This window comes from Chiloscyllium plagiosum, unplaced genomic scaffold (genome assembly GCF_037043375.1).
Source record: "Chiloscyllium plagiosum isolate Xiang-an unplaced genomic scaffold, Cpla_swu_hap1 HiC_scaffold_43, whole genome shotgun sequence".
NCBI lineage: Eukaryota > Metazoa > Chordata > Chondrichthyes > Orectolobiformes > Hemiscylliidae > Chiloscyllium > Chiloscyllium plagiosum.
The window spans coordinates 17,206,952-17,279,040 of NW_028270181.1; the positions used below are offsets into that span (position 1 = coordinate 17,206,952).

Genomic DNA, 72,089 nt, shown 5'->3' on the forward strand with positions numbered 1-72,089 from the left:
CTCAAGAAATAAATAGAGGCAAATTTACAGTCTCTGACTGATCACCTACACCTGGCTCACATCTATTGGAAGTATATGTCAACGTAGTTGCGTCTGGTTCATTGTGCTTGATGTTGCAGTGTCCAATTATGCTGAAGGTGATGTTTTTCCTGCTCAATATCCTCATCTTCCTCCTCCTGCTCTCCCAGTATTTTCCTCACGGCATCCCCAACCCTCATAATTAACTCCCTAACTTGCAAACCACAGCAGAAGCCCCTAATAAGCTTGACATTAATTGTGCAGACCCCAAAAACTTACTGTGGCTCTACCCCCAACCAACTTGAGATAACAGTCCCAACTGATGAGATCCTTGAGATGATCTATGCAGCTCCCTGGCTGATACTAATTCCAGGGTTGGTTACACCGGACCTGCAGGACTGACACTGGCCTACTCCCGAGTCTGTGACCCACCCCACCAAGGCTCCTGCTCTGCCAGTCTTACTATTTCAAGCAACATTTGCCTTCACTCGCTCTTGTTCCCCTGAACCTTCCACATTACTAACCTCTGCATGCCCTCCTCACTTCCTCAGAACACCTCCACATATCCATCCACCTGCAAGAGCCCTAACTGCCTGCCACCCTCTTTCACCTCACTCAACCCCACTTATTCCAGGAGATGCCAGTCCACAATTGGGCAGAAAGAGCCTGGACGAGTGGAGGACTGCTCAACTTCAGGTTCTGCACTCACAAAGAGAAGAGAATCCTGCCCTTCACAGGAGACATGGGATTACCAATACATCAATCAAGGAAGGACCATTCTTCAATCCATTGCAACTCCCACAGTGACCCTGCTGCCAGCATCACCTACTGCACACCAGATCTTATTATCAGCCACTACATCTTCGTTCTACTCTGTCTGCAGGGATGACCAAAATCTCAGTGGAGACTTGGCAGGCTCACCAGAAGCTGCCTCCTTGATCTCTGAGGAAGCAAGAGCAAGTCTGCCTCCTGCACCTCCCACCAGCTCAGATACTGGAACCTGGATGGGCATGTTATGCTTAGAAAGCACGGGACCACAACATGATGAACATCTCTCAGGGACAGCGCTTCAGCTGGCTGAGAATGAAATTCCCCAAGATGCTGGCACTTAAAGGACAGCCAAAAGATGGGGCACCTGTCCAGCCCAGACAGGAGATGACCCTGTGGTGTCAGGAGTCAGGGACTTTGTGCAAATGAACAAGAAGAAACACGAGTGGCAGAAAGATATGTGGGATACAATATCTCTGGCTCTCATTATCTAGATGCTATGGCAATGCAGCTATGCCATAGGCACCAAGCTGACTACAGGAGTAGTGCCAGAAGATTGGAGGCTAGCAAATGTGGTTCTCTTGTTCAAGAAGGGGAGTAGGGATAACCCTAGTAACTATAGGCCGGTGAGTCTCACTTCTGTTGTGGGCAAAATCTTAGAGAGAATTGTAAGGGATAGGATTTATGAACATCTGGATAGGAATAATGTGATCAAGGATAGTCAGCATGGTTTTGTGAAGGGCAGGTCGTGCCTCACAAACCTTATTGAATTCTTTGAGAAGGTGACTAAGGAGGTGGACGAGGGGAAAGCGGTAGATGTGGTGTATATGGATTTTAGTAAGGCGTTTGATAAGGTTCCCCATGGTAGACTACTGCAAAAAATACGGAGGTATGGCATTGAGGGTGAGTTGGAGGTTTGGATTAGGAGTTGGCTGGCTGGAAGAAGACAGAGGGTAGTAGTTGATGGCAAAGGTTCATCTTGGAGTGCCGTCACTAGCGGTGTTCCGCAAGGATCTGTTTTGGGACCATTGCTGTTTGTCATTTTTATAAATGACCTGGAGGAGGGGTTAGAAGGTTGGGTGAGCAAGTTTGCGGATGATACGAAAGTCGGAGGAGTTGTAGACAGTGAGGAAGGATGTGGCAGGTTACAGCGGGATATAGATAAGCTGCAGAACTGGGCAGAAAGGTGGCAAATGGAGTTCAATGTAGCTAAGCGTGAGGTGATTTGCTTTGGTAAGAGTAACAAAAAGATGGGGTACTGGGCTCATGGTCGGATACTTGGTAGTGTGGATGAGCAGAGGGATCTTGGTGTCCATGTACACAGATCTTTGAAAGTTGCCACCCAGGTAAATAGTGCGGTGAAGAAGGCATATGGCGTACTGGCTTTTATTGGTAGAGGAATTGAGTTCCGGAGTACTGAGGTCATGTTGCAGTTGTATAAGACTCTGGTGTGGCCGCATCTGGAGTATTGTATGCAGTTTTGGTCGCCATACTATAGGAAGGATGTGGAGGCACTGGAACGGGTGCAGAGGAGGTTTACCAGGATGTTGCCTGGTATGGTAGAAAGATCGTATGAAGAAAGGTTGTGGCACTTGGGGTTGTTTTCTTTGGAGAAAAGAAGGTTTAGGGGTGACTTAATAGAGGTGTACAAGATGATTAGGGGTTTAGATAGGGTCGACAGTGAGAATCTTTTTCCACGTATGGAGTCAAGGGGGCATAGCTTTAAATTAAGGGGGGGGGTAGGTATAGGACAGATGTTAGGAGTAGGTTCTTTACTCAGCGAGTCGTGAGTTCATGGAATGCCCTGCCAGTAGCAGTGGTGGACTCTCCCTCATTATGGGCATTTAAGCGGGCATTGGATAGGCATATGGAGGATAGTGGGCTAGTGTAGGTTAGGTGGGCTTGGATCGGCACAACAATGAAGGCCAAAGGGCCTGTACTGCGCTGTATTCTTCTATGTTCTATGTTCTGACCCAAGCATGCAATCATCTGGGATATCTCCATGGACAGTTTGGCAACTGGCACTGAGAATCAGGTCCAGCACACAATTGGATACATGCACTCAGCTGCACTTCATTGTCCCAGCCATAGTCCTCAGAACAGGCCCTTTCCTCACAAGGAGGCAGGATGGTTCCAGGAGGTACGCAGCTAGAGGAGGAACCACACACGTTCCCCTTAGAGGTCTCCTCTCAGGACCCTGTCGATGAGACTTTAAAAATTAAACCCTAGTAAAACTAGGAGCCACCAATAAAAAAAGTCAACAAAATCTCAAGAAGAGAATGGAGAAGGAACTGCTTTATCCAGAGAGTGGTGACAATTTGGAATGCACAGTCAAGGCAGATATTGTAAACGTCCTTGTATTGCTGGCAAGTTCCAGGCTGGAATACTCCCAAAGAGACTTGTGCATACTATTTTGGAAGGAAATGTCCCAGAGAGCAAGAGCTGTTTTAGAGCAAATGGAGACATCACAGGCGTGGTATTTGCATTCAGACAAATATAAGAAAAGAGTCACAAACAAAACAAGGGTCTGTTCATCACTTTCGTATCCTTGACCAATGTATTCATCACTCTGAACAGAGGTGGACTTTGGAAAATTGTCAGAAAAACTTGGACCTCCACACGGATTGTGGGGCCGCAGCAATGCAGTTTCATGAAAATCTGTACCAACCAGTCAAACATGACATCGGCAGCACCCAGGTCATCCTCCTGCAAAGCCTGACCATGTTGCTCAACTGGACGGTATTTGCCTGCCCAAGATCATGTTGTACAGAATTATCTATTAGTAAGCAAAACAGAGAGGCTCAAGCAAATAAGGACTGACTGAAGAAGTCCCACTCTGTTACCACATTGACAACTCCCAGTGAGAAGTACAGATCCTGCAGATGGTACATCAGGACAACTGCAGAGACTGAGTGAAGGGCCAGCATTATCAAGAAAGGGAGGAGGAGGATAGATGTAAGTAACCCTAGCAGCATCTACACCTTCTCTTGCTCCCACTGTGGGAGAATCTTCTGGCCACAGGGCTCTGCAACCAATGAGCACAACCTTCCGAAAATCATCCGCTGAGAAGAAAAACTGAAAGAGAGAGAGATAAATAGAAGCTGGATAAGTGCACGAGGGACAGAAGAAACAGAGAGTCATGTTGATCGTGTTAGATGATGAAGAATGGGAAAAGGCTCATGTGCAGTATAAGTATTAGCACTGACGGGCTGGGCAGAATGGCCTGTTTCAGTGCTGTGTTTTATTTGTAATTCTATGCAACTGACATAGAGACGGGACTGCTTTATGAAACACTCCTTTGTATCATGACTATTTACTCGGACATTCAATCAACCTTCAAAAGCATTTCCTTGGAATATATGATATACTGTATTCCTTTGATCCTTTGTTTCCATATTACTCCAGCACATTATCATGTTACAGTCCTCATTTTAACATGTTAATATTTTGCTTCACTGAAGTGGCTCAGCTAACACTTAAGAGACCACACAGAGGCAGCACTGGTGAACCTTTGTTTAAAAACTATTAAACCCATTTTTAACTCCTGAAATACAATTCCCCACTTGATGGCAGCACTGGTTTCAGCAAATTCTGGAAGTTGAAGAATATGTTAGATGTTTTAAGGACTTTTTCTCCTCACGACATCGAATACTATGCTACAAACAAAATCTTACTTTTCATTCATATGAATCTGATGAGTTGCTTTGACAGTAACTCCATAATTCTTTATTTCCTACACTTCTGCCATCAAGATATTTTATGTTTATGAGCTTATATTGGCAATATAACTTGAAAAAACAAATTAATGAACCAGAAATTATTTTAATGTTTATACTGTGTAAGCTATATTCATGCAAATAGCAACAATTTAGAGAATCAAATGTGCTATATCAAAATAAGTAAAGTGTTTTTCATTTATATAGCACCTTTAACAACTTCAGAATGTCACAGAACACTTTACAGCTAATAAAGTAATTGCAATTTAGGAACAGTGACAGCACAGCAAGGACCCAAAATCAGTAACATAACATTGAGCAGGCAAACTACCTGGTTTAATGATGCTGATGAAGGTAGAAGATTGGATTAGATGCCAGAGAGATGTCCCCTACTTTCTTCAGAAATGGTGCGGTGGGATGTTTTCTGTAAATTTGAGAGGGTGGCCAGGAACCTCAGTTTAATACTTAGTGTCATCAGAATGATGGCCCATCTACAATGTAACACTCCCTGTGTTGGCAATGGAGTGTCATCCTGGATTATGTACACAGGCCACCAATAAACTGCAAGTTAGGTTTAAATAGTTTCAATTCATGCAATAATATCAAATTGGTAACCAACAAATGCAGTAGGAAATACTGTAAGTGTTCAGAATCTACTCAGATCATTATAGAGTAGCTGACATTGGCACACAGTTAAATAGTCACTGGTATAACCATGGAGAATGTCACATTGGAATTTTTCATTCTTTCATTAACTGGCTTCCATTTAGCTAAAAGAGTCGACAATGCTGTTTGAAATGTCGTTTAAAGTTGGGCTGCACTGTCAACATGTTGTCAAACACAGTAAGGATGTCATAAATAATGTTTTTGTAAAATAAGAACAAGTATGAACAGGACAGTTTTAAGCCACACCAAAGGGTGATTCATGTCCATGTTGACATAAGTATTGCTATTTTGAAAGCCAAGAATACATATTTCTGAATGATTACTGCCTTTCTGTATGTATGATGTAGAGATGCCAGTGTTACACTGGGGTGGACAAAATTTGATGTCACATGACACCCAGTTATAGTCCAACAGGTCTATTTGAAATTACATGCTTTTGGAGCGCTGCTCCTTTGTCAGGTGAAATTGAGCCTCCCTTCACCTGATGAAGGAGCAGCGCTCTGAAAATTTGTGATTTCAAATAGACCTGTTGGACTACAACCTGATGTCATGTGACTTCTAATTTTCTGAATGTATGTTCCTGTTACTTATCCAATTATTCACAAACTTGAGGCCTTTAATCCTACACATCATAACAAGATTTAAATGATGTTCAGACTATTGGTGGCTGATTGGCACTGCATTTTAAACTTTCTATTTTTATTCCAATCAGTACATCTTCTGCTTTGATTCATTAAAAAAACCCTTAAGTTTAAACATCCAGTGCCCCAGGAGATTTGCGTTTAGCTGTAAAAGGGATGCCAACAGATTTCCTTCTTAAAGGGCATTAAGTGAATGAGATGGGTTTTTACAAAAACAATTCCACAGTCCTCATTTGCCTTTTAATTACAGATTTCTGACTTCAAAAACCACGTCAGGATCACTTCCAGTATTGCCAGAGTATTTGGTCACTGATAAACCCAGCAACAATACCACTACACCATCATCTCATTTTCTAATTACATTCCCCAATTTCATCGGTTTACATTTAGGCCATTTTATTATGTGCATTTATAGCATTTTCCTTAACTTTCATTGCTGCATTTGAAATCATATTTGTGATCCTATTTAACTTTCTGTGAAATGTGCTCAGTGGCCTTGCTATTAGACATCCAATGATCCTTACTGAAAATTATAATTGTACTGTACTATTCATTTGGATCATATGTGATGCTGCCTTCTCTTCCACGATCAAACTTAACTGTTCAGCCTCATGTGAAGACTAGCTATTCAGGTGAAGTACCAGCAGGCTGACATCAGAGCAACTACCTGTCTGTAGAGTCAATGCTCTCAGTACAGAATATGAAAACTTTAAAAAGCTGGGGGTGAGGAATAGTAAACAAGAGAGAAATATTGCAATATTTGCAGGATATTTTCAAATTCAGTATGCAATATTTATCGATGCATGTTTTAGAATACAATAAGGAATACCAATAATTTTTAAAAATCTAATTTGCAACAATGTTGTTTACACTTCAAAGGAGATGTGAACATATATATCAAGTGACAAGAAAATGTACAAAATATGTTATATTACAACAGCTAATTTGTATCAGAAATGTTTAATGTATGATTATTGGATAACACCATAAAGACCATATGTCTGGCCTTTACACTGGCTAGACTCCAGCAGAAGATGAATAATGAGATGTTATTCTGACCCAATTAGTTGAACAATTGACAGGTTAACATTTTCAAAGTCAGTCTGAAGGCTTGCACTATGCACTTCAGTGGAAAACTACCCTTAGATGTAATGAACAGATCATGCCTCCAGAGAATGAAATGGGTGGAAATTTTGGTCTGTAAACACCATTTCCTTTAATAAAGTAGACTGAAAAGATGGTTAGCACTAAATTGCAAACAACAAACCATGTTGTCTAAATTAGACAAATGACTCAAAAAATATAGGTCAAGGGATTGTTGTAAGATTATCTGCAGCTCACCAGTAACAAGGGTTAAAGTACAAATTACTTGGTCACTATTAGTATATATGGAAGTTTGTTGGTTGAAAATTAGCTGCCCTATTTCCTATTAAAGCAGTGGCTACACTCCAAAACATGATTTAAGCTCATAAGTTAATTGCTGCTTGAGTAAAATGTGCCAAGTACTTGCCTTCCATCATTTTGCCACAGGGAGGTGCTATACATTTCTTCCTTCCACATAACCTATGCTATACACCAAACAAATATGATCACATTTCATTAGCCAATTATACATAGATTAAGACAATGATATTAATTTAATAAAATCATTAACTTGACAATATTCTCATTCCATCAATATTTGTCTCAGCTAATGTTGATAAAGAAAGTAATAGAAAAGGAGGAAAAATAAGAGGGAGGCAAGAAAGGAAAGGGAAGGAAAGATGGAGGGAGGGTGAAGAAGTGAAAGAAAAAAAACTTACAGTCGTTTGTCAATTTTAAAGCCAGACGTTTCAAAGTGCTTTACAGTTAATGAAGTGATTTTTGAAGTTTGGTGACAGCTGTAACGTAGGAAATGCGGCAGGTCATTTTTACTCAGCAAGTTCCACAAACAGCAATGTGATAATGACAACATAATCTGTTCTTTTGTCAGTTATAAATCTTAAACAGTGAAGAATCTTACAACACTCTACATCTTTCTTTGAACTATGACTTTTGATAATTAGATTCCTTGATGATAATTAGACTCAAACTATACATAGCAATGCTGTATATAATGTAGTTCAGTGGTAACACTCACCTCTGAGTCAGAAAATTGTTGCTCCAAGACTTGATCATATAATCAAGGCTGACACTTCACTGCTTTAGTGAGGGAGTACTGCATGTTGGAGGTGACATCTTCAGCTAAGATGTTAAGACATACTAAGATGGATGTAGAAGATCCCATGACATTTCTTATGAAGGAGGAAGCTGTTCTCCCAGTTGGCTGAGATTCATTTCCCACAATCAACACCACCAAAGCAAATTAGCTCATTCTTCATCTCACCTGCTGTTTGTGGGATCTTGCTTTGTGAAAACTGGTAGCTGCATGTAGTCTACTTAATAACAGGAACTCAACTTCAAAATTCATCAATTGTTCCTGAACTGTTTAGGCACTTTTGAGGACCCTAAAGGCATCAGATAAATTCAGTATATTTATTTCTTTAAATAAATTAATACTTCAACCAAGACAGATTTGTCAAAGCAACATGAAAGTAAACATCACATTTAAGAGGTGGAATTGTCATTTTTTTTTCAGGTAACCTGCTTTGTCAAGGGAAATTCATGATGACCAGTCAGTCATGACTTGGAGTGATTTTTCTTCCACAATCTTCTGCTCTTCCCCTCACGGCTGAGGGGTGATCTTATAGAGGTTTATAAAATCATGAGAGGTGTGGATAGGATAAACAGACGGGTCTTTTCCCTGGGATGGGGGAGTCCAGAACGAAAGGGCATTGGTTTAGGTTGAGAGGTGAAAGATATGAAAGGGACCTAAGGGGCAACCTTTCACACAAAGAGTGGTGAGTGTATGGAATGAGCTGCCAGAGGAAGTGGTGGAGGCTGGTACAATTGCTGCATTTAAAAGGCACCTGGATGGGTACAGGCATAGGAAGGGTTTAGAGGGATATGGGCCAAGTGCTAACAAATGGGACAAGATTAGGCTAGAATATCTGGTTGGCCTGGACGAATTGGACCAAAGGGTCTGTTTCTGTGCTGTACATCTCTGTGACTGCAACTGGTCTCTACTGTACCCTTCTCATGGAAATGCTCACTGTTGCTGGGACCTTGCAGAATTCACACACACTGTCCCAGCTGTACACCCTCAGACACTGTAAACTGACCCTCACACATTGTACTCAAGCATCATCAATGAGAAAATGGCCCAACAAGCCAAGTTAACTCCCAGCCTTGTAGACAGGGTTGTCGGATACTGGTGAATGCAGTGATGAAGAGAGGGATAGTGCTTTTCCTGCAGACAGCCAAAGGAAGTCATCAGACTCAGTCAGCCTGGACCAAGGAAGTGGCCTGAGTGTCCTGAGTGAAAACCAATGCACAGCAATGCAGGAAGAAGGTCAATGATCTTCTGTGCTCCACAAGAGTGGGTGTTACCATTTTCTCTCTGCCACCACACACTCATCAGTCATCTGCCACTGCACATGCATGCTACCAAGACTACTTGACTACAAACACCAATGCATCATGTTCACTCAATAGAACTCACCCACACACCCTCCCAAACTACTAATCCTCCCTGACCTCCGTACTTCCCATTACATTTACTGGGACACTTCCTCAGCTCTCCTGCTCCAACATCTCCACTAACTGCTGTTCAATCCACTTGCATCACACTCAAACACTGCCATTGCCTCATTACAGGAAAAAAACTAAGCAAAGAGGACCCAGATCAGTTGGGGGTGGTGAGCAGAAAAGAGTGGGACCACTCATAGCATTTCTGCTGTTCTCCCATTCATGCTAGTGCTAATTTACTCTTAATATCCGTAAGTCTTGTATCCCTCTTACACAGATAAATCCCTCTCTTCTCTTATGCAGACACTAGTGATATCCAACAAACCTCCGTCAAGAAGCAACTTATCCCAGAGACTCTCAGTACTACTCCACCAATAAGATGGAAACTAAAATCTCAGATAATGCACAAAGCTATCCAGATCCATCTTGATTTCAATATGAACTTCAGATCTTCCATCAGTCTACAGCAGGCAGTCATTTGATTTCATCAACAAGAAGCCCAGTGCAAAATGAGAAGTCTTCAAAATCTATCTTTTATGTTCAGGCCTTAGCCATTAGAGATGTTTTTTCCTTTTACCTTTTTAATATATACATATTTTATTGTCTTTCGTGTTGTGTGAGTGTAGCTATGAGATTGACGGAATGTAGTTCTAATTCTAGATTTGAAGTTAACCATTATTTGCTGCTTATTTGAAGAATACGTTCTGTATTATATTAAATAGATTATTTTTGACTTTATTAAAGAAGCCTGGTAAAAGTATCTTTTATTCTGGACATTCAATGAAAAAGTTATACTAATAATGTGATTGGTGAAGAAGTAGGCCCTGGTTACTAGTTTATTATTTTTTTCATAATTGTAACACTCAGATAGAGGAAAGATAACATTCATCCTCCCACCCAAAACCAATAATGTGTCTTGGAGTGTTCCATCTGATAGGCAAGCTTTTCAATAGCCTCAATACAAGATACAGTATTCAGTTGTTCTGCCATGATGAATTTCCTGATAAGAATCTTGTCATCTATGAAGTAAATATCCTTTGACTAAAAAACTTCAGGGTTTCTAGAAATATGTACAAGACTTTTTTGTTAAAACTCAACTCTTAATTACACCATTTGTGAATGAAACAGCCACTTGTTCCACCAAAAAAGGAAAACAAATGTACCGTAAATCGGAATCCTCTGTTACCTGTACTCCTTCAGAATTCATATAACAGCAAAGAGGTTATTTGGACAATCATGCTTGTTGCATTTTAGGAGATTAAAGGAAGTAGCTACAAAGATAATGGAACAATCTCAATGGATCTCAGGAAAGATATTATTGTGGTACTGCGCGAGGTAGTGGGATCGGTGTCCATATTCTGGGGCAGCACGGTGGCTCATTGGTTAGCACTGCTGCCTCACAGACCCAGGTTTGAATCCAGCCTCAGGTGACTGCCTGTGTGGAGTTTGTGCATTCTCCCTGAGTCTGCGTGGGTCTCCGGGTGCTCTGGTTTCCTCCCCAGTCCAAAGATGTGCAGGTTAGGTGAATTGGCTGTGCTAAATTGCCCATAGCATTAGGTGCATTAGTCAGGGGTAAATGTAGGGAAATGGGTCTGGGTGGGTTACTCTTCAGAGGGTCGGTGTGGACTTGTTGAGCCAAAGGCCCTGTTTCCACACTGTAGGGACTCTTTAGATTCCAAATGGCCTCTTCTGATTCCAGATCTTCTCACAGTAAACCATAACAATTTTGCACTCTGGGCCCAAGAATCTTGGCAATTATTAAGATGTCTTTCCTTAATCCACTACTCCCTTTACCATAGTCGGAATCCTCTGTTACCTGTACTCTTTTAGAATTCATGTAACAGCAAAGGGGTTATTTGGAGAATTATGCTTGTTGCATTTTAGGATAATAAAGGACATAGTTACAAAGATAATGGAATAATCTCAATGGACCTCAGGAAAAATATTATTGCTACAGAAGGAATGCAAAGTAAACTTCCAAAATAAACCACCATTGAACGTTACAAAACATTTCCTTGTCTACTTACAGCTCAGTGTGTAAATGTGGCAACTCCAAAGCACTGTCTTACAATGTTAACTCTGAAAAATGATTCAGAAATGCAAAGGCCAGGTGATGCTCTTAAGTTAGCCTCTGATTAGATTTACTTACTTGACCTGACAAGGAGATAATTAGTGATTGCTCATAATTGCTTAAGGCTATATTTTGAAATGTTTATTCTGAGATAAAGAACGACCTGCTGACGAAATGCTAGTTAATATTGGATGGGTAGCATTACTGAAGCAGTGGATGAATGATTAATGTAATTGCCCCTCGTGGGGCCCCACATTCAAATAATTGTACTCCATCCTCAAACTAATGTTCTCTATCTGCTCTGCATGCAATGGCAGAGATTTTATATCGTTATTTCCACAGTTGACTTTGGATCAAAGATGGCAAAGTTTCAACTTTGTGTACTTGTAAGTGATGTGTGGGCTCCAACTGAGATGCAGAAGGATCCCTCATCTATGTGTCCCTGATGACTTCTCAACCCTCACCCCAATCCCTATTTCTATTCATCCTCTTTATAGAACTCTAATGTCCCCAGTTTACACAGAGCTCAGAACTTTATGAATTTCCATATCCTTGGACATACACTCTTCCCATGTGGAGGACACAGGGGACCATGACTATAACAACACCCCAATCCCAGAACTCCCCATCCCTTCCTATACTCTATGTGATTCCAACCTTCTTTCTTGAATTGCATCCTTTCACCACCATAATTCTCTCAGCAATCCAGTCCAATGAACTCTAGTCCCAGATTTGAACTTCCCACTCTCCCATGACTCCATGTCCTGCCCCTTGGTAAGCCCACCCATCATTAATGACCAAATCCTGTGACCTACTCCTTGGACTGGCTTGTGAGGACAGTCACAACTGAAAACTGGTCAGACCCTGGACTGATTAGATTAGATTATATTACAGTGTGGAAACAGGCCCTTTGACCCAACAAGTCCACACCGACCCGCCGAAGCCTAATCTAACACTACGGGCAATTTAGCATGGCCAATTCACCTGACCTGCACATCTTTGGACTGTGGGAGGAAACCGGAGCACCCGGAGGAAACCCACACAGACACGGGGAGAACGTGCAAACTCCACACAGTCAGTCGCCTGAGGCGGGAATTGAACCCGGGTCTCTGGCGCTGTGAGGCAGCAGTGCTAACCACTGTGCCACCGGGCCGCCCGTCTCAACATCACTTCAACTGACCTCACCTGTAGTCTCTGCAGGACTATGACCAAATCCTGAGACTGGGATGATAACAGATCCTTCAACTCTAGTAGGATCTAGCTGACATTAGCCAATCCCCTGGATTGGAATCAGTCAAGACACTGACTGTGAAAGCATGCCCTGGCTAACTATAGTCCCCTTTGATCACACTAAGGACTGGTCCCTTTGACTTTCAATCAAAGGTATTTGGTTGAAGCACATGCAGTGTGTTTGATGAGTAAGCTGCTGGCATGTGCTGTAGGTATGACATTGCCATAGCACAGTGCCATACAGCAATGGTTTAACATCTTTAACTGTTCAGTGCTGCCAGCTGTGATAAGCTACCTGCCTCTCTCTGCGCTAGAGCACAATGCAAGCCACAGAGAAAACAGCCTTTGAGTAAATGCAAGTTGAGTGAGTGCTAAGAAATGAAACCAAAAGACACCAAATGTATCCTGTGTAGATTCAGGAAGTGCAGATGTGTCCCTATACGGAAAGTGACTTGGAAAAAGCATGCAAATCATAAGCATCTCTGAATTCCAAAGAGAAGTCCTGAAGGACTGAAGTGGTATATGAGTTGGTTGTAAAGCAGCCACAGTGAGGCCAGTGATTTGCTGATGCTGACCTTTTGTGCATGAGTAGTGTAGGAGGTCAGTGTCCATGGAGCATACAGGAACATTGTAGGGAAGACGTTGGATGAAGGCCCGGAGAAGCAAGCGGTAAGCTGCAGCCTCCTGGTAACTGCTCAGACTTTCATGTTGAGATGTAGTATCATCTCATTTCTTGGGGAAGGAGGGGAGTATTGTAGGCTGCATTGAAATGAGGTGAGTTTGGTTAATAATGAGATGCAATTGCATGGAAATAAGGTAATCACTGCTCATAAAAGAGATTCTGAACACACTGTTTATACATGAAGGGGAACAAAAGAATTGCTTTTCGCAACATTGAGATTCTCAATTTTTCCTTTTTTTTTCCACATTTGCCTACATTTCTCTTCACTGCCCACACTGCTCCAGGGAGCAGTCAATTCTGCCCATTAGTTGATCCACCAGTGCATATTAAATTGCCCAAAATTTCCTAAATTTCATAATTATGATGAATAAATAGTAATTTTCTTAAGACATATTTTTCTTACATCAACAATATACTTGAAGTGTGGTTACCAGTAGTACAAATAAAATGATCCCTTTGGAGTATTTGTACCTCAGTCAATGTTCAATAAGAATTTAGGAGTGGAAAGGAAAAATAAAGTCTCTCAGTTAATATTAAACACAATTATTTCCTGGAGAAAATAGTTAATGTGTGAAGGATAAGATGTGGACACATTTGATGATGAATTTATGTAATAATGTGAAATTGCTCAATATGTTTTGTATTCATTGGAATCTTTAACGTTAATCATTAAGGAAATTTGCCATACCTGATTCGAATGATACAACCACCTATGGAAGTGAATAGAAATTAGGCTAGTTATGCATTTATCTAAATTTTAAAATGGTAATTAATAATAAAAAACAGTAGTAGTATGTTAGCCACTGGCTGCACGTTCCCATTTTGACATCACTTTATAAATGTATAACATATGTAGACAACAGCCTGACTTCATTCCGTGGTTATATCAATACAAATTCAGCTGAAATCCAGAATATTAAAAAAATATAATTTGTACATGTGTTGAATTGCAATGCTTTGTGCAGGCTTGTGTCCATTTTTATAAACCATTTTCACACATGTAAATTTTAAACTAAGGTGATTTGGTGTCTCCAGGGAAATTCCATATATATGCAAAATAAATACACAATTTGTCATGTTCCCAGGGCTTGAAACCATAAAAGAAAATATTGCATTGTTACTATAAATACATTACTCGAAAAAGCAAAGTACACAGCAATAATGCCAACAGAAAATTGGGATGGAACTTCAGTGTAAAACTTTTCTGTAGACATATAAAAGAAATAACTCTTTCCATGGAACTCAGCAAACTGTCCACTTTTGAATTATAACAAACTACTGAATTTTTCAGTGTTTGCTGCATGCATTTAACTCGAAGATTTATCAAAACCCTTCATACCACAGGAACGATGGTCATTAGCTCCATCCTTGAAAATCAAGTCAGTGAAGCAGCTTCCAGCAGTCTAACTAGTCTATGCAAATCAAAAGTGTAAATTTTTTTAAAAATCTGTTATGTCAAAAACATCTCTACTGTTACAAACACTCCAGAACCTGCTACTCCAGCATTTTGACCCTTTTGTCAAACAAACTGGCACAGACCTACAAAACCTCAATTCGTCATTATAAATGACAGATTAGAGAAATGTTTGGCCTATCCAGTCCTAATTCATTGAAACTACAGGCTTGATTTTAATTTTGATGGGTGTTATGTTTGAGGGATACAGGGAAGAGCAATAAGCAATTCACATGAACGTGTGAATGTAAACCCAGGCCCATACAATTTTCAGCTGCCAGCCTTTCCATCTGCCTCCTGTATTGGACCACCAGCCCACAGGACCCATGCAATTGTCAACAACTTCCGTGATTCAAACTGAAGCTCAGCTGCACCTCTTATAGCGAGATTGCAAGCTCTGCCTGTGTTTTGCATGCAACAAATCTGTCTGCAGACATGAATATAAGGGCTGACCCTAATTTTTTGGATGCATCCCTGTTCGTGTGAATGAGGAGCTAGGGACTACACCTGCCACCAACAATAATTGGGGGAGCCACAATTAATCAGAAGCTTAACTTCAACCGCCAAATAATTATGGCAACAGAAGCGAATCATAATGTGGGAATTTTATGACAATTAGCTTTTTGTGATTCTTCATGGGATGTGGACATTACTGGTGAGGCCGATTTATTGCCTGTATCAAAGTGCCCACTGGCCAATTAACAGTCAACCATATTGCTCTGGGTCTGGAGTCACATGTAGGCCAGACCAGGTAAGGACAGGAACTTCCCTTCTCCAAAGGGCATTAGTGAATCAGATGTGTTTCTACGATCATCATTCAACTTATATATTTTAATTCAAACTCTGCTATCTACCATGGTTGGATTTGAACCTTGGTCCCTAAGGCATTACGGTGGAATACTAATCCAGCAACAATCCCGTTATGGCTATGTCTCCATCTCACCATCTCTTCACTGTCAATGAGTCAGAAACCCATAATTCCCTCCCTAACAGCACTGTGGGTGTACCAACAGCCCATGAACTATGGTGGTTCAAGAAGGCAGCTCACTGCCACCTCAAGAACAATTGAGGATGGGCTTGTCAGTGCCATTCACCTCCCTTGACTGAATAACAAGGGAAATACTGTTCCTGAGAGGTGGCTGAGGGACTCAGAATTTGAATTCAAAATAGAAAGAATGAGATGACAAGAGCAGCAAGAGTGGTTTCAACTCTTCATCTCTCTTCTCCTCTGAAACCCTCTGTCAGCTCTTATAATTATCATCTCTTTTTCATCTCCTGCACCATTCTTCTTTCACATTCCAACACTTGTACAACTACTTCCAGTCCTCCTTACACATTTCACACCACACGATTCCTTTGACAGTTATCACCTCCCAATCATTGTTCCATATTATTTCTTCTATACCTTTAGCATTTTTACGAAATGAACAAAACCTCACAACACACACAGTCTTTATTCAGGTGAAGACTCAATTAATGGTAAGGATAGAGGCGGTTTTCGTGGAAGAGACCCCAATGTCATTGACCTGACACAGACAGCAGGAACCACCAGAGGTCAGTGGATCCAGCCTAAGTATGAGCTTCAGAGATTATAATGTCATTCCTAATTTGCTCCTTTCACTCAACTCAGCTCCCATATATCAAACTTAGTAAATTTGCAGATGACACAAAGGTAGACAGAGTTGTGGACAGTGCCAAAGAATGTTGTGGGTTACAGAGACACATAGATAAGATACAGAGCTGGGCTGTGAAGTGGCAAATGGAGTTTAATGCAGAAAATTGTGTGGTAGTTCACTTTGGAAGTAACAGGAATGCAGAGTATTGGGCTAATGTAAATTCTTGGCAGATGAACAGAGAGATCTTGGTGTCCAGGTGCATAAATCCCTGAAAGTTACCACCCAGGTTGATAGGGTTGTTAAGAAGGCAAATGGTGTTTTGGCATTTATTGACAGGGGGATTGTGTTTCAGAGCCATGAGGTCATGCTTCAGCTGTACAAGACACTGGTAAGGCCGCACCTGGAGTATTGTATATAGTTCTGGTCACCGCATTACAGGAAGGATGTGGAAGCTTTGGAAAGGGTTCAGAGAAGATTTACTAGGATTTTGCTTGTATGAGAGGAAGGTCTTACGAGGAAAGGGTGAGGGAACTGAGGTTGTTTTCATTGGAGAGAAGGTTGAGGGGCAACTTAACCGAGATGCATAAGATAATCAAAGGACTAGATAGGGTGGACAGTGAGAGCCTTTTTCCTTGGATGGTGAAGGCTAACACAAGGGGACATAGCTTTAAATGAGGGAATGATAGACTTATGACTGACATCGGGGTAGTGTCTTTACTCAGAGAGTAGTGGGGGGTGGGCTAAACAGCTTGCCTGCAACAGTAGTAGACTCACCAACGTTACGGACATTTAAATGGGCATTGGACATACATATGGATAATAATGGAATGGTGTAGGTTAAATGGGCATCAGATTAATTCCATAGGTTGGCGCAACATCAAGGGCCGAAGGGCCTGTACTGTGATGTAACATTCTATGTTCTACAAGCAACTTCAAGCTGTATGCTCCAGGCTGTTACCTGATCCTGTACAGCTTCTCTGACAATTCTTCTCCTATCTCTTGTCCTTTGAGAGCCTTCCCAAAATGAATCTCCATAAAGAAGAACAGACCACGGTAGAGAACAATCTCCCTCTGAGGAGGGACACCATGAGACACTTTAGCCCTCACAGGCATTTGATTCTTGTGGATTAGAAAGCAAGGTAAAGGGGAGTGGAAGAACACCCAGAAGAATGGGCAACACTGGAGCAACCAGACAGCAAAATGGAGGCCCTGCTGGAGGGCAAAGTCATCTCCTAATTCTGCTCAGGATGACAAGGGATTGAGACATTCAGAATCTAGCTAGGAGTTGAACTTTTCAAGCTACATATACGGACAAATCCACGAGTATTGGAGCTGTGTCAGGGAATCTCATCAAAATAGTTGGGTGTGTGGAAGGTCTGATTCTGTGCTTACATCTTGCTTGGCATCACCATGGACACAATGGTGCAAGGTGTGGTGAGAAGAGAGGAAAGTGGGATTTCAATATAAAAATAGAACATGCTGGAAAAACTCACCTGTGGAGAGCGAAACAAAGTTTCAAGTCCGATATGACTGCTCTTCGAAATGTTGGAATGAATAAAAGACGTGTCTTTGCATTTGTACATAGAAACTCTAAGGATATTGCAATGGGACTAGCACAGCAGAAGTTCATGCTGACATGATGTACAGTTTTGGTGGAAGTAAAAATGACTGCAGACTCTGATCTAAAGAAAGAAGACAATGCTGGATGGATGAATAAGAAGTTTAGATACCTCAATTACTTTCTACCAACTGTTCTCCTTCAGACAAACAAAAGATGCTAAGCTCAGTCTGAAGGCAGTACCACAGATGAAATGATAGTCGCATGTATTGACCTTATTCAGGATGTCAGCATGTCTACATAAAAATGATCCCAACTCCCAACTCCTATTGCTGTCAGAATTCCTTACCATTTTGCCAGCCTGTAGCAGTCCTTGTAGGTTTCAGCACCAAAAATGACTGGCCATAAGTATCTCTTGCATTTACATATGAGCAGCCTTCCATAACTTGGCTGAGATTCAAAGGGAAACACCTCAGTTAAGTCCAAAATGTGATGCATAGCTTGTATGCTCCATATCCTATATATCGACAGCACAGCACCCCATGCTTCCCAGTCACCTGTTATATTCTGAAACAATAGCCTGCGGTGATCTTTCAAATTTTTCTCCATTCCTAAAGAAGGGAACTAAGAGGAGCTGCAGGGACCTGACTGAAGGATTGTAATGCCACATATAGTGTAGAGATCTCGATCTGAAGGTTGGAAATGCTTCTGGTCAACCAGGCAGCAGAGGATCCTATGATCTAATGAACGGGATATGAGAACTAATTTTTCTAGTGTTTCAGGATATCTCATAGATCAACAGTCTTCCAAGTCTTGCCAACCACCTGAATGCAAGCTGAACATCTGCAAATCAGAATTAAAATACTTTCACTGGGTTGAGTTGAAAGCTAGGTCTTGCAGTTTCTGAACACAGGTCAGAATGACCAACTCTAGCTCTTGATGTCTTGTCCGCTCCCAGTGACTAATTTGGTGAATTCTCTCCCTTTAGAACTACCTTTCTGTTTGCATATACCATACTTTCTTTACTTCTCTATAAATCAAGCTAAACTTGATCTGGTAGTCAGCTGTTAACTCCTGAAATTCTCTTTTTTGCTTCTGCACAACACATTTCCATTCAATTAATTTGTTGGAAAACTTATCTTGGATCCATAGGTTTATTTCCATAAATTCTCAGGGGTGCTTTCCTAAATGATGAGTTATAAACATTTTGAATGCTTGTTAACCACTGACATCCTATTACACTCCAATTTCCCGTTGTCATCATAGCCTTGCGTTCAATTGTGACAGCCTCTACTGTTCATTTATATGCATCTTTTCTGTTACTTTCCAGTAAGAAATACTGTTCAGGATAGGTTGATTTTCTTTGCATTAATTTTCTATCCTGTTATTCTTCTTTTTTCCCTCCTGCTCTTTACTTGTTCCTCACTGTGTCAATGTTGGTGCCAATCTAATTCAGACAGAATTTTTTCCAAAGATGTACTACCTTTGTTATTGCCTCTATATTGATGTATCTGTTTCTGTCCAATTGGTCCTGGAATGGAGTGCCAAAAATAATCGTGAGATCCTACACTTCAACCTATAATCCAACTCCTCAGATTTCATCTTTCAGACCGCCATGTCTTTGAGCACTGCTTCCTATGAATTTGATGGCCGCATGCAGCTGATGTGAGAATAATGAACCTAACCTTCTACAATTCATCCAAGTTTGAGAACATCGTCAAGAGCTGTGTCCAGTCAGTAAGTGAATAAACATTAAAGACAATACTTGAAAGTTTCAAGTTTCAAAAAGGAGTTAAATCCAAGCCTAGAGTAAGGGACTGGAGAGTACAGAATTATGTACAAGTTTGTAAAGTGTAAGGATGTACAACATTCTATGAAGTAAACTATACTGAGATTTGACAAGAGTTCAATCTTCAACTGAAAAATATAACAGAATGATTCAGCCCTATTAATGGTGCATGTTAATAAAATAGTTGTTCATTAATATTATCACCAAGTTCTTCACAGAACTAAAGTATTAACAGCCTCAAGACAAGTGATTGGTTACATTACTTTTCAATTTGAATCACATATGCTTTCGTTGGCACATAATAATATATCATTCGAATTTAAAAAATTAAATATTGTCTGGAAAGGCACCAGGTTACTTCCTATTTCCTGCTCTATTTTCAGCAGAAGCCCATCAGCATTAATGGCAATTTGCATTAAGGTTGCTTTGGAACCCTGTTTTTGAGAGACGTATAGAATCAGCTTTAATTGATTCTTGCTTCGGGTTTTTGGAAATGTCCACTCTGCGGCACCTTCTCCCACCGACACCTAGGAGGCCTGAATTCATCTGAATGAAATTGAACAAATTGTACCAGCTTGTGCTTTATCACGTAACAGTAAAAAGACATGCGAAGGTATCCCAAACACAAACCTAAAATAATAGGAACAGGAACAGACAAAACAAACTATCTGAATTTGTGAGTAAAGACACAAAAAGCACATTAATTTCTATCTATTTTATTTTCAACAACTACATTTTAAAAACAATTCAAAATATTAACACTGTGCCATCTGTAAATCAGCCATTATAATTAGAGGAAAGGAAAACAATGTTAAAATCAAATTTCACAATTATAAGTACATTTAGGTCGCTTTTTTGGAACTAAAAGCCATACGATAAAAGTTTGAGAACAGTCCTAGCATTGTCAAACCATACAGGATACTGTAAATACAAAATCCATGAAAGAGATACCCCCACGTTGCAAGGATCAAGTCCAAAAGAAACTGAAGAATTTGTAATTGGGTCATTCTTTTTTTCCACGCAGGTCGTTGGATAGGGTTCAACGCACTCTGCCCATAGTAGAAATACAGGATGACATGAACGAATGAATTAAATGCAAGGAAAGGAGCGATGGCTGGCCATGGGTAGTAGTGGTAAGTCAGGTCACTAAGGACCAGCATGCTGCAGTGATGGTAGACATGTAGAAAGGAGATCTGACGCTTTCGATGTCTTAAGATCATGAAGACTGTGTCAAGCAACTCCACATTTTTAATCACCCAATACATGAAGTAGGCATGGTACAATTCTGGAAAGAACTCCTTTTGAAAAATGGATGTTGTGATGCTAAGGCCGCGCAGGAAGAGCAGTGTGATGTAGAGGCTCATGATGCTACAGGCCATGTTATAGACTAATAGGATCTGCAGAATGTAACAAACACAGACATTTACAAGGATTGGTAAGCAGCAACTATTCAAATCACATTCTGTTCAACTTAACAAATGACAGTGCCTAAGAAAATTGAATTAATTTGGCTTCCAGCAACATAATTATGAAAATACATTTTAGGTTGAAGAAAAACTAGATGACTTTTAGATTTGAACCTATGAATTATTTAACCAGAGGCTTCTAAATTATGTTATTTTCCTAACACTGATTGTAACTGTTCTTCCGAGCACAACTCAGTCACTTTCTCCAGCAGTGTAGCTGTAATCTTTAACTTGAAGTTCTGTGACTGAGGTACATCCTGAACCTCAGTTAGTACTTAGTACTATTGAAGCAAGATCCTAACTGCAAAACCAACTCCACAGCCATGTTATTCAATCATAATAAAAGCGGTTCAAGCAAATGATTACACTTGTATTACTCTCTGGCTATGAAAAACTTTTTAAAAACTTTTGCATCATTACAAATGGTAGTATGAAATTTTAACAATTGGAGGAAGTGGTTGAGTTCATGGCGTTATTAAGGCACAGTGGTTAGCACTGCTGCCTCAGCACCAGGGACCAGAGTTTGATTTCACCCTTGGATAACTGTCTGTGTGGATTCTGCACATTCTACCTGTGTCTGCTTCGGTTTCCTCCCACAGTCCAAAGATGTGCAAATTAGATGGATTGGCCGTGCTAGACTGTCCAGGAATGTGCAGGCTGGGTGCGTTAACAATGGGAAATGCCAAGTTGCAGGATGGGGGTGGGTCTGGGTGGGATGCTGTTCGGATGGTCAGCGTGGACTTGATGTTCTGAATGACCTGTTTCCACACTGTAGAGATTTGTTAGAAAGAGGGAAGAAGCTAGGATTGCTCTCCTTTGAGCAGATTCTTGAAATGTGGTCAAAATCAAGGCGGCTGTTGGGGAGAAATTGTTTCCACTGGTAGAAAAGACTCAGCAACTTTTTCATGCTTCTTTTTGATGCGTTTGCTCACTAATTAGGATAGTTTGTCTTGTTCTTCCTTATTAAATCTTTTGGAAAATTGACAAACAAGCCTGGGAATTAGGAAAGTGTCCTTTTATACAAATTATGGATGGTGCAATGGGATGGCAGGACTGATGTGTGATGAGAGACTGCATAGTTAGGACACACTCACCGGTATTTAGATGAATTGGAGGTTGGGGGTTGTAGAAACGTGTAAAATTCAAACAGGTCAAGACAAGGTAAGACATGAAGGATGTTTCCAATGACCAGGGAGTTCAGAGCCAGGGGTCACAGTGTAAGGATATGCCATTAGGACTGAGATGAGGAGAAACTTTATCACCCAGAGAGTGGTGAGGCTTTGGAATTCTCTATCACAGAAACTACTTGAGGGAAAAACATGGTTTCGAGGATGAGTTAGAGATAATGCTTTGGGTTGAAGTAATCAAAGGGTATGGGAGAAAGCAGGAACAGGTTGCTGAGCTGGATGGTCAATCATGGGAATATTGAATAGTGGAGTAGTTTTGAAGGGCTGAATGGCCTGTTCCCCCTCCTATTTTCTATGTTTCTGCCTGAATCAATAGCAATTTTCAAATGAGATATCACTTGAAATGAAAACATTTGTAAGACAAGAGCATGGAAAGATGGTGAAGTAGTTGGCCGTTTGAGTAAGATGACCAAGACACCAAGAGCTGACTCGCCATACTTTGTTTTGCATGATTTCACAAATCAAACATAATGCACGCACACATTGACTGTGAATTATTTACACTTGGCAACTCCTTTTTGATAAGCTGCCAAGACCAGTCATGTCTCCATGTGTTTAATGAATGCCTCAGAAATGGAAAATTTCAAATAGCTAATCCATTTAATAAGTTTAAAACATGGTGGCAGTAAGCTGGTAGTACATTACACATATCCAAAAAGAATCAGAGTTTAAGGAGGTATATTCACTCAGCAATCCTACACATGGCAAATTCCAACCCCAGTTCAGTGTTCTGGGAGGGGAAAAAACAAAACTCTCATATATTCTGCAAAATAAAAGGAACAATGGTGGCTCAATGGTTAGCACTGCTGCCTCACTGCACCAGGGACCCAGTTCAATTCTACCTTCAGGAATCACACAACACTAGGTTTTGGCCCAACAGGTTTATTTGGAAGCACTAACTTTTGAGGTGCTGCCTCTTCATCAGGTGGTTGTGCTTCAGAAGAAAGTGAGGGCTGCAGAAGTTGGAGATCAGAGTCAAAGAGTGTGGTGCTGGAAAAGCGCAGCCGATCAGGCAGCATTCGAGGAGCAAGCAAGTCGATGTTTCGGGCATCCTGATGAAGGGCTTTTGCCCAAAACATCAATTATCTTGCTTCTCGGACGCTGCCTGACCAGCTGTGCTTTTCCAGCACCCCACTCTTCGACTCAATTCCACCTTCAGGTGTCTGTGTGAGTTTCCTTCAGCTTCCTCCCACAGTCCAAAGATTAGGTGGATTGACCATGCTAAATTGCCCATAATGTCTAGGGATGTGCAGGCTAGATGGATTAACCATGAGTAAATATGTGGTTACAGAGATAGTGGGGGGCGGGTCTGAGCGGGATGCTCTTCAGAGGATCGGTGTGGACTCGATGGGCTGAATGGACTGCTCCCACACTGTAGGGATTCTACTATTCTAAGAAACGATGGCTGAGTTAATCTACTCTCATCCATTCAGTAATATTATGTTACAGCGTGATGTGTAATTTGGGGGCATGTTCCATCACGTTTGGGAAATGACTGACAATGATCTCACTCTTAAGGCACATTGCTTAAAAGCAAATGAGGGAGGGGGCTCTCAACTTTCCACCTGAAACTGATTTTCAAACATGAAAAGATACGGAGGGCACAGCATAGGGGCTTCAGCTTGTAACACACTGCCAGTTCCCACTGTACTCAATAATCATCAGAATTATGATCTTGGAGGAAAGCTGTCGGGTTATGGGGAGCAGTAGTGGGTGACAAGAGGTCGTGATGAAAAATGTACATTTCTGCAAGGCTGCAAAAGTCTTTAAGTGCTTTTGGAGTTTAAAAAAAATACTTTTATCTGTTCAGGCTCAGAATGCAATCAACAGCTCTCACCTCCATGTGACAGCAGCACTAAGTACAAGATGTTAAGCTTGCCTTGAAGTCACATCACATGTGCTGACTGTACACAGGCTTCTGAATTGAGAGACAGCTCTTACATGGTGACTGCACTGCAGTACAATAAGCAACTTTCAGCTGGTAATATCCAGCTGACAAACGCAATTTTAGAAAGCAATAATCGGCTCAGGTAAATATCTTACTGTCCTGCTGATGAAATCAGGTCAAGCTGTATAGTACTGAAATGATCTACACCAGAAATTGTTGTCAGGGTGTTACATAATTAATATTTAGTTAACTTGGCATTTTACCCCTCAAAAATGTCTGTCACTGCTCTCTCTAATTTCCATGAACAACTAGCACAGGATAGTGGTGCAATTAATTTAGGGTGATCCATAGTTTCCATATCTGACTAGAATTCCTGAGTAGACAAGGCTGGATTTTTAATCTTTCTTATTACCACCAGACAAGGTCACAGTGACCTCCAAGTAACAAAAAATGCAACCTCCTGTAATACCATATCCATTACAGAGAAAAAGAGAATCAGGGTAATAAATTAGGCCTCTCTGGGGATTGCAGCAGCTGTCAAGAAGCAACATCCAGAAAACAGCAGATATACAGCAGCAACGGACATTTTAAAACATCAAAGCTTGTAGCTACGATGCGAGAACAGAAAGGATTTATGCAGCTCTTCCTTGTACTTGAAGTAACTTTGCATCCAAAATTAATAAACTTCCAGGACACTCAGTTGGAAAGTTGCAATGACCAAATGTCATCAAGGGCATGTTGGTTAGTGAAAGCAGTCTTTATCACAGTGAATGGCACTTGCATTGCCTGTGAACCCTGCCCATTTCAATAAAATCTACGCCTCGAAATGACTATGAGATTTGAGTTAAGATTAGATTCAGAAATATGTAATTCCATGCTGCTTTTGACCCAGATTGTCTACGAGTGGCTAAAAATCAAGAGGTGCCGTAAGCAAGGTAATTACATCTGTAACTCACACCCTTGCCATTTCTGATAACAAGCGGGGTCATTTATTTGTTTTGCCCTCATTTCCTATAGTGAAAGAGTTAGCAGCACTGCATCAAAGTGAGATGATTGACCCAGAGAGAAGGTCAATGTTAATGGAGAACAATGGAAATCGGATATCTCAAATACAATAGCCCAAATATCTTCTAATGTCATTGGCCCGATACAGCAAAGATTTACTGCATAAATACAGATCAACTTTTCAGGGATATCATTCTCAGTAGCTACAAAATGATAAAGTACGTTGTATAGATTATAGTAAGACTACATTCAACCAGCAATATTTTGTTCGGAATCAAAGTACCACAGCTGAGAAATTGTGTATAAGCCCTTAACACATTCATCTGACATTTGTTTGTGCACTATTTAACAGAGGCATTAACCTATCCTTATTTGAAATAAGCTGTTAAATTGGATAAAGCAATGCTACATTAAGTGTTCACATGCTAATATTGTGCACAATAATTTTTCAACTCATAGAATCCAAAATGTAATATTTGCCTTTTGAAATTAAGAGTTCATAAAATTTGTGGGGATAAATATTCAAATTGACACTGTTACAGCTAAGTGTTTAATTAAAAAGGTACAATTAATGTTGGAAATTGGTGTTTTGAATTATTAATGGTTTCATATTAATTATTAATTCTAAAATGGTTGATAAATTGGCTATGGTTCCCACTGAGAAACTCCAGCCTCCTGGTTTCCTGGGTGCTCCCTCTCTTGTTCTACAACACTGGACTTCCCAGTTGTTTAGTGCATAGACAAATGATAGAACCTGTTCCTGATACCCCTGGCTTTAGTGTGCAGACCCACCTGTATCTTAGAATGAAATGGGTTTAGAGATCAGGGATAATTGGACCAGGTCATGCAGACTTAACTCAGTTGCTTGTTAAACTCTTGTATTCCAGTCTTATTTGCAAGCTGCTAGTAGAAATTCCATTGCACATATTTAAGGTGGAAACTTCCTATGTAATCTTAAAAGACTCAAATCATGCCCTCTTGCCAGTGGTAGCATTTACGTGTCCCTGTTGGGTGGAGTGCATAATTACAGCTTAACAAGTTCTGTTCTGAATGTGGACATAGGAATTAATAAGGGAATAACATTCACAGGATACCTATGTAGCTTTTCACAGTTTCAATACATTATAGGAATGTAATTTATAAAGTCAGTGTAGAACACTGTGCAAAATTAGCATTGACAGTCTGGTTGCGCACACATTGGGGACTCTGGCGCTGTTTGAGGATTGAGGTATTTACTAATAGTAGTTGGGATTTGCCTGGGTAAAGGTGCTGCCTCTCTGTCACATTCCCTTTATGAGGCTGCAAGGGAGTTAGGATATTCTGTCCAAATCCTGCCTTTCTTAAAAAGTGGCCTACATATGTCTGGGAGGAGTCCAATTTGTGCTCATTGCAGAAAAGACTCCCCTGGTGACTAGATGCCTTTTGAGTTCCAAATACATATATTACCCATTTTTGTTTTAAAATAGGATTCATGACTGTAGATGCAGTGCTGCAAAATAAAAACTGAAGAGATTGCCTGGTATTTTCTACACGAAGAGCCTCTCTATTATAATAGTAAACCTCAGTGTGTATACAGAATATAAATGTATACATATATTTTATGGAGTCATATAATATCACCACCTCTTCAATTCTAATAGCCACATAGCTGTGCCTCATTAAGTCTAAAACTCAATAAAACCTGATTGAAAGGAAACAATATTCACTTAATAATCATCCACAGCCAATAGTAATTCAAACTATGAACTTTGAATAAGTATTTTCAATTAAAAAAGGAATATTAAGTCCTGCTACTGCAAGCATAAAATCATTATAAATTATTCCAATCATAATACTTAGCAACTACTGCTAACCTATCACTAGATTAGACCAAAGTATAGCAGCATCATTCAGAAATGTAGTGTGAAATGTCCTTTCAATCAGCAATTTTCTTAAATTGATTTTATTGAGAAACACTGCAGATTGGCTGATGATCTTTGTTGCAAAAGTAAGCACGAATTGAGAACTAATATCTCCAGTTTATAGAAATTTAGATACAAACAGATGGCATTTTGGTGGAGAAAAGATGGCGTTTGAGGAAATATTAAAAATAATGTGTTCAAGTGGCAGAAATTCTAACAGTGCACAAATTGGTTCAGAATTAGAGTCCATCTGAGTTTTGAAGTGGTAAATTTCAGCGATATATATTTCACCAGGAGCTGTTTTTATAAAGGTACAGCATGTTCAACCCTCACAAACACTGATTGGTGGAGATCATGTAAAATTGAAACATTTCCTCATTGAAACAAGCACCATATTATCGATAATAATTTATACTGATCCGAATGGTATACCGCAGTTTCATACCAGTCCCAAAATTGGGTGAAATTCAGTCCTGAATGACAATTACACAGGCTTCCAGAGAGAGCAAATGTTGAGAATCATGGAGACCCTTTTTATACTACACTTCAGTGCAGCCTTCTCTCAGACGAGAGTAGTGCGTTCAGTTAAAAAAAATACAAATTATGTCAGGTGTTCCAACATATTTTTACTTAAGAAAATTATTAATTATAAAATTTGTTGAGCCTTTCTGAATAATAGATACTTTCTTCTAATCTAAGAGCTCGCATCAATATTTTACTAACAATATTTCACATTTATGCAGCATCTTTAATGTTAATTTAATGTAAAAGTTTCCAAAGCATAATCAGACAGTTACATCATGTCAAATACCTTCAACTGACATACCAATATCCTTAATAACCCACAACCTGCTGATACCACAATGAATTAATGAAAGTATGAATTGCGTGTTGAAAATAAACTGTATACCCTTGGTATAATTGCATATTTTGCCCTGATTTGTCACTTTAAGTCTTGGAGAAAGTGTCACATCTGCTCAACTAGAAGAAAGCAAAAAAACCAAAAGAATGCAGATGCTGGACATCAGAAAAGAAAACAGAAATTGCTGGAACTACTCTGCAGGTCTGGCAGTATCTGTGCAGAGAAACCAGAGTTAACATGTCAAATCCAGTTATCCTTCCTCAGAGCTGATAATGGCTAGGAAAACATTGATACATGTGCAGAAGAGTAGGGGGAGAGTAAATGATAGGTGCAAATAGAGCTTAGAGAGAGAGAGAGAGAAAAACACAGTTGGACACACGAAGAAGTCGTTTTCCTAGCTACCATAAGTTCGATGGTACATCACTGGACCCGAAACATAACTCTAATTTCTCTCTATATGTGCTGCCAGACCTGCTTGGTTTTTCCAGCAATTTCTGCTTTTATTTCAGAAGAAAGCAAAACTGGATCATTAATCTCAAAGTCAATGTCAACAGTTTAATCAACAATCAATATTAATAACATGACATAAAATTACCATGTGAAAAAACAACTTCACTACATTTACATGTCAACCAAAACTTTCATCCACAGATACATCCCTTTATTCCAGAATTTATACTTAAATTTGCTCCTTCAATATTTCTGTGATGATCACACACAGTGTAACAGTATCTGTCAATCTCCTGCTCTGCTTTGTATACATAGAGGTGGGTGTAGATTAAATGCTCCTCATAGGGTCAGTATGGACATGACAGGCTGAATGGCCTGCTTCCACACGGTCAGGATTCTATGATTCATAAAAATCCTCTGCATCAAACCGCTTCCCTTGCTTGGCAAAACCCAGCTGCCTGCCCCCCCCAACTCACTGCTCCAGGCAACTGTGTTTGTGCTCTGATCCCGTAAGATCCTCAGGGCACCAGATTCATCCAACAACACCCACCTCCAAAATCCATCCCACCCAATATGCTCCAAATTTTCACTCAACAGTCAGAAAACTCAACCGTTACCTCAACTCCCCCGCCGCCCCCTTCCCTCTACTCATCAAACTGAAGATGGCCTCCACTCTTCCCATGGCTCCTTGAGATCAATATGCAAATACAAGGAAGAGTAAGAAAATAAGTGAACAAAAGAGTCAACAACATCATAATAGGAAAAGTGCAGGAGAATGGCAGAGCAAAAGAGAAGCTATGGAACAGATAGTGCCAAAGAGAATAGGAGATGGTCAAGAGAAGAGACTTCTTACTTTATCTTTCTCAAGTGAGGACCACAGAAGATCAAGATGTTAGAACAAACAATAGCTAGCAGATAATTTACAGCAGTAATTCAACATGGGAATTTAGCTGACAATCTCAGAGTGCCTGAGCTTTGTTTCTGTGTTTATGGTATTACCAAAAACACTCAATTGAAAAGTTGGCTTGAAACTAAGTGCTAGCCAAATAGGGACTGCAGTTAATAATTCCAGAATAAATAACCACCATATATGGCCCCGTGTACTGCAGCTCTACCATGCCGACACGCTGAGCTACAGAGTATCAATGCCATCAGTTTGTGCCTGCACTTTTATCTGGCACTGAGTCTCCAATCTGAGTTGATGACTTGCCATTAGAGAGATGGGGGAAAGATTTTGAAAGCAGAATCAGCAGAGGATTTTATATGCAGTCAGTTATTGAGTGACAATGACAGAGTCTACAAACAGGTTGCTGCCTACCTCTCTACTGTAATGCTGGGACAGCCATGGAATAGGAAAAAGAAAAAAAAATCTCTTTGTTGGTGTAGATATGCTACTGCAGTCCTTGAAGTGTTATCCTTCCATTAATGCTTGATGGTACTTTGGCACTATGTTACTGTATTTGAATTTCAAATTATTCAAAACACAATCCGAAAACACTGAGCCTTTTGTGTTTTATTCTCAATCTTCACTTTTTTTTTACACATGTAATATTCAACATTCTAATTTTCTGGAACAACATTTATTATAGTGAAATTAACAAATGCACACAAGGCAAGCTTCAGCTCAAATTCTGTATAAAATGGGTGATATTATTCTAAACAGTGCATTAGGAATAAATCAAACGTGGCTATTGTTTGGAAAGAAAAGAGAAGAAACACATTGCGACAACATTACTAAAGTCTAAAATTAAACTATTTTTTAAGTGTATGGGAAGCAAGGGAGCCATTAGCAATATAACTATGTAACACTGCATCCAATACTAACTCAGATAATGTATCATATTCTGGTACACTGCTGAAATCAATAGCCTCGGGAAAAAAGGGATTTCAGACCCAGGCTGAATTTATCAAACAGATTTAGACAAGATGGCCGGTGTCAAATGTTTATACCACTCTGACTATGTTACACTTTCTCTGTAGTTTACGATCATCTCACAGCCATTCATAAACATGTAACGTTAGTGACTAGGAAATGACACCAGATTTACTGCTTTATTACTTGGCATCTACAACCAAATAAATATGAAAGGAAAGAGAGAGAAATGGGGCAACAGAGAGAGGCAGGAAAGGACATCAGAGAGGCAAGTGAACTGTCTGCGAATGCAGAAAGCAGCTAACAGTTTAGCATATATGCTGCTTCTAAATAAAATCTTAATTCAGGCTTCAATTTGTATTATAAGTTTAGCGAATAAAATGTTATGATTAGGTTTTGAGCTGTACTCAATTCTTTTGATAATAGCTATCTGTCAATCAAAGATATCAATAACACTGTCATATGACAGGCTGTTTCATGGAAGTAGACTAGTGTTACTTGACAGGACTTCAAATATTATGCACCTACTAAAAAAAATCCCAGTGGACTTTGCTGGATCTGTGTATTCTACAGATCAAATGCTTGGGATTAAATTTTACCTTTTACTAATTAAACTACAGTTTTTGTGATTCTTAAAGTTAAAATGCATTTGATTAGTTAACATGGGATTAGAAGGATGAATAATTACATACAATTGCACATATCACATAAAATGTACTTTTAACAGTAATGTTAAAACATTTCACACACTTGCACAGGCAGACCTGCAACAGTCCAACCTGTGTAGATTAGGACATATTGTGTTGTAATTTTAACCCACATTTTTATTTTGCTTTTGCTCCCGAGTATGTAGAACTTTGCAGGAAACAATGCAATTGGTGCAATGTCCTGTTTGGCACACCCTGAACCTCTGCAAGCCTCAGAAGGCATTGTGACCATGTAGCTCATTCAAATTGAGCCCTGCTCAGTCTTAACCTCATTATCGGTCTTGGCACCCAAATTTGGATGTCAATCATAAAAATAAACTTTGGTTAATTTTTATTTACCTTCACTTTGGACTTGGGGGCCAACTGGAGGAAACTACCCAACTAGTCATACCAGTTCATTCAGCACTAATCTGGAACCCATGATACTACACACTATATTTGGTGCTATATTTACATATTAAGCCATTGGGAGCATTCTGGGTCCATTCTAATGCAAGCTTTTTGCGTGCCTTTCTTGGCCTGAAATGATACCAGGCACTCACAACACATTGCTGCTTTACTGTACATATAACTCATTAGGTTAAAACTTGCCTATCCCAAAAGCAACTGCAAGTCTTTGTTCAGAGGAGAAAATTTAGATAAAAAGTTTTGTGTTTGTCAGTTTGCTAAAAGCAAAAAAAGGGGTTTTAGTTGATATTAATGCTTCAATTTTCACTCATGTTGTTAGCACAAGGCCTTATTTATAATCTACATGAACTCCACAGCACAATCTGCAATCCATCAACCTCATTAATCTATCAGAACTTGGTTTCGACAGCCAAGGACAAATGATTAAATTGCCACTGTTACTGTAATTAACATGATAACTTTTCTTGGAAAATAAACATATTGCACCAATCTGTATATTAACACACCCTGCCTGTATTTAGCATGTTTTTGTGGATAATTTGTTGCAACAATGTGCAACTGTTACTTAGGAACTCAACACAGCAGCTGATTACAGCCGAATGAGCAATGTGGCAATAAAAACTTAGAAATGAATTAGTGTATTACAGAAACACATGTGTCTTCACAATTAATAAATTCCACTCCATCAAATTGTGATTTAATTATGCATTATGTATGTTAGGCATGAATCATTCATGTGCCTTATTACCCAAGTGGGAAAATAGCAAATAGACATATCAACAGGATTCAGAACTGCTTTTTGTCAAATATAACAGTGTGAATAATCATTTTTAAACCAAAAACTTACAACCGATACTAAATCTAATACACATTAAGTTAGGTTTATATGAAACCGGTCAAGTTTAAAGGTAATCATTGGCACAGTAACAAGTCTTACAATGCATTAGTATATTTTTTTAAAATCTCAGCCTCTGAATGACTAATTCTGAATATTAGTGCTACATAAATGGAAAGCAAACACTTAACACCATCCATGAAGAATAAAAGATAGAAGAACGAAAGCCTCAATAGAAAGGTAGAAAGCAAGATAGGAAAAATAATGTACTTTTACAGTACCTTTCATAACTTTAGAACATTCAAAGGCACTTTACAGTCAATTAAATCCTATTGAAGTGTAATCAGTGTTGTAAAATCAGAATACGGCCAGAAATCTGCACACAAGCTCCCACAAACTGCAATGTGATAATTAATCTGTTTTTATTAGTCGTGTTGGCTAAATATTGCAAAGGATAACAGGAAGAACTCCCTTGCTCATCTTGAAAATGTTATGGTCTCTTTTATGCCAATTTGAGAGTTAAGAAATGATCTTGGTTTAGCATCTTATCTGAATTGATGGCATCTCTGATAATGCAGCACTCCCTCAGTATTGCAGTGGAGTGTTAGCCGAGACACCTGTGCTCAATTCATCAAGTGGAACTTGGTCACAACCTTCTGATACAGGGATAAGTGTGCTAAGCTATGGTTGACACGCGAAATGCTGCACATCTCCTACTTAAAGATACCGCCATTGAACCTGTTAACTAAGAAATTAAATGTGGGACAAAAGCAATTTTAGATTGTAGTTATGGCTGAAACCCAAAATGCATTTGCCTTTGTTAGACACTGGCATTTTAAAGGCAGAGAAGTAGCAACTAAGGAATATACCTGTGTGGCCATATCAGCCATAGAAATGTATAGCATGGAAACAGACCCTGGTCCAAACCATCTATGCCAACCGGATACCAAAAAATAATCTAGTCCCATTTGCCAGCATTTGGCCCATATCCCTCTAAACCCTTCCTATTCATATACCCATCCAGATGCCTTTTTAAATGTTGCAATTGTACCAGCCTCTTCCACTTCCTTTAGGTCCCTTTTAAATCTTTCCCCCCTCACCTTTAAACCTATGTCCTCTAGCTTTGGAGTCCTCCACCAAGTTTTGTTAAGTGAACAAAATTAAATTTAAGAATCAATAACTAATCAAAAGCTAAAGTTCATTTTTATTGGCCTTGCAAATCACGGGTGGGAATCATTAACTCACAGGATGACACGGTGGCTCAGTGGTTAGCACTGTTGCCTCACAGCACTAGGTTCGATTCAACACTTGGGCGACTGTCTCTGTGGACTTTGCACATTCTCCCCGCGATTACATGGGTTTCCTCCGGGTGCTCTAGTTTCCTCCCACAGTCCAAAGATGTGCAGGTTAGGTGGATTGGCCATGCTAAATTGCTCATAGTGTCCAGTGATGTGCAGACGAGGTGGGTTAGCCATGGGAAATGTAAGGTTACAGGGATAGGATGGGTTTGGGTGGGATGTTCTTCAGAGTGTCAATACGGATCTTATGGGCTGAAGGGCCTGCTTCCACATTGTAGGGATGCTATGATTGTTTTAGCAGACTAGAAAATAGCACAGTACCAAATAGGCAAATGATCAGGGGGAAATAGCACACATTTATAGCACATTGCTCCCCTCTGCTGCAGAGGATACTTTACATTTGCAGTTGGTACCCCCATCCAATACGTCATTTATGCCTTCATAAATATGCATTCGTAGGCTGTTCATCCATTTTCAAAGGTGAGGGGGGCTTGCATTGCGTGCTGAATTGATCCAATCTTCCACTGCCTCCAACATGACTCACAGCACCACACACATACACACTTTCCAGGAGGACACTTTTGCACAGTAATCTGCAGTGGTAACCCTTTTGCCTCCAGTCAGTTAGCCAAAACCAGAGCCAGTCACTCTACCGGCTGAGAGAGAATCAGCACAAATGGAGGCTCTACACTGCACCCTTTCTGATTTGTGTGGCTCAATTTTACAATGCCCACTCACCAACCGACTTATTAGGAGAGATCTGCAGCCAATATTTTAAGAAAAGCCTCAGGCAGCTGTCTTTGAATTTTTAATGATAGAATGGAGATGAGTACCCCATCTATTAACTTAGATTATTAACTGTGATCTGTGCTCAGGCATGTTCCTCGGGAATTAGGTAAGAATATATAATTACAGCTTTGGGGATACATTAACCCGGTGGTTTTGTTGCTGGACATCATCCAAATATAAACAAAATCCAAACATTCATATTTAAAGTTTTTTTTAATTGTTTCATGTTCATTCCCAGTTATATTATACTCCAGCAGCACACTTACTGACCACTTGGTTTCTAAACAACCTGTAATGTAAGGGACTCGTTAAACTAATTAATGAAAATGGTCAGTGTTGTTACGTAATTAGCACTTGTCAGAAACACCACTGTAATCGATACATGCAAGATTGTGGTTACATTCATGCTTTTGTCAATTATTGTGAGTGAAGCAAATGAGACTATTCATTGACACATCAGATTAACTCAACAGATTCAAACAATTTGATGTTAAAAACAGCAAACACTGGGAATACCCAGCAGGTCAAACTGATACTGTGAAGAGGGGAAAAAAAGTAGTTCATGTTTCAGTTCAACGATCTGGTGTTTTGACGGTCTCAAAGAACTCGAGACAGATTATCTCAAAGGCAAAACAGGCCCCCAGACTCAGAAACAAAGTTGTTTATCAATTGTGTTTGAGGAAAGCATTATCGATTTACTGAATTCTCACTTTGATTGTGAAATAACTTTATTTTTAACACTGCAGTATTACCTATCAAGAGTTTCTTCATTTCACTGAGAATTCCAGACAACAAAATATGACATATCTTAACCAAGTTAATTTACAGTAACTTGCTTCCCACCCTGATGGCTGCTGGATGAGTGTACTTGCAACCGCATTCGCAAGGAAGCAATGTCCTCACCTTCTGCAACTCCAGAGGCTTTGTGTACTTCTGCCAGTAGGTGGAGAAGATGATCATTGCAATGTAGAGACAAGCCACTGGGATTGACTTCAAATTCAGAACAAGGGTATAAAAGCTCCCTCCGGTGGTCAGATCCGGATTGACAGACTGTAAGTTTTCCATGGCTGGTTGCTGAAAAACAAAGTGTACACAGAGTTAGGCACTATATAGAAGCTGCTTTCATGTACACTTTATGGGAAAATAATTTCAATACTCAAAAAGGTTATCAGCTCGTTTTTAAACTATTATTCTTGAGAACTCACTATTTACAAAATCAAACTTATCTCTGACCCAATCAGGACTTGCACTTAAGCAGTGCCTCTCTCAGACTTATTAGCCCAAAGTACTTTGCAGTCAAGAAAACATTTGCAAAATGTAGTCATGGTTGTAGGGAAGGCAGTAGAAGGTGTAAAAAAAATTCCAAAGTGGGGAATTGAAAATAGGGAACAAAAGGAGGGTTGAGTGAGAATGAGGAATCAGTATTAGCACAGAAATAGTCCTGGAGAAACTAATGTGACCAAAAGAAGAAAAATGTCCCGAACAACATAGGCTACATCCTAGGATTTTTAAAAAAAGATGCTTGTAAGAGATAGCATTTATATATTCAGGGGCAAGACAAGATCTGAAAATTAGTCGCTAAAGATAAAAAGGTCCAAATTATATTTCACCAAAGATTCATTGAATCATGGTGCTGTTAATGATGTGCAATGAACGCATAAAGACACTTCAATTATAGAAATATTTGTTTCCACTTTATTTACCTTCTGTATCAAGAATGCGAATAAATGCATTTGCGTTAGATCAACAAATGCTGACCTTAGCATTTCAAGATTTCAGCATTTAATCATCAGTATATCAGGAATTATGAACACTGAATTAATATTTAACACCAGACATAACCTTGAAAATGCATCCATAACTATGTGATCATTTGTTTGATGTCACCATGGCTTCAGTGGGACCATGAGTGGTATCCTGCTCCTTCTCTGCCTTTCTTCAAGCTTCCCTCAGGGTTACCAGCGTCCCTTTGACATTTCCCTCCTCTTCTAATTAATTTCTTCAATTTCTCCTTCCATTTTATGCTGGGACAAGGCAGACAGCAATACTGTGAGCCTGGTGTCTCTAGCTGAGGGGCAAAGTGAAGAAAGGCAAGGCAGAGGTGTTGGAGCAACCTGTGATCAAACTGAGTGAGTGATATGACGGGAAGCAAAGAGCCTGGTGATGCAGCCTGGTACAGTTCATGAGCTGGGTGCATCCCCCTGACCACACAGTGTCCTTGCTGCAGCATTGTCGTGAGAGTATGGGCAGCATGGTGGCTCAGTGTTTAGCACTGCTGCCTCACATCACCAGGGACCCAGGTTTGATTCCAGCCTTGGGCAACTATCTGTGTGCAGTTTGCACATACTCCCTGTGTCTGCGTGGGTTTCCTCCCACCGTCCAAAGATATGCCAGTTAGGTGGATTGGCTATGCTAAGTTGCCCATACTATTCAAGGACGTGTAGGTTAGGTGCATTCGTCAGGGATAAATGTAGAGTAATAGGGTAGGGGAATGAGTCTGAGTGGGTTACTCTTCGGAGGGTCGGTGCAGACTTGTTGGACCAAATGATTTGTTTTCACAGTGTAGGGATTCTATCATTTCTAAGAGTTGTCAGTGCAGCAGTGAAGAGCATAACCTCTTGTAAATGGATCGGAGATGAGCAATGAGGGTCCTTTGAGGCTACAAAACATTTCAGATACCAGTGTTTGTTGATGTGGGGTATGTGTGGCCAGTACCCATGGACCATGCCCTGAGATGTTGGTGCCTGGTTTCCAACATGCAACTCCTTTGGAGGAAGCAGTGAACTAACCTTTGTTTCTAATGTCTGTACTTGGCTATCTTTTCTCTCTTTAACAGTACTTAGCAACTGAAATAACTCCACAGAGACCAGCATCCTGTCACCAAGTCAGCCTTTATTTACACATGAACAGTCCTCGACACTGATCCTGCTTCCTTAGAGCCAGCTGTCAGAGTGAGCAGGATGTCTGACGCACCTTTTCTTATTTGTTAGCCAGGGCTCCCTGACTGGACCAGATTAACCGCCCCAATCAAGGAACGCATATTCTATTCTATTCATATTCTATTCTGACCTTGTTACAACTACTACAACAACCCCATTGATTCCTGGTCTCTCCTCTTGATCTAACCCAGTTATTTGTCTTTGTGTATCTTGGTGCCCAATTGCACATTTACTTTCCCAAATCTCAGCTGCCAGTGCAGAAGGTGCAGCAGCTGATCCTCGGACAGACAGCAGACATAAAATTATAAGGAACGAATGACATGGACTGTGGGGGAAAATGTGGGAGATGTCCATCAAGGCCTATCTCAACATTGAGAGTAACTTGCTGCATTGTTTAGTCTAGCTCTGGGTAGAAAGGAGAGACTCTGGCTTTGCCAGCTAATAGGGATCATTGTTTGATAAACCTGAAGATCTTGTTTCATTAATATGCAGTATTCTATCGTACTAGGCAAAAAAGCAAGGCGCTGAGAATTCTTCACATGAAAGGCAGAGGGAGTACCTGGTGATGTCAGCTCACTCCAAAGGAGCTGCATGTTGGAAACCAGGCACCAACATCTCAGGGAATGGTCCATGGGTACTGGTCACACATACCCCACATCCACAACCACTGGCATGTGAAGTGTGGCAACCTCTAAGAACCCTTATGGCTCATCTCCAATCCACTTACAGGAGCTTATCCACTTCACTGCTACACTGTCAACTCCCAGTGCAATGCTGCAGCAAGGACACTGTGTGGTCAGGGGGACACACCCAGCTCATGGAGTGGACCAGGCTGCATCCCCATGCTCTTCGCTCCATGCCATAATCACTTAGTTTGAGCATACCTGATTACTCTAGCACCTTTTTCTGCCTTGCCTTTCTGCACCAGGCTCACAATCCTGCTGTCTGCCTTGCTATTTAGCTCAAACATGAAGCCAGAAAGCTTGTCATAGCTGTCACCAGTACAGGAAGAAACAGAGCCTTCAGTCATGATGACCCAGCACAGTAGGTCAAAGAGATTACCAGATACTGGTCCAGAGGCTGGAGCATGGCCAGTCAGACATTCAGGGTATTTGGAGTCAGGATCCTCTCCTCATAATGGGTGAGAAGCCATGTTGGGCTTCTGTCTTGATTCTATCTGACTATCTGCCTTGATTCTTTCTGCCTTATCATGGGCTGTTTTCCTCCTGGAATGGGAAAGATGTAGCTATGAAAATGGATGACATGGCCGTTACTTTTGTTTTAGGTGGTGACGTGGCCTGAGAGAGGGTGAGTAGGCAGAGCGAGGGCGGCGGGGGGGGGGGGGGGGGGGGGGGGGGTGCAGTGGGGTGTGGGGGAAATCAGTCAGGGTTAGTGAGAGAACAGGAGGGAAGATGCTGCAGAAAATAGAAACACAGGCAGTTACGCAGATTTCCAGCCAGTCGGGCTGACAAAAACCGCTAATCTCGGTTTCCAGAAAATGTCTCAATTTTTCTCAGCCAGACTCAGCAAACCTCAAAACTGCCCAAGAAACATATTAATTTCAGAAAGTATTAATGAACTAACAGACTGATTTTATATTTAAAAGTTCCTGAAGGTTGGAATGAAAATTTGAAATGACGGAATTCCAAAATGTCAATTTCGGATGCACATCATTTGATAGAAATGTCTCATACCTGATCCACTGATTCAGATCTTCCACAATTCTCTAGATTCTAGAACAGTCCCTGTTAATTGGAAGCTAACAAATACAATTCCACTATTCAAGAAAGTAGAGACAGAGAAAATAAGAAACTGCACACCAGTCAGCCCGATGTCACTGTAGAAGGGAAATACTAGAATCCATTATTTAGGATATGGTAACAAGAAAATCGCAATATGATTGCCAGGTACATAGGTTCATGAAATACACTGAAAGCAAATTACTGAAAATGTGAAATAAATCCAGAGTACGCAGCATGTCGTAATCTATTTCACTAGTGGGGGCATGTTGAACAATGTGACATTGTCTCCTTACTCTGTAGTTCTCATTTAACACCAAGATGCAAAGGAATGCCTTCTTCCAATACCAGGAATTCTCCACCCTAGAGAATTATGAAGATTAGATCACTGAATGTGTTTAAAGAGGAGGTAGACAGATTTTTGAAGTATCGGGAAGTTGACAGCTATGCTGAACTGGCTTTGAAACACTGAGTCATTGAGCCATTTAGCATGGAAACAGACCCTTCAGTATAACTGGTCCAGGCAAACCATGTTCCAAAATCAATCTAGTCTCATTTCCCTGCATTGGCCCATATCCCTCCAAACCTTTCCTATTTATGTACTTATCCAAATATCTTTTAAATGTTGTAACAGTACCTGCAACCATCACTTCCTCTGGCAGTTCATTCCATGCACAAACAACCCTATGTATAATAGAGTTGTCCCTCAGGTCGCTTTAAAATCTTTCTTCTCTCACCTTTAAAATATACCCCTACTTTTGAACTTCCCCACTCTAGAGAAAGAACCCTTACTATTCACCTTGTCTATGCCCCTTGTGATTTTGTAAACCTTGATAAGGTAATTCCTCAAAGCCTGATTGCTCACCTCCCACACCCACCTCACTCCAGTGAAAAAGTAGCAGTCTTTCTAGCCTCTCCCTCATAACTCAAAGCCTCCATTCCCAGCAACATCTTGGTAAATCTTTTCTGAATCCTCTATAGTCTACCTGACGCCAATTTCAAAGAATTATGTACCTGAACTCCTAGGTCTCTCTGACAACACTACCCAGGACCCTAACATTAATTGCCCTTGTTCACATTAACAAAATGCAATACCTCACATTTATCCAAATTAAACTCCATCTGCCACTCCTTAGCCCATTGACCCGATTGATTAAGATCTCTTTGTAATCTTAGAAAACTTTCTTCACTATCCACTATACCACCAATTTTAGTGTCATCCGCAAACCTACTATATTCTCATCCAAATCATTTATATTAATGCCAAATAAAATTGGACTCAGTACCAACCCCGAGGGAAGATCAGTCAGGATCTTGTTGTTTGGTGGGGCAGCTTGAAGGGTTGAATGGCTTTCTCTGCACCCAGTTCCTATGTTGTTATCCTGTGCTCAAGTTCACTTTTAGAATGTAACAGTCAAATGCACTCCCTTTCCCAATGCCTCAGCTGAAAATTGGCTGTGGGATTTTCTATTGTCTACCACAAACCTACTTTTGCAGGTCAGTATCCACAAGGGGATTCCTACAGTTTCACATGCTGCGGACAATTTGGATGTTGACACACCTCTGGAGCAGGTGAAACTTGAACCCAGGTCTCCCGGGCCAGAGACCGGAATTGCACAGGTAGTAAGATTGGTCTTATCAGCAATCATGTAAATAGAAACCGAGCAAGCTTAAACCTGAAATAGGGAATATCAAAGCCATCCTGTGGGATACTGGATACCCTGATTAAATTATTTGTCACTGTACATCACATAAATCCATGAACAGACCTCAAGATTTTGATCCTGAAAGAGCCCAGTCTACCTCCGATTACTCTGGAAGGATAAGGTATTGCAAATGTCTGAACAACAGAAAACTACTCCCCATGGACTTTCAGACACAGTCATTTGACTGAAGCACATTCAGTGTGTTTGAAAAGTGCTAACACATGGTGTAGGTACAATGTTGACATGGCACAGTGTTATACAGCAATACATCCACTGCTTTGACTGATCACTGGTGGCTACCCGTGACAAGCTAGCTTAATGTCTGCACTAAACAGCAAGGCAATATAAGAAGTACTGTGAGGATGTAAGCTCTGAATGGTAATGCTTAAAAAAAGGGCAAGAAATGCTGTGGGAATCCAAGTAACTGCAAAGTGAGTGAGTGAAATGAGATCAAGATCAGAGTCGTGAGACAGCTCCTGGCCCGAAACACGAGATGGGGACCTGCTTCTGCACAGAACAGCCTGTCAGCAGCTTCACAATGAAACATCAGTGAGTTCCAACCTGCTGTACTGAAGGAACTGAATTACATTACAGCATCTGCAGTCCTCACTTTCTCCTGAACTGCATCAGAAGTATGTTAGAGATGTGTCACAACGAAGTAGCAAGGCTGGTGCCTTTCTGATGCCATCCTTGTGGACGAAGAATGCAAGTGGTCACTGCCCACGAGATGTTGGGGACTAAAGAAGTAAGCAGCAAGCTGGAGCTGCCGAGCGTTAGACTAAGATGTCAGGAATTGTTGTCATCTAGGAACTCTCCAATGTCTGGAAAGAAACTACGTACAAATAAGGCATGGTAAGAGCATAAGGCAAAAGAGCAGAAGCAGGCCATTCAGCCCATCAAGTCTACTCCGTCATTCAATGAGATCATAGCCAACCTGATAATCTTCAATTCTACTTCCTTGCTTTTTTCCCCTAACTCCCGATCCCCTCATTGATTAAAAATGTTACTCTCGGCTCAAACATACTTAATGACCCAGCCTTGACAGTTCCTCTGTGGTAACAAATTCTACGATTCACGATCCTCAGAGAAGAAATTTCTCTTTACCTCTGTCTTAAAGGTGCAAACCATTATTCTGAGAATATGCCCTCAAGTTCTAGACTCTCCCACAAGGGAAAACAACCTTTCTGCATCTAACCATCAAATCCCCTAAAAAGCTTTTATGTTTCAACAAGGTTGCCTCTCATTCTTTTATATTCCAATGAGTATAGGTCTAACCTATTAAATCTCTCCTTAAATGGGTGACCCTCCATTCCTGATATCAGCCTCGTGAACCTTCTCTGGACTGTTCCAATGCCAGGATATCTTTCTTAAGATAAGAGGCTGAAAACTGTTCACAGTATTCCAGATGTGGTCAGAATACAGCCTTCTTTAGTTTTAGCAAAGCCTCTCTCCTTTTATAGACCATTCGTTTTGAAACAAAGGCCAATACTCCACTTTTCTTTTCTAGTTTGCACTGAACATTTTGCGATTCCTTTTTCTGTATTTAAATAAAATTCACGCTCCTTTATTCATTCTGCTAAAGTGCATAATCTCACATTTCCCCCACATGATAAGTAATAACAAGACGTTGATGAATACAAATTGGGGCAGCTTGGTGTCTCAGTGGTTACCACTGCTGCCTCACTACAGGCACTTGGGTTCCATTCCACCTTCAAGCCACTGTCTATGTTAGAGCTTGCACATTCTCCTCGTGTCTGTGTGGGTTTCCTCCAGGTGCTCTGGTTTCATCCCACAATCCAAAGATGTGCAGGGTTAGGTGGATTGGCCAGGCTAAATTGCCCATAGTGACAGGGGATATGCAACTAGGTGAATAGGCCATGGATTATAGGGAGAGGGTAAAGGGTTGGATCTGGGTGGGAGGGCTGATGTGGACTTGATGGGCCAAACGGCCTGCTTCCACACTGTAGGGATTCTATGATTTGTATACTTGCCGTACGCTATCAAGAGTTTCACCTCAACATTAAACCAATGGGTGGAAAATCTGTTTTCTTTTCCTTGGTACTGACAATGATTTTTTCTTTCTAATCTTGCCATTGCTTAAGTCAGCAGGGGGCTGGAAAGATTCAGCTCTCCCTCTTGTTCGCAAATCCTGTCAAACATTTTCAAGTTTAAAAAAAGGTTCCAGGTGTTCATTCCAGCATCAGATCTAAAAACCCGTTAGCAACATGTGGTTGTGCTGCAGCGATAAGACAAATAATTATCAATGCATTTCTAAAGGAAAATAATACACAGATGGCTAACTACATAGAATACCAGTAAAATACACAGAGGAGCTGTGTTATTTAATTCCATTTTTACACTTACACCGATGGAAGAATTATTGAAAGATAATTAAGCTCACTGGACTAGTACATTATAATGGCTTTTTAAAGATTTTCTCAGAGGCTTGCCATGTTAATTATAGTCACAGGTCATGCTACTTTGGATGAGGCCAATAATAAGGTGCCAGCAAAAGACACCAGTCCACATAAATCATGGGTAAAGAAATAGGTTAACATCTCATCTTCTTTTGATCAGAATGTACCACAGAGGTCAGACTGTTTACAACAGCTGCTAAAGAATGAACAAAATCCTGATGTGGAATAGCAGGGGTCATGGGGTTATCAGCAAAGGCGCAATCCACTAATGGATGTCCCTTTGGCTGTAACTGCATGGGAACAAGTCAGCTATCCTGGGCTCTGAAAGCACGAGTAGGGGTTACTAGGGTCTGTTAGCAAACAAAGGGGAGTCCAAGGAAAGGTCATCCTGGCTTGGACTACCATGAGAGGCATGTGGTATGTTAGAATTTCATGCAGTTCTGGCCAGGTGTAGGTTAGGAGGCAGATAGTAGGAGAGAGTCTGACATTTTGCTGGTACTGGGGAGAGAAGGCCTGCCCTGGCAGTGACCTTGAGTATGAGGGTGAGCAGTCCTCAAGTCTTAACTCACCTAGAAACATCAAGTCCAATATCAGTGGAAGTTGGGGGCATCCAGGATTCAGCCTGCTGGGTAAATGATATGGAGCAGAAGATCCCAATCTGGTTGAAATAGCAGGAGCCATCAGATACTATCATTTGGGTTGGATTTCACACCTTCTGACAGGAGTGAAGGGGAGGAACTAGCATTCTCGTGTTTTGAGGACTGGGAGCCTGTTGTCAATCAGCTTGAGAGCAGAGGGAAGGGGAGAATTTAGGACAAGAGTCCCCTTTAGTGTATAGATGTTCCCTCAAAAAAGAGGCAGACTTATCTTCAATCAGAATTTCAAGCCTAATATGCACTGCTAAAAAATATAAAGCAAACTGATGTTAGGACAGAAGTTTGGAAGTCTAGGCAAGAATTCTGAGCTCTTTCGACAGGGCAAAAGCATCTTCAAACTCTGACTGGACCATAGCTGGTCAGCAGGTGATGAGCTCCACAATTTAAATGGGTGGGATCGGGTTAAGGGGTCTAAGCTGGAAAGAAAAATCAGGCAGAGGGTGTGTGGAACAGAGGAGTACTGAATTACTGCAGCATTAGAAAAGCAGTTAAAGAAAATGGTCAGATTTGGTGTGCTAAATGAAAGCAGACCATCCTTTGTAATTTCAATGTGCCCCAGAGACAGAAAGTTTCTGCAACTAGATCATAAGCCTCAGCACAGAATGAAGTTCAAGACCCAGGCACTTAAGAGATGTCAGACCGTGGGAGCAACACTCTATTATCCCATTAATGACAAGTCGTTGAATCATAGAGTTATGTTGAACAATTGGATACAGACTGTTCTGATATAACGTGATAGTTCCATTCCCATGTGATCCCATGTTATAAGAAAATCGCCCAATAGCAGTACCATTTAAAGCAATGGGACTGGAATCGCATTAGAGCCAATACATGTCAGCAATGTTTACATTCTATAAATAACAGTCTAAATTCTTCAATCGCATTATAGACAATTCGCATTGAAGAAACATGCATGATAGCAGAACCAACTGTACATTAAACATTCTCTACATCAGTTACTGTAACATTTTCCTTTTGTTGCGATCAAGTGAAAAATGTCCTTTTCCTAAACAATATATTTCCAACACTTTAAAAAGTGTCCAAATTCTGAGTTTTTAATGTGGTAGATCTTACTCAAGTTTGTAGATACAATACAGTTCCCTGATCGAGTATCTCCTGACTCTGATAAGTCAACTGAGTGATCTAGATTAAGCCAATCTGTAAATATTTTTCTTTGTTTGCTGATAGACAGCATGCTTTGATCAAAAGGGTGAAAGAATATATTCACCTCTCAGCTTCATCATTTTATTGAAAATTTGATTCAAGATTCTAGTCTCCCTCCTATACAAAGGATGTTGTGAAACTTGAAAGGATTCAGAGATGATTGACAAGGATGTTGCCAGGTTTGGAGGGTTTGAGCTATAGGGAGAGGCTGAATAGGCTTGGGCTATTTCCCCTGGAACGTCAGAGGCTATGGGGTGACCCTATAGTGGTGTATAAAATCATGAGGGGCATGAATAGGATAAATAGACAAGGTTGTTTTCCCCAGAGTGGGGGAGTCCAGAACTAGAGGGCACAGGTTTACGGTGAGAGGGGCAAAAGGGACCTAAGGGCAACTTTTTCACGCAGAGGGTGGTGCTTGTCTGGAATGAGCTGCCAGAGGAAGTGGTGGAGGCTGGTACATTTATAAAGCACCTGGATGGGTATATGAATAGGAAGGTTTAGACAGAAAAGAGTCAATTGCTGGCAAATGGGACTAGATTAATTTAGAATATCTGGTCAGCATGGATGACTTGTACTGAAGGGTCTGTTTCGGTGCTGCACATCTGTATGACTATGACTCTAAGAGTGGCAACATTTTGTGAAATAATTTTATGCATTTTTTTTTCTCTGTAGCTGTGTTTAGTGATGTCGGACAAGTAATGGCTGAAGGTCACAAGAAAAATCTAAGTACAATACAAATTACTGCTCTGACAGCAGTGCTCTGCAGCCCTAACAGCAGATCCTTGCTTTCTTAGATCAGCTTAATATTTACTCACTGTGTTTGAAATTTAGCAAGTGGAATGTTAACTTGTGTGGGAGCAGCCAATGAAATTCCAACCTCCAGTTGGAGTGCAGTCTCTTGACAAGTACTGGAATGGGTTATAGGAAACCAGCTATTATAGATCCAGCATCTTATCTTGCTGCATTCACCACTCTACCGTCCTAGAATGCAACATTTTCCATCACAGCACTTGTCCAACAAATTATCATAGATTCCCTATAGTGTGGAAACAGGCCATTCAGCCTATGGAGTCCACTGACCCTCCAAACAGCATCCCACCGAGACCCAACCCACTACTCTTTCCTTGTATTTCCCATGGCTAAACCACTTAGCCTACACATCTCTGCACGTGATGCACAATTTCCCTAGGCCAATCCACCTACCCCACACATTTTTGGACAGTGGGAGTAAAACAGAGTTCTTGGAGGAAGCCCACGCAGTCACGGGGAGAATGTGCAAACTCTACACAGACAATCATCCGAGGGTGGAATTGAGTCCAGGTCCCTGGTGCTGTGAGGCAGCAGTACTAACCACTAAGCCACTGTGCCACCCAAGCACGATTTTAAAGAACAACTTCTCCTGATTTCATGAATAGCATACAAAGAGCTCTTTGGTTTTGCTTTTTGATGTGTTTATAACTTCAGGAATGCTTTTATTTCTATCCAAGTCTTGGTAAAAGGCTTTGAGAGGATTCAGTATTACAAAACAAAATACACTACAAAATGATCATTTCATTACAGAAATATAAAGTCAAAACTTAATATATTTATCTTGAGATTTACTTAGGTTCTAATCAAAAGGTAAATCTCTATCATAATGCTTTTTAACATTTTCCAAATGGTAGCCAATTCTCAAACCCTTGTGTTTTGTGAGATTAAGGAACCAAGCCATACAAAAATCAGGTGGGGAAAAGCTATTAGTTTAAACTCAGAAGGGGGTAAGAGATAGTCATCTAACTTTGGGCATGGTAGCACAATGGTTACTACACCCACCACAGCAGCTGGGGAATTAAAGTTCAGTTAACTACAATGGAATAAAGAAAAATCCCCCTTGGGCAACACTTGATTAATCAAGATGTGGAGGAGCCAGTGTTGGAGTGGGGTGGACAAAGTTAAAAATCACAACACCAGGTTATATTCCAACATGTTTATTTGCTAGTACTGGCTTTCGAAGCTATGCTCCTTCATCAGGTAGCTGTGGAGCAGGACCATAAGACACAGAATTTATAGCAAAAGATTACAGTGTCATGCAACTGAAATTATATATTGAACAAACCTAGATTGCTGTTGAGTCTTTCATCTTTTAGAATGGGTTGCAGGTTTTGGTTCATTAATATGGCAAATTCCAGAATTTCTTTTAAGTCACATTCTCAAGATAAGTTAAGGTTTTATAAAAGAAGATGACATTTCAGTTCAGACAATGCATTAAAAGTGCGAGGTTAGAGTCTGTTTGTATCCTAATCTTGGGTCAGACTGGTTCTATTTCCAAAGTGGAATCCATAAAATATTACATGGATTGACTGACTGCAAACTGTGCACTTTTTGAGCAAAATACAATGTATCTGCAAATACAATATGTCTGTGTGCGCGTGCACGAGGCAGTGAGTATGCGCGAGTGCATGTGAGAGATTGTGTGTTTGTGTGCATGCTAGGTATAGAGAGAGAGAGTGAGTGAGAGTGTGTGTGTGTGTGTGTATGTGTGCTTGCGCACAAGAGAGAGATGGAGTATAAGCGCGTGAGAGGGGTTTGCGAGGCTGAGTGTTGGGCGTATAGGAGTGTGTGTTTGAGAGAGAGTCTGCATGAGTGTGAGAGAGAGAGATCGAGAGAGACTAGTGTAGTGGGGGCATCTGTAGTGTGACATGAACCCAAGGTCCTGGCTGAGGCCACCCTCATGGGTACCAAACTTAGCTATCAGCCTCTGCTCAACCACTCTGTGTTGTTGCGTATCCCGAAGTCCACCTTGGAGGATGGTCACCCGAACATCTGAGACTGAATGTCCCTGACCACTGAAGTGTTCAACGACTCGGAGAGAACGCCACTATCTGGCGACTGTTGCACGGTGTCCATTCATCCATTGTCACAGCTTCTGCTTGGTTCACCAATGTACTATGCCTCGGAGCATCCATGCCTGCAGCATACGAGATAGACAACGTTAGCTGAATCACACAAGTACTTGCGTGTACATGGTGGGTGGTGTCCCCATGTGTAATGGTGGTATCCATGTCAACACTCTGACACGTCTTGCAGGGGTTGCCTGGTGTTGTGGTCAATGTTGTCCTGAAGGCTGTGCAGTTTGCTGCGAATAATGGTCTGTTTAAGGTTTAGCAGTTGTTTAAAGGTGAGAAGCAGAGGCATAGAGAACGTTTTGGTGAGATCCTCATCGAAAATGTATTGCAGGCTGCGAGAACGTGGCATAGTTTCTCTGCACCCAGGAAGTACTGGGATTGCATTCAGTGTCTGTCTCCTGAGGAGGTCATTACGGTTTCTCGCTGTGGCACGTCAGAACTGGTGACCTCATACACATGCTCTCTCTTTCATACACACACATACACCCCCACACTCCCACCCATGCACACACCCTCTCACAGGCTTGTACTCCACCACACACACTTTACCAAGCACGCACACATGCACATACAAATTTGCATTTCCAGAATTATATTTGCAGATACATTCTATTTTGGTCAAAAAGCACACAATCTGCAGGCAGTCAATCCACGTAATATTTTATAAATTCCACTTTGGAAATAGAACCAATCTGACTCAAGATTGGGACACAGACAGACTCTAACCTCACATCTTTAACACATTATCACCTTTTTTTCTTATAAAACCTTAAGCTATCTTGAGAATGTGACTTAAGAGTAGTTCTAGGATTTACATATTAATGAACAGAAACCTGCAACCCATTCTAAAAGATGGGAGACTTGAACAGCAATCTGTTTGACCAATATATCATTTCAGTTGCATGACACTGTAATCTTTTGCTATAAATTCTGTGTCATATGGCCCTACTCTACGGCTACCTGATGAAAGAATAGCGCTCTGAAAGCTAGTACTTCCAAATAAACCTGTTGGAATATAATCTGGTGTTGTGTGATTTTTAACTTTAATTAATCAAGCAACCCAAGTTAGCAGCTTAACTCTTGCTATGACACTTGGGACATCCCAAAGCACCTCACAGTCCCCGGCTTACTTTCCAAGTAGATGTAATAATTACGTAAATCATTTTGGTAATTTACTTTGGACATACTGATGACCTTGTGGCACAGCGGTAATGTCCCTACTTCTCGGCTAGAAGGTCCATTTATCAGCCATTCTTGGAAGCAGAATAGCAAATAAGAGATGTGCCATAGTAGTAAGAATTGTCTTTGAACATTGTTAGCTGAACATTAAGTGGACCTTCATGGAAACTTATGCATGGCTTCTACAAAGTTTTGTTTTGTAGAAACTCATCCTTTGACAGGAATATTCAAAAAGTTTGGACAAAAACAATTAATTAAAATCACTAATTCAAGTGTTTACTCAGACCAGGATAAAAATTGAATATTCAACATCTTAATTATTTCAGTTAAGATGTCAGTGAAAATTGATTCATCGTGTCAACACTCGCTGGAACAAATGGGATGTATCAAATGGGGCAAGCAGCAGTGAGAATGTGGTGAGGAGCGGAGACCTTCAAGCTCATTTCCAAGTAAGTAAACTTGCAACAGATGCCGAAAAGAGTAAGAATCTAAATAGGGGAGGGGAACAAAAGGGATCTGGGTGTAAATACTTAAACCACTAAAGTGGCAAGAGAGATTTACAAGGTCATTTACAAAATTCATGCTGGATTTTATTTCAAGAGTAGTGGTTCTCTCCTCAGAATTCTTTGTCCAGGGGCCATTTAGTTGGAACCACATTTAGCCAGTTCGTCGTTTTCATTTCAGCCCCAAATCTCAACATTATGTTGTTAGGTATGGCAGCAAGTTCCTGAATGACGGGACCAGAGTTCTAGCCTGTTCACCCATAAGGCCACCAGTCGTCCACTGACCACAACTTGAGAACCACTGTTCTAAAGGGGATGAAATTGAAATGAATGTAAGTCAAACTTGCTTTGCATTATGGCTAGACCAAACTGGAAATACAATTCCAATTGTTAAATTATTTTTTAAAATGCACTGGAAAGGGGACAGAGAAGATTGATGAGGATGATAGCAGAAATAAGACTATGCCAATTAGGAGAGAACGGACATTCGCTTGAAAAGAGAATGTTAAGAAATGGCCTTAATAAGGTTTTAAAATAATAAAAAGTTTGGATAGAGTATACACAAACTAACTATTTCTCATTTATGGGAAATAGCTTATGAAGTTATGAAACTAGAAGCCATTAATTTAAAGATAGACACAGGTAAATTAAATTGAGAATGCAGAAGAAACATTCTTTACCCAGAAAGCAACAAGGATTGCTGCTACAATTTCCACAAGTTGAAGAGAATAAATGCATTTAAAGGACGATTAAATAAAAGATGTAGGGAGGTGGATTGAGTGGGACATTAGATCAGCAAGGATTTAATTGGCCAACACGGAAAATTGTCCGGCTGTGTCCAGTCCACAAAAGACAGGTCAAATCCATCCCATCCTTTACCACCCCAGGAGTATACTTTGGATCACCAACCAAGTAATGGAAAGAGCTGTTGATAGTGCAATCAAGCAGCATTTGCTCAGCGATAACCTGTTCATGTATGCTCAGTTTGGGGTCAACCGGGCCATTCAGCTCCTAACCTCATTGCTTTGGTGCAAACGTGGACAAAGAGAGATTTTTTCCGAAGGTGAGGTGAAAGTGAAAGCCCTTGACATTAAGGCAGCATGTAACCAGGTATGGCATTAAGGAGCCCGAGCAAAGCTGGAGTCAATGGGAGTCGGAAAGAAATCCCTCCATTGGCAAGAGTCATATCTGGCCCAAAGGATGATAATTGTGGTTGTGCAGGTCAACCATCACAGTCAGAGTATTGCAGCAGTAGTTTGTCAGGGAGGTGTCCTGAGCACCCCCCCACACTCCCCCCTTCCCCACCTTCCCCCCACCCCCCCCACACACAGTCTTCAACTGCTTCATCAGTGATCTTCCCTCCAAGTAAGGCTGTTCACAGATGACTAGACAACATTCACAACTCCTCAGACAATGAAGCAATCTGTGAGAATATGCAACAACATTCAAGTCTGGGCAAATGACATTTGAGTCACACAAATGATAAGCTCTGATTATCATCAACATGAGAGAATCCAAACATAACCCCTCAATATTCAACATTGTCATTGAATCCCTCACCGTCAACATCCTGGGTATTACCATTCACCAGAAGCTGAATTGGACCAACCACAGAAATATCTTGGCCACAGGAACAGGTTGGAAACTGGTCATTCTGCTGAGAGTAACACATCTTTACTCTCCAGAGTTTGTCCACCAGCTACAAAGCACAAGTCGTGATAGAATGTTATCCACTAGCTCTAGAGATACTCAAGATGCAATTGAGGATAAAGTATTCTGCCTCATCAAGACTCCAACCACCATGTTACACATGTAAACATGCATTATCTTCCATCACCTAGACATTAATACTGTCATCCATTTTGATTATTTCCCAACCTCACCAACATCTTGTTTGTGCCTTGTTGGCTTTGTTCTTCGCTGAGCTAGCCTATTTTCTTCAATCTTTGGCCAACAGGTCCAAGGCTCTTGTGGCTTTGTGATTGAGAGCAAGATCTGCAGATGAATGAACAAGCTCCACCACAGCACCGTGCAACAGGGCACTTAGGGAGATTTAAAAGGATTGGGATTGTCATTCCCAGAGTCATAACCAAAGTTAAATATTCCAAAAGTACACAAAGATTCTCCAATTTACCTATGTTTTAGACTCAGCTTGACATAAAGCACAGGCCAAGTTTCTGCACCAAGAGCAAAGGCAGTGTTGTCCACTTGGTGGCAGAGTTAAGGACACTTGTAGCACTGCACTGCTGCCTCACAACGCCAGGGACTCCGGTTTGATTAGCAATGCTAAATTGCCCACAGTGTTCAGGGATGTGCCAAAACTTACAATGAGGTGGACTGTACCATACATGCAGCCCAACAGAACAGAGAGATGACCTGATTGCAGACTCTTCAAGGCAAGAGCGGGATGACTCAGTAGTGTCCAGTCTTCAACTCTGGAACATTGCACTGCTGCATGAAAACATGTTTGACTATATTGATCATAGAGTGGATTTGGTCACACTTGTTTGGAGACAGCGAATAAGCCGAAAAACATTGCCTAGTTTTTCTGGAACTAACCACCAACACTTTCTTAAAGCTTTTTGCTGTAAATCATCTCAGCTTTGTAATATGTGGACAAACTGAAAAGATGTTATTCATATATTTAGACCGCTTTACCATGTTTTCATTTGGGGTTTTTTTTGGCAGAGTGCGGTTGGAAGTAAAGAGGTCATATAGGGGCCTCCCCAGCAAACTTGAAGCTCCATTTAACTGAAATTTATGGGCAGATCTCCTGTGATTTCACTCATCGTGAATTTAAGTAAATTAAGAAAGATTGGGGGTTAGATACACGGCTCAAAGATCAATATAGGCCAAATGGATTTCAATCCACAGGGCACAAACCTTGAAGAAGTTTTCCTCCTCTCTCTACAAGAATCTCAGTGAGTCTCTCTCTCACTGCAACCCCCAGGTCATCTCCTCTGCCCTGAATCTCTTCAACCATGTCCTGAAACAAACTCGCTACCACAGCCACATTTGCTTTCTCAGTGCCTGCTTCCATAACCAACTCATCCCACACAGACTCCGGACCACCTTTAAACCAGCAGAGTTCGGAACCGAACAGGACAAACAGTACAGACTACAGATTCAAAAACACCAGCAACAGTTCTCCTTCAAGATCCTCCGCTCCACGCTTGCAGCAATGCGCCAGCACCTAACCGCTCTACAGTCAGCCCTGCCTCAGCTGAGGGCCACACTCTCTCAGGATTGCAAAGGACCCCTTCTGTATTATATTCTCAGAAGAATTCATACTCTCAATAAACAGTATTTCAACACCATCTCAAACACCAGAAACTGTAAGTACAACAAACTTTTATCTACCCACCTCCATAACCAGCACTCCTCAAACATTCTAGAAGATTCCCCCGGCCTCTGGAACTACTCGGACGCCATTAACCATGCGGCTGCTGCAGCTACCATCCCCATGGTGATGGATGACGTTACTTCTGCCCCCATCATGGCCGCTTCCACAGCCACTTCCACCCCTCACAATTCCTCATGCACCACACGTGACATCACGTCTGCCCCTCACATCATCGCTGATGCCACACGCTCAGTGACTTCCGCCCCCACTACTGCCATGTTCGCCACCACTTCCGCCCCCACCAACGCCACTCATCTGCATTCTGCTGACACGCCCCCCACAGATTCCACTGTCACCACCCCTGCTCCCAAGAACCATGAGGGAAACACCACCCCTGCTCAAGACTCCACCCCCATTCTCCCTAACACCACGCCCACTCCAGTTACAAGCCTCACCCCCACTCCCAGCTCCATACCTACACCAGGTCCTAGCTCCCAGCCTGGCCAAGCGTTCACCATTCCCCCTGACCTTCCCCTCACTGAGGACGAGCGATCAGTCTTCAGCAGAGGCCTCACCTTTATCCCCCTCCATCCACACATCAATGAATTTAATACACGCCGTGACGTCGAACGTTTCTTCCGCTGCCTCCACCTCCGAGCTTACTTTTACAATCAAGACTCCCGCCTCCAACACACTCCATTTACCTGGACACCCCGCGCTGGCCTATTACCTGCCCTCAATCTCTTCATTTCCAACTGAGGCGCTGAGACATTAACCGCCTCAACCTATCTACCCCCCTCCCCCACTCTAACCTCTCACCCTCACAACACACAGCTCTCCACTCCCTCTGCTCCATAAGACATAGGAGCGGAAGGAAGGCCATTCGGCCCATCGAGTCCACTCCGCCATTCAATCATGGCTGATGGGCATTTCAACTCCACTTACCCGCATTCTCCCTGTAGCCCTTAATTCCTTGTGACATCAAGAATTTATCAATTTCTGCCTTGAAGACATTTAGCGTCCCAGCTTCCACTGCACTCCACGGCAATGAATTCCACAGGCCCATCACTCTCTGGCTGAAGAAATGTCTCCGCATTTCTGTTCTGAATTTACCCCCTCTAATTCTAAGGCTGTATTCACGGGTCCGAGTCTCCTCGCCTAACGGAAACAATTTCCTAGCGTCCACCGTCTCCAAGCCATGTACTCCAATCCCAACCTCACCATCAAACCAGCGGATAAAGGAGTGGTAGTTTGGCGCACTGACTTCTACACCGCTGAAGCCAGACGCCAGAACTCGAAGACACCTCCTCCTACTGCCCCCCTCGACCATGACCCCACCCCCCCCATCATCAAACCGTCATCTCCCAGACCATACAGAACCTCATCACCTCAGGAGATCTCCCACCCACAGCTTCCAACCTCATAGTCCAGGAACCCAGCACCGCCTGATTCTACATCCTTCACAACAAGCCTGACCATCCTGGCCAACCCATTGTCTCAGCTTGCTCCTGCCCCACCAAACTCATCTCCACCTACCTCAACACTGTCCTATTCCCCCTAGTCCAGGAACACCCCACATACGTTCAAGACACCACCCAAGCCTTCCACCTCCTCCAAGACTTCAGTTTCCCCGGCCCCCAACGCCTCATCTTCACCATGGATACCCAATCCCTCTACACCTCCATCTGCCATGACCAGGGCCTCCAAGCCCTCCGTTTCTTCCTTTCCCGACATCCCCAACAGTACCCTTCACCGACACACACATTCGTTTGGCTGAACTAGTCCTCACCCTTAACAATTTCTCCTTCGAATCCTCCCACTTCCTCCAGACAAAAGGGGTAGCCATGGGCACCCATATGGGGCCCAGCTATGCTTGTCTCTTTGTTTGCAACATAGAACAGTCCATCTTCCGTACTTACACCTGCATCACTCCCCACCTCTTCCTCCACTACACTGATGACTGCATTGGCACCACCTCATGCTCCCACGAAGAGGTTGAGCAATTCATCAACTTCACCAACACATTCCACCCCGACCTTAAAATCACTTGGACCATCTCTGACACCTCCCTCCCCTTCCTGGACCTCTCCATCTCCATTCATGACGACCGACTTGACACTGACATTTTTTACAAACCCACCGACTTCCACAGCTACCTGGATTATACCTCTTCCCACCCTACCTCCTGTAAAAATGCCATCCCTTATTCCCAATTCCTCTGCCGTATCTGCTCCCAGGAGGACCAGTTCCACCACAGAACACACCAGATGGCCTCCTTCTTTAGAGACTGCAATTTCTCTTCCCACGTGGTTAAAGATACCCTCCAACGCATCTCATCCACATCCCGCTCCTCCGCCCTCAAACCCCACCCCTCCAGCCATAACAAGGACAGAACCCCCCAGTGCTCACCTTCCACCCTACCAACCTTCGCATAAACCAAATCATCCGACGACATTTCCGCCACCTCCAAACAGACCCCACCACCAGAGATATATTTCCCTCCCCAGCCAGTTCTGCTTTCCGCAAAGACCGTTCCCCCCATGACTACCTGGTCAGGTCCAAGCCCCCCAACAACCCACCCTCCCTTCCTGGCACCCTCCCCTGCCATCGCAGAAATTGCAAAACCTGCACCCACACCTCCTCCCTCACCTCCATCCAAGGCCCTAAAGGAGCCTTCCACATCCATCAAAGTTTTACCTGCACATCCACCAATATCATTTATTGTATGCGTTGTTCCCGATGCAGTCTTATCTACATTGGGGAGACTGGACGCCTCCTAGCAGAGCGCTTTAGGGAACATCTCCGGCACACCCGCCCGGGACACCAATCAACCCCACCACCCTGTGGCCCAACATTTCAACTCCCCCTCCCACTCTGCCGAGGACATACAGGTCCTGGGCCTCCTCCACCGCTGCTCCCTCACCAAGAAAGAACACCTCATTTTCCACCTCGGAACACTTCAACCCCATGGCATCAATGTGGATTTCACCAGTTTCATCATTTCCCCTTCCCCCACCTCACCCCAGCTCCAGCCTTCCAGCTCAGCACTGTGCTCATGATCTGTCCTACCTGCCTATCTTCCTTTCCACCTATCCACTCCACCCTCCTCTCTGACCTATCACCTCGATCCCCAATCACCTATTGTACTCTATGCTACTTTCTCCCCACCCCCCACTCATTTATCTTTCCACCCTGGGCACCCTGCCTCAATTCCTGATGAAGGGCTTTTGCCCGAAATGTCGATTTTCCTGCTCCTTGGATGCTGCCTGACCTGCTGTGCTTTTCCAGCACCACTATAATCTATACTCTGGTTTCCACTATCTGCGGTCCTTGTTTTTACCCACAAACACCAATACAGGGGAGTGGGAGCGCTGTACAATTGCAACGGTTTTCAGCTGAACCATACTGGGATCAGCATCCTGGCAAATTTTATAATGAGTTATTGACAGAGTTTTAAATGACATAGCTGGATTCCATGGTGGAATAGGTCAAGTGAGAAGAGACCTTCAGTTGAATGGCATTCAGCATATTTGAACAGCTCCATACCATCCAACGTCCAAAGGTTTGGCAGAAAACGCAGTCCAAACTTTGAAGACAGGCTTAAAGAAACAACCTACAGCTTCACGCGATACCAAACTGTCCTGGTTCCTGTTTGATTACAGGACCACCTCTCACGCAATTACAGAGACAGCTAAAGCAAAGTTGCTAATGGGGAGAAGACTTCGCACTGGGTTAAACCTGATCTTTCCAAACCTGGGGGAGGGTGAAATGGCATCAGGAACACAATACTGGACACAAGACACCTCTAGGTGAGAGAGGCAGTTTACTTCAGGGACAAAGTTTGCTGTCGAAACCAGGAAAACAGTGCTGCATGGGTAAGGGGCATGATCGCATGAGCTCAGGTCCCACGATGTACAAAGTTTGGGGAGGAGAGGCGTCCTGAACAATCACGTGGACTACATGAAAGCTGCAACCGTGGAAACAGAGCAGGAGCAGAACATACCCAGCCCCTCAGAACACATTTCTGATGAAAGGCTTGCGCCTGAAACATCGATTCTCCTGCTTCTTGGATGCTGTCTGACCTGCCGGGCATTTACAGCGCCACACTTTTCAACTCAGGCTTGCGTCAAAGAAATCTCCAATGACAAGATAGAGACAGCAGGTGCTGCAGCCACGACACTGTTACTATCTGAAGACGAATTTCAGTAGAGATGCTCTGGGCACAAGTGGCGGGCTATGGTCTGGTACACACCACCATCATCTGAGGGAGAATCAGGAGAGACCAGAACTGGTGCAAAAATGCCCCAGGAGAGGCTGAGAGAAAAACAATGGGCCGAGGTCCAGGATTCAGATGGGGAGCAATGTAGCGATTGTAACAAGGTGGATCTCACAGAATATGAGTTGCCTGATTGGACCAGGTAAACAACTCCAATCGGGAGCCCTAGCTGACAGATATAAACACAGCTGTGCATGCACACACACCATGGGTGCTGGGGAAAAAATAAAGCACTACCGCAGTTAGGCGGTAGTGTGGGGGTAAAAAAAGAAAAACAGAGAAAAAAAAAGAAAAAGAGAAAAAAAAATAAACACAGCCGTCTCCCTTTTTCTCAGGGATCTGGGGTGGAGGGTGCTGCACGCAGCGGTCCCCTGCAACCGCAGATTGCGGTGGTTCACGGACTCCCAGCCCAACTGCTTGTTCTGTGACGCTGTGGAGTCCGTGGACCATGTATATATTGGGTATGGGCATTTGCACCCCCTTTTTGATTTTCAGTCCCACGCTCCTGATCTTTGGGCACCCGGTACGGAGGAGGGAGGGCAAGTCTGAAGACCTCCTCGTGGGTCTGCTCCTGGGCCTGGCCGAACTGCCCATAAACAGGTCCAGGCAGCGGGCCGTGGAGGGAGTCGTTAGGGCCAACTGCCTGCCCCTCTTCCGCGGTTACGTTAGGGCCCGGGTGTCCTTGGAGAACGAGCATGCGGTGTCGACCAACACCCTGGAGTTTTTCAGGGAGAGGTGGGCGCCGCAGGGAGTGGAGTGCATTATTTGCCCCTCCAACTCTATTTTGATTTAATCCCTGCCCTCTCCTTCACTGTTTGACCACACAGCATTGCCCTTTCCTATCTTCCTGGTGGTGGAAATTGAATAAAGATGCGTGCACCTTGTGTCTCTCACTGTATCTCACACCTGCACACACACAACATGGGTGCAGGGGAAAAAATAAGCACTACCGCAGTTAGGCGGTAGTGTGGGGGTTTTTTTAAAAAAAATAAATACAGCTGTGGGCGGCACAGTGGTTAGCACTGCTGCCTCACAGCGCCAGGGACCCAGGTTCAATTCCCGCTTCAGGCAACTGTCTGCGTGGAGTTTGCACATTCTCCCCATGTCGACGCGGGTTTCCTCCGGGTGCTCCGGTTTCCTCCCACACTCCAAAAATGTGCAGGTTAGGTGAACTGGCCATGCTAAATTGCCCGCAGTGTTAGGTGAGGGGGTAAATGTAGGGGAATGGGTCTGGGTGGGTTGCCCTTCGGAGGGTCGGTGTGGACCTGTTGGGCTGAAGGGCCTGTTTCCACACTGTAAGTAATCTAAAAAAAACACAGCTGTAAGGCCCTCTTTGAGTGCCTTACCTGATCCAAAGGTGTGTAATAATATTAGAGATTAGAGAAATGGGTATAAACAGAGTGTCAGGGGTTCTATTCACTATAGAAGCAGGCTCTGAGCTAGCTGGGTCAGCGTCATGTACATTGTACATGTAAATAAGGGGTGAATTGGCGATGGGATACTAGCGTTCATGGAGTTATTTCATCCTCAAGTTGGTGTTTTACACAATTCATGGTCATGGTGTACTGTTTTAGTTTTAGACATGCCCTCAGCAGATTCCTTGCAAACATCTGACCAATGGATAACCGGAAAATTGTAAACGATCATTAAGAGAGGTGTTCTTATTTACCAAGAGCATGCCCAAGTTTTCAACTCTATTATACGACAAATCTATTTAAAGAAATTGGATTAAATTTTATAAATATTAATTCACAGTTCCAGTTGAACTTTCAAAATGATCACTTTTATCATGGTCTCCAGTTATAAGAACTCTTTTATGACAAATACCCCTTGAGGAGAGATACAACCTGACTGAAATTATGCAAGAAAGAATTGGCAAGGCATCGAAATCTGAGCGGACGGATTCTAGCTCATTAGCCATGTGTTCAAGGGTCAACGTCGATTGGTCTAAAGTGCATTCGTACTGTCGCCAAATAAAAACTGTCCAAACTGCTCTGAGGGAAAAGAAAGTAACATTAAAAGGAGGGAAAGTGCCCTGGAAATAAATAGCAGCACGGGACGTCAAGCAGAACGGCAGAGAGAGAGAGCTGCTGCACCACACTGAGACAAATCTAGCCACAGTTCGTGTTGTCCTTGGCTGAGGAGCCCTCCCTCACGGTTACATTTTAAAATGGACACAGTTACCAGCCAGCCTCTTGCTGTGTATATGCAAACTGCATTTTGTTTGAGAAGGCAGTCTCCAAATAAGAACAGTCCAAACTGTCCACACTCGATTGACACTAAACATTCAAACTCGTTCACGAAAGTATCTACTTCGCTCGTATCCGCCCTCCTCCCCAGTACAGCTCAATGATGCAGCTCTCTACTGCTTGTTTTACTAATATCTTATTTCTTTAACTGATATTAAAAGGAATGAAAGCAGCCTGGAGATAGTTGATCCTCGTGCTCTAACACACACGTCCCCAGGAAAAAACACACAGAAATCTGCAGAATTCCTGCACTGCACGTTACAAGAGAAGTCCTACAAAAGTTACAAAACAGAGCTCACATTTAGAATGAAATGAGGATCTTGTACCTTCAGCTGACGTCTCTTAGCTATCGAACTGCACCAAGTGTTTTCTTTTCCCGGAAGCGAATTCTTGCCAGATATGACGTTACTATTTTTTTTTCCGATAGACCTATCAGGACGAGAGATTCAATGAAACTGAATGAAGGAAAACGCCAGGACACGTCAAACAGTTAATAAAACCTACCTCTGAAACTTGAGGAAGGAAGCGAAGACCTCGTGAACCCTTAACTAGAGTTGAACACATTCCAAAAGAAGTGTTTTTGAAAGAAAAATATCTTCTGAACACATTCTGAAGGAGGGTCACTGGACTCCAAACTTTGATTTGTGTCCACTAAAGCTGCCAGACGCGCTGAACTTTGTTCCAACAATTTATGTTTTTGTTATTGTTGCTAAAGATATTTTACCTCACTTTATTAACAGAAAATCTGTTCTACAATTTTTAATTTGGATCCTCTAAGTTAAGAATTTTCACACTAAAATTGCAACAAATTACTCAAGACTGAAGCTGGTGTCTGAGATGGGCAATAGTCAGTGCCCTGATGAGACATCTGATGATGTCATGCTGACTATTATGGTACAACAACAGCTTTGCACATCCGTGTCCCATTCTACAGAATGCTATGTTCCACCCTCAGCTGTTCATAGTCAAGCCAACAACTTTCCACCACCTTCTCCAATGGCAACTAGGGACTGGCAATAAATGCTGCCCCAGCCAATGATGCCCGGACCCCGTCTGTGAATATAAAATAAATCCTTTATAGTGGCAGCTACAATAAGCTATACCGCAGATCCAGAGAGCAATCAGACTTGGTTTGCACTGCCTCCACGCAATCCACACCTCCAACATGGTTGCTTCAGCTTTCTTGCAGGAGGAAATTTCAAATATGTACCTGAGGCTGAAAGGTTGGGTGACACAGTGGCTCAGTGGTTAGAAGAAAGTGAGGGCTGCAGATGCTGGAAATCAGAGTTGAGAGTGTGGTGCTGGAAAAGCACAGCAGGTCAGGCAACATCCGAGGGGCAGGAGAATCAATATTTCGGCCAAGAGCCTTTCATCAGGAACGAGCCTCATTCCTGATGAAGGGCTTTTGCCCGAAACGTTGATTCGCCTGCTCCTGGGATGCTGCCTGACCTGCTGGTTCAGCGGTTAGCACTGCTGCATCACTATGCCAGTGAACGGGATTCAATTCTACCTTCAGGTAACTATCTGTCTGAAGTTTGTACATTCTCCCTGTGTCTGAGGGGGTTTCCCCCAGGTGCTCCAGTTTCCTCCCACTGTTTGAAGTTGTACAAGTTAGGTGGATTAGCTATGCTGATTTGCCTACAGTGTTCAGGGAAGTGTAGATTAGGTGGATTAGCCATGGGAAATGCAGGGTTACAGGGTAGGGGAGTGGGTCTGGGTGGAATTGTCTTTATAGGGTCAAGTGGATTTGATGGGTCAAATGGCCTGCTTCCACACTAAGGATTCTATGGATTCTAAGCAGCATTCCCATGTGAGAGTGAACAGGCAATGTTAGCAGACACTTCCCTCACAACACTACTTGAAATTTCTGCAATACCTTGTAATTCTATAAGACCGTGGGTGGCACGATGGCATAGTGGTTAGCACTACTGCCTCACAGCGCCAGAGACCCGGGTTCAATTCCCATCTCAGGCGACTGACTGTGTGGAGTTTGCACGTTCTCTCCGTGTCTGCGTGGGTTTCCTCCCACAGTCCAAAGATGTGCAGGTCAGGTGAATTGGCTATGCTAAATTGCCTTTCGTGTTAGGTAAGTGGTACATGTAGGGGTATGAGTGAGTTATGCTTCGGCGGGGCGGTGTGGACTTGTTGGGCCGAAGGGCCTGTTTCCACACTGTAAGTAATCTAATCTAATCTAAACTTGATGAGTGTCTGATCAATACAGTCGACAGTGATGCTGTTCTTTGTAGTCCATTAGACATAGGAACCCTCCAAGATGGCACTGGTGTGTGTGTTCTCCAAAGCAGATCATTCCCTCACATCATTTATAATTGTTCTACTTCTTCAAATCTCAATTGTAAATTTGGAACATTAGATTCTGCATTCTGTTCCATTACCCTGATGTACTCATGTAAGCTAAGATTTGTCTTGTTAGCACTGTACTGCTGTACATGTGACAATAATAAATCAAATCAAATCAAGGAGCTGAGGGAAGCCATTTGACTCATCAAGTCTGCCCTACCATTCAATAAGATTGTGGCTGATCTGATCACCCTCAAATCCAATTTGCATCTTTCTTCGCAAGTCCAATAATTTCCTCTGTGTTGCACATTCCACCATGATCATAACTCTTCCTGAGCTCAATTGCCAATCTTCACACAATCTGCAGCCCCTTCTTTTCCTCTTACGAAAGGAAGGAGCTCCATATTTCTGACAGGAGATTCCAATCAAAGCTCCCTCAGAAATGCAGAAATTTTGCAAGCTCTCTTGCAGCGTAGACCTGATGGGGAAGAAACCCACATCCTCTATGCACAGCAGTCAGCTGCCCTACTCTGAAACTAAAAGTTCTGGCAGCCATTTCAACGGTACCTGTCCAATGCTAAGTACAGAAGGGAAGTGAGATGTTCGGTAAAGATGCTACATTGGTCGGGTGGTAGATGCCAGGCTGAGTAGGATGCCAAGTGGGAAGGTTAAAAAACAGTTAGGGTGTCAGGTGCAGAATAGCAAAGAGGTCACATGAGTGATGAGGGTTGGTTGGGGTGGGTGAGAGAAATTGGGTCAGGTAGTGTGTGCGGAAGGACTCAATCATATCAGGGTCTGGGGGAGGTATATTAGTGGCATGTGAGGTAAGTATGAGGTCATTTGAATAGTTACTCCTGAGTTGGACTGAACCTAGTGTCTGAGGTGGGCAATAGTCAGTGCCTTGTTAGCCAGTATCTGATGATGCCAAACTGACTACTATGGTACAACAACTCAACTGTTTAACAGTCTAAAATTTCCTGAAGAACTATTCACAGAATTTCATTGGAATCCTCAGAATTCTCCAAGTTAAATAGAGACTTTGAGGTTTCCCGGTATTGGGAATTTGCCCAGCCTAATGTTCAATTTCCCAGGCTATTCCTTCAGAGTCTGTTACGATAGGAATTCCACAGGGCCCCAAATACAACTCACATCTATGCTTCAATAAGGATTGCCTGGCCATTAGAAAATCTTGGCCTATGCTTCAAAATAGTTCTTCACTCTGTTTACAGCAATTATTTCTTTAAAACATTATCCTAGTTTCTGCACTACATGCATTAACGATCCATTCCTATTGAGACTTTAAACAGGTTTGCACTCCCCGCTACAGTAATAATTTCTTCAAAAGGTTAAACAACTTTCCATTTTTATACATTATAGTCATCTTCTTGTCACATATGTTTTTAAACAGATGTCGATTTGAGGTGCATCTGTCTCAATGCATTTCAATGTCTACAGCTATGCATCATCCCTTCTATATAGATATATCTATACTTATACTTTTCACAATGAAACTGAGGCCAACTCAGCAAAGACTGATGTTCAAATTGAGTTTGAACGACTATGATTGCTCAGTTGAAGTTCATCAATTTGTAGTATACTGGGTAGAATTAGAGACTTGGGCAGAGATGCAATATGAGAAGTTAGGTCTGATATGAGCGGCCCAGCTCATGTTTGCAACTTCCTCGCTCCGAGCAAGATTGCGCCAAAGAATGGTGACACAGTTCTGCGGCAGTGGCACAGTAATGGGACTAATGCTGATGATGGTCTCAGCATCGAGGCTGGAATAGCCTGGATCCAGGTCCATGGCTAACCACTTAAGGACTGTGATGCTCAACTTTTAACTTTATTTCTTTATTTTATGCCTCAGATTTTGTACCTACGTACCTTTGTACCTAAGGTGTCCCCCCCCACCCCACTGAAAATGGTGACTTTGCACATTTTTCACTGTACTCCAGTGACAGTAAAGCCTAATTCTAATTTGGGAGACATTAGCTGTGTTGCAATCTCATGTGAGCTTCTTTTTTCTTGCAGCCTATGATAGGGTTAGGGTTAACTCTAATGCTATCACCAGATGAGGCTGCAGAAAGATGTTTCTTAAATCGTGGTGTTTTTATTAACACAGTGGATTCAGTAATTACTTTGTACAGCACAAGATGATCAAGAATATTATATAATGCAGCAAATGAAAGAACAATATGGAAAATTCACTGCCATTACCAAAAAACATTGAGCAGTTTGTGAGTCCTAATCAGGCAGGAGCATGGCTGAATTGACAAAGAGTTGTCAGATAACATACTACACCAGTTCCTCACTGTGCAAAGCCAAGCAGTGAGCTGGTCATTATGCCATTGTATATGATGGGTGGCTGTAAAGAATCTTTGTCATGGAAAAAATTGATGAAGAAAACACTACAGACAAGGAAGTAATGAAATAAACAATACCTACTTCAATCTGCAAGTACACTCAGCATTAAGGGCAAACTATTGAAATGTCTGTCAATGATCTCTGTACAGAATTGCAAAGAACTATGAGGCATAGTTAAAAATAACTAATTCAGGACAGAATTGTCAAATTTGATGAAGCATTGCCTGACCACTTGCAGTTGAAGAATAACTTAAGATTCATGAACACAGTTCAACTGATCAGACAAGCAGAGGTTAGGAAGCAAAATGAATCAGTGATTTGGGGCGACAGAGGACCATATTCCAAAAGTTACCACTCAGATGAACATACTAAGTTTAGAGGCAGAGAGATAACTATTCAAAACAGGGGAGGCAGGAAAAGTGTGTGTCAATGACTGCATTAGGGCGTGATTGGCATTGTGGAAAAATTCCTGATGAAGGGCTTATGCCCAAAACATTAACTCTTCTACTCCTCAGATGTTGCCTGACCCACTCTGCTTTTTCAGTGCCACACTTTTTGACTCTGGCTCTCCAGCACCTGCAGTCTTCACTTTTTCCTGGTGGGGGAAAAATTGCCCTGCAAAGGAATTTGAATGCCATCTTTGCATATGACTCTAAGAGTTACTTCCCAGATTTTCCCTTGAAAATATACTTGAACAAAAACCTGTATTTATTTGAACCCTACAGACTTGAGAATGGTCTTTGAAAGACAACAACTGATTTAGTCCAGAGAATCCCCAGAACTCGATAACCAAAACTAAACAGAATGTTTGCATCAACAGATGTTTACTTTATCATGCATTAAGTTGGGAGGTCAACGTTCAGGACAGGACTTCCCAAATGGGTGAGAAGCAAGAAGCCTGCACAGATTGAGCAAAAAGTGACACCTTCAAAAAGGTAGCAGGTTCATTAAATGGTGTTAAGATGTCTCTGTTCTGAAAGATCATGAATTGAACAAAACCTACTGCAGTTTTGATCCTCAATGGAAAGGAGACATTATTTTACATTAGATCAGTGATTCCAAAAACTCTTCCAACTGTTACCCCCATCCAAAAAATGAAAATTGTTGTGATGCTCCAGCTGGCAAAAACGGAGTTGGGGCAGTTGGTTTGGGTGTGGGGAAGACTTGCATGGTTAAGAGAAGATTGCCTGTTAAAGCAGGGAGATCTTTGTTAATGTAGGAGCGTAGATATTATAATTTGGTCAGAGCTCCATGGTAGTCATTGGAATTTCAACTGATGATCTCCTTTGAAATCCTGATCCTCCACTTTGGGAATTCAGAGGTAAAGCATAGGGTAATAAGAGCATGGAAACAGACCCTTCGATCCAACCAATCCATACCAGCCACAATCCCAAACTAAATTAGTCTCACTGGCCTGTGCTTGGTTCATATCTCTCCAACCATTTCTTATTCATGTACTTTATTCTGACACTGAACCATGGTTGGAGAAAAATTCCCTTCAGCCATCAGACATCAATGTGCCAGGAGGTATAAAACACAAGTCACAGCACAACACACTGCAACTCTCTAATTTAGAGAGAAAAGCAATACACTGAGCTCTCGTAAGTGATCCAAAATCAGACCTGTTCATTTCTAAGCAGGAAGTTCAGTGCCATCTTTGCAAGATGAAGAGTCACCTCCAGGCTTCTCCCTTATATACTTGAACAAAAGCATCAGCTTATTTGATTGGATTTGCAGAATAGAACAGGAAAGTTGAGACGGTCAGTGTAAAATCTTCAAACATCAATTTCTACAACCGATTACGAATAAGAAACCAAAGACAAGCACACCACTTCACTCTACAAAGAAAACCCAGCGTTTCTGTTTGCACCCAGAAAAGTTCCTCATCTGCTCTTCTTGAAGATAAAGAGGAAAGTTGAGTCTACGTTGAAGCAGGGAATTATTTCACCCATAACAGAGCAAAATAGCTGGTGTTTACATATGATCCCAATACCAAAATGCACTGGATCTATCAGAATTGGCACAGATTTGACATAGCTGATTGAAACAGTTGAAGATAATGTTCAAGCATTTTTGTAAAAGATAATGTTGGCTCACATCTGTTTGCTACGTGCAGAACAAAATGTTCCAGAACCAGGTTGCCAGATGGCTGAAGTGCCTGAAATTGTGAAACTATGTAACATTGAACAGGGGTTTAAGGGCTATAAATGTGAACAATATATTTTGTGGAGTGAAGTAAGGCTCTAAGATGAGAGAGACCTTATCCCTTACATATGTATTTGAACAAAAACCATTTCTTCACTTGAACCCCATAGACCTGAGAGTGGTCTTTTGATCACAGCAATTGACATAGTCAGCACGATCCCTGGGGTTCGATAATTGATACCAAATCAAATTATGGCATCAATAGGTGGGTGAGTATGTTCATCATCTATTAGATCCAGAAATCAATATTCAGGGCAGGACTTCCCCCAACTGGAGATAATTTGCGAACCTGAATCAAGAAACAGAACAGTAGGTGAAACAACCAAAGCAATGAAGTGATCACAGTTCCTTCGGTAAACAAGTATTGCAAGCAAGGTATTGTTCCCACGATAAACCATATGAATTAGAAGAATGGCCGTGGGGGTCAAATAGAGGGTCTGCTTCCCACAGAAAGTAAGAATGAAGTATAAAACAGAGAAGTCTGATTTTAACAGAAGTTGGCAGACTGGAATTTTTAAGGAGAAAGTGAGGAGTGCAGATGCTGGAGATCAGAGCTGAAAATGTGTTGCTGGAAAAGCACAGCAGGTCAGGCAGCATCCAAGGAGCAGGAGAATCGATGTTTCGGGCATGAGCCCTTCTTCAAGAATGAGGAAAGTGTGTCCAGCAGGCGAAGATAAAAGGTAGGGAGGAGGGACTTGGGGGAGGGGCGTTGGAAATGTGATAGGTGGAAGGAGGTCAAGGTGAGGGTGATAGGCCAGAGTGGGGGTGGGGGTGGAGAGGTCAGGAAGAAGATTGCAGGTTAGGAAGGCAGTGCTGAGTTCAAAGGTTGGGACTGAGACAAGGTGGGGGGAGAGGAAATGAGGAAACTGGAGAAATCAGAGTTCATCCCTTGAGGTTGGAGGGTTCCTAGGCAGAAGATGAGGCGCTCTTCCTCCAGCCGTCGTGTTGCTATGGTCTGGCAATGGAGGAGTCCAAGGACCTGCATGTCCTTGGTGGAGTGGGAGGGGGAGTTGAAGTGTTGAGCCACGGGGTGGTTGGGTTGGTTGGTCCAGGTGTCCCAGAGGCGTTCTCTGAAACGTTCCGCAAGTAGGCGGCCTGTCTCCCCAATATAGAGGAGGCCACATCGGGTGCAGTGGATGCAGTAAATAAGAAGGCCTCCTTCTTCAAAAACCGCAATGTCCCCCCAGACGTGATCGACGATGCCCTCCACCGCATCTCTTCCACTTCCCGCTCCGCCGCCCTTGAGCCCCGCCCCTCCAATTGCCACCAGGACAGAACCCCACTGGGCCTCACCTACCACCCCAGCAACCTCCACATACATTGTATCATCCGTTGTCATTTCTGCCACCTCCAAACGGACCCCACCACCAGGGATATATTTCCCTCCCCTCCCCTATCAGCGTTTCGAAAAGACCACTCCCTCCGTGAGTCCCTCGTCAGGTCCACACCCCCCCCCATCAACCCAACCTCCACTCCCGGCACTTTCCCCTGCAACTGCAAGAAATGCAAAACTTGAGCCCACACCTCCCCCCTTCCTTCCCTCCAAGGCTCCAAGGGATCCTTTCATATCCGCCACAAATTCACCTGCACCTCCACACACATCATTTACTGCATCCGCTGCACCCGATGTGTAAGGTCCGAGGGAGTGTTGCTGAACAAAGAGACCTTGGAGTGCAGGTTCATAGCTCCTTGAAAGTGTTGTCACGGGTAGATAGGATAGTGAAGGTGGTGTTTGGTATGCTTTCCTTTATTGGTCACAGTATTGAGTACAGGAGTTGGGAGGTCATGTTGCGGCTGTACAGGACATTGGTTAGGCCACTGTTGGAATATTGCATGCAATTCTGGTCTCCTTCCTATCGGAAAGATGCTGTGAAACTTGAAAGGGTTCAGAAAAGATTTACAAGGATGTTGCCAGGGTTGGAGGATCTGAGCTAGAGGGAGAGGCTGAACAGGCTGGGGCTGTTTTCCCTGGAGCGTCGGAGGCTGAGGGGTGACTTTATAGAGGTTTACAAAATTACGAGGGGCATGGATAGGATAAATAGACAAAGTCTTTTCCCTGGGGTGGGGGAGTCCAGAACTGGAGGGCATAGGTTTAGAGTGAGAGGGGAAAGATACAAAAGAGACCTAAGGGGCAACTTTTTCACACAGAGGGTGGTACGTATATGGAATGAGCTGCCAGAGGATGTGGTGGAGGCTGGTAAAATTGCAACATTTAAGAGGCATTTGATTGGTTATGTGAATAGGAAGGATTTGGAGGGATATGGGCCGGGTGCTGGCAGGTGGGACTAGATTGGGTTGGGATATCTGGGGGGCATGGACGGGTTGGACCGAAGGGTCTGTTTCCATGCTGTATATCTCTATGACTCAAAACTCCCAATCGCTTCCCAAAGAACGGAGAACATTTGCATTTAGACCAATGAGATTACCACCATAGTTATCACAGGATAAAATAAATTGAAGAGCCCTGAAGGGCTTATGCCTGATACGTTGACTCGCCTGCTCCTCGGATGCTGACTTGCTGCACTTCTCCAGCACTACTCTATTCGACTCTGACCCTTCAGCACCTGCAGTCTTCACTTTTCCCCAAAATAAATGGAAGCCTTATGTTTACAATCATAGTCAGACAGCACAGAAACAGACTCTTACGTCCACCCAGTCTATGCCAACCATAATCCCCAACTAAACTAGTCCCACCTGCCTGCGCTTGGCCCAGATCACTCCAAATATTTCTTATTCATGTACTTGTCTCAATGGTGTGACTATACCCGCATTCACCACTTCCTCTAGAAGTTCAACCTACACACAAACCACTTCGTAAAAATAAAAATTACCCCCTCATGTCTTTGATAAATCCTATCCTCTCACCTTCAAAATATGTCCCCACCTCGCCTTGAAATCCCCCTATCCATGGTAAAAGGCACCTACCATTCACTTTATCTATGCCCCTCAATTTTATAAATTTCTGTAAAGTCACCCCTCAACTTCCTTGTGACAGTTCCAGTGTAAAATGTCCCAGCTTCTCCTCATAACTCAAACTCTCCATTGCGGCAACATGCTCGTAAATCTCTTCTGAACCCTCTCCGGCATAATAATATCCTCCCTGTAATAGGACAACCAGAACTGGACACAGTACTCCAGAAGAGGCCGCACCAACATCCTGTAGAACCTCAACATGACGTTCCAACTCCTATACTCAAAAATCGGAGAATGAAGGCAAGTGTACTAAATGCCTTAACCACCCTATCTATACGCGACCCAAACTTCAAAGAGAAGATGTGGTGTCAACTGATGTTGGTAAGACCAGCACACATTATACAAATATTAAATATTGCATTCATCATAACTGATAATTTTCCCGCTTGATCTTGTTATCTCTTGGCAAATTATTTAAGAAGCATCTTCACGTGGCTTTAAGTTAATGTTTTCTTTACCTCATTAAACTCTGTCGTAGGACCTTTACATTATGGAAAGGAGTTGGTTCTTTTACGCTGGAAATTGAGGGGAGTTAAAATTTAGTTGAATCTAGAAATCCATAAAACCATAGAACAATAGCACAAATATTGATTGACATATTCCATGTTATCAACCCCAATCTTCTCCCTCTGTGCTGCCATCTCTGCGGTAATGAAAGCCCCAAACATGTAGTAAGATATGGAGCCAGAACAAATTCTTGACGAATCAAAATATTCTTTTCAGAGACACTACTAATAACACTTAGCTACCAATGCAAAGCCAAGAATAAATTAGTTTCAAGATTGTGGAGAGTGAAGAAGCAGTATTCTTTAGGTGCTTTTTCTGGTCCTTTACAGGTTGTAGGTATTAAATTTTTAAAAGTCCACAAAATCTAACCTACAGCAGTTCACATCAACTGAAACAGTCAAACACATCTCATCTTCAATTCTAACATGAAACTGGCTCTATTCACTTCTTGCACATTATCTCATGTGACAGGTATAATTATGGGAAAGTCATTTTACCACACCCTATCTAGAAAATACAATTACAATTACCCTGCATAGACTGCAGGTCACTCATCTAAATTCAAGTAGTAAGTAATTTGACGACAAAGAATGCAACTAAATGTTGGAAAACCAGCCATGCCAAACAATAAAATAATGATTACAGCACCTTTAATATTTTGACTAATGGATTGATTTGGAGATGCTGGTGTTGGACTGGGGTGTACAAAGTTAAAAATCACAACACCAGGTTACAGTCCAACAGGTTTATTGGAAGCATTATAAATTCTGTGTCTTACAATTGCGTACTCCACACCACCTGAAGGAGCAGCACTCTAAAGGCTCGTGCTTCCAATTAAACCTGTTGGACTATAACCTGGTGTTGTGTGATGTTTAAATTTAGACCAATGGATTGCTTATCTACACAACAGCTCACGTTACACCCTCAGGGTATTGGAATGTGGAAAGCAACATTCTAAAATTAAGATTACAGGTATTTCTTTCAATGACATTGTCTCTCACAACCACTCCCTTGGATTTTCACATTCTTAACTCACTTGATGTTTGTCCACTGTCTGCCCCTGGTAGAGCCATCAGCTACTCTTGCTCATTCCTTTCAGCCACTTCTTCTGGGAAATGTGTTTTGTTGAGGTTTCTCGTCTGCAATTGAACCGTTCTTTTACAAAAAACTGTAAGGGAGGGAGGGAGGAAAAAGTCCAACCAATCCCAGGAAAGGAAGAGAGACAATGTTCAACAAAATAAAATGAACAAACATAAAAAAAATAGGGGTGACACAATGGAGTTCAGACACTAGATATTTGAATCAAAAGAACAGCAATCACTCAGCAAATCAGGCAGCACACATGGAGATAACAAACATGACCTTTTGCAGGCAGCTTGTTCATTTGGACTCCTAGGATCTGGCACAGGAGTTGAGATACTCCATGTACATTATTGTTGCAGTAGTTAGCATGACTGCCTCACACTGGCAGGGACCTGGGTTTAAATCTAGCCTTGGGTGACTGTTGGTGAGGAGTTTGCACTCCTTGTATCTGCATGGGTTTCCTCTGGGTGCTCCAGCTTCCACCCACAGTCCAAAGATGTATTTAGGTGTATCAGTTATGCTAAATTGCCCATAGTGTCCAGGGATGTGCAGGCTCAGGGGTTAGCCACAGGAAATACAGGGTTACAATAGGATAGTGGGGTGGGCTGCTCCTCAAAGGGTGAGTGTGGACTCAAATGGGCCAAATTGCCAACTTCCACTATGTAGATTCTGTGATATTGCTGCACTCTCCTTATTTCTATTTTCACTACAGATACCTCTAATAAGAAATCTTGCCAGGCAGAAGCTGAGACAAGGATCCCCAGTGGAAAGTTTCATATGCAGACATTCTCCCTGAATTATCAGCCACCTTGAGTGGCCTCCAATGCCCACATTCACCACAGCACAAATAGCCAGGTTGCACACTGTTTATAGGTTGTTACAGCCCTTACTTCACAAGAGAACTGCTTCCCAAACTTTGAAAGTGATTGTTTCCCACAGCGGGAGTCTCTAGAACCAGAAGAAATAACCTCAGAGCAAGGTTCACTGAGTTAGGACAGAGATGAAGGGGATCTTCCTCAAGACCAGTGAAACCGTACAGTTCTTTACTGTAGAGGATCAGTCATTAAGTACATTAAAGGCTGAGATCGACTAATTTCTAATCAGTAAGTGAATCAACAAA

At 42.1% G+C, this 72,089-nt stretch overlaps 1 protein-coding gene across 4 annotated transcripts; it reads right to left on the bottom strand.

The window, feature by feature from the left end:
- Positions 1 to 20,514: 20,514 nt before the first annotated feature.
- LOC122541857 (very long chain fatty acid elongase 5-like) lies at positions 20,515 to 60,263 on the bottom strand. 4 transcript variants are annotated; one of them, XM_087982282.1, is made up of 5 exons: positions 60,044 to 60,262; positions 59,866 to 59,968; positions 49,742 to 49,977; positions 35,387 to 35,557; positions 20,515 to 21,211 (listed from the first exon to the last, which is right to left on the bottom strand). In XM_087982282.1, the coding sequence occupies exons 3-5, from the start codon at positions 49,823 to 49,825 to the stop codon at positions 20,657 to 20,659; spliced, it is 810 nt and encodes a 269-aa protein (XP_087838408.1). In that variant the 5' UTR covers positions 49,826 to 49,977; positions 59,866 to 59,968; positions 60,044 to 60,262; the 3' UTR covers positions 20,515 to 20,656. The 4 variants fall into 4 exon arrangements, with proteins under 4 accessions (XP_087838408.1, XP_087838409.1, XP_043534866.1 ...); XM_087982283.1 differs by having other exon boundaries at positions 59,839 to 59,968; XM_043678931.2 differs by lacking the exon at positions 49,742 to 49,977 and having other exon boundaries at positions 59,839 to 59,968; positions 60,044 to 60,263.
- Between the last annotated feature and the right edge of the window lie 11,826 nt (positions 60,264 to 72,089).

Bases quoted from the DNA above. Each gene is read 5' to 3' on its own strand.
- LOC122541857 (XM_087982282.1), bottom strand. From the start codon at position 49,825: ATGTGGTTCCAACTAAATGGCCCCTGGACAAAGAATTCTGAGGAGAGA. The intron at 35,558-49,741 runs GTAAATGACCTT...TTTGTTTTTCAG, and splicing joins TAAAATCCAGCATGAATTTT to CAACCAGCCATGGAAAACTT. The intron at 21,212-35,386 runs GTGAGGACATTG...TACATTCTGCAG, and splicing joins AGCCTCTGGAGTTGCAGAAG to ATCCTATTAGTCTATAACAT.